Source organism: Nicotiana tabacum, chromosome 10 (genome assembly GCF_000715075.1).
Source record: "Nicotiana tabacum cultivar K326 chromosome 10, ASM71507v2, whole genome shotgun sequence".
NCBI classification, from domain to species: Eukaryota; Viridiplantae; Streptophyta; class Magnoliopsida; order Solanales; family Solanaceae; genus Nicotiana; species Nicotiana tabacum.
This window is the reverse complement of record NC_134089.1, coordinates 32889973-32962061: the sequence shown is the minus strand read 5'-3', so window position 1 is coordinate 32962061 and position 72089 is coordinate 32889973. Positions and strand designations below refer to the sequence as shown.

General features: G+C 38.7%; 1 protein-coding gene across 3 annotated transcripts; it reads right to left on the bottom strand.

Moving 5' to 3' along the window:
- Positions 1-47059: 47059 nt before the first annotated feature.
- LOC107816729 (uncharacterized) lies at positions 47060-69934 on the bottom strand. Of its 3 annotated transcripts, none has more exons than XM_075222769.1 (18): positions 69579-69934; positions 65867-66072; positions 64593-64725; positions 64114-64265; positions 63629-63712; positions 63458-63520; positions 61998-62129; positions 61705-61914; positions 58749-58868; positions 58488-58534; positions 55709-55871; positions 55450-55587; positions 49936-50058; positions 49730-49828; positions 49288-49377; positions 49014-49095; positions 47741-47871; positions 47060-47586 (listed from the first exon to the last, which is right to left on the bottom strand). In XM_075222769.1, the coding sequence occupies exons 2-18, from the start codon at positions 66005-66007 to the stop codon at positions 47455-47457; spliced, it is 2040 nt and encodes a 679-aa protein (XP_075078870.1). In that variant the 5' UTR covers positions 66008-66072; positions 69579-69934; the 3' UTR covers positions 47060-47454. The 3 variants fall into 3 exon arrangements, 2 of the variants coding, with proteins under 2 accessions (XP_075078870.1, XP_075078871.1); XM_075222770.1 differs by having other exon boundaries at positions 65867-66066; XR_012695445.1 differs by lacking the exon at positions 49014-49095.
- Between the last annotated feature and the right edge of the window lie 2155 nt (positions 69935-72089).

Here is a 72089-nt window from a genome sequence, read left to right as displayed (position 1 = left end):
ATACGCGCCTAAAGCGGCTAGCGCAGGGTTATTTTGAGAAAAGGTCGTGAAGTTCGCTAAGCGGCCGATCCCGAGTTCTAAGTAATTAACACATACATTTGTGAGGGCCCCGCAATCTATACATTTTACTAGGCGAGGCTCATCTCATTTATTTTAAATGGACAAATCCTAAAGCGACTACATCTTTTCTATTAAAATTAGTCTCTAAAATAAATAAAGAAAATCCTAATTAATTACGAGTTTTTTTTTAAGAAAGCATGGCATACTAATTGCTATATTAATACAAATATTGATGAACAAGAATTTTACTAAAAAAAATTCGAAATTATAAATAAAATAAAAATTCGACAACTAATATTCAAAAGAATCAAATATAGTTAGATTGAAGCTCGCATTGTTATATATATAAAAAACTATTGGAATTAATTATTCACAACCATTTGAAACTGGATTTAACCATAATTACTAAAGCTTAATAGAAAGTTTATTAGACTTAAACGTTCTTCTAATTTTGTTTGAACTCAAATCATGTCTTAATACCTAATTCACGAAATTTAGTTCAAATTCATTTCTTAGCTAAGTTTAAGTACTTGTTGACGATTAACCTACTGTTGATAATCTTAGAACCTTCATAGCTAGTGAATTAACCCGTTTTGCCAAGCTGATTCATTAAAGACTAACTTATGTTATTTTCTCTTATTCCAATTATTATTCAATAATACATAAAATAGCCTAAATACAATCAATAAAAGGAACAGAGAAAAAGCGAAATTAAAACTTCAAAATTCGATTCTTCATATGTATTCATGCTTCCACATTTTTAGCTTGCAATAACTAGTATTACATTCGTGTACCTGGTATTGAAAAACAAGAGAAGATGAAGATGAGAAGCAGCAACAGTAGTAACAATGCAGCACAGCAACGACAGTCCAGCAACACAGGAATAGACCAGTAACAGTAGGAATAGCAGAAAACCCAGGAGACTATAAACGACTCCAAGTATAGAGAAGAAGTAAAAGGCAGGAAGGTTCTGACTATTTCAGATACTAAGCGAGGCAATGAAACAGTAACTATTCTTTTTCAACTTCAAAACTCTCCAAAATGAATTCTGCCCCTGTATATTCAGTGTATCCAGAATGTATATCGGGTGTATACTTCTCACTCCGCCCCCTCTTTTTTTCTTCTCTCTATCTAGTTTTTCCTCTCTTTTTTTCCCCCTTCTTCCTAAATTTTCTCTTCTATTTATAGCAAAATTTTCGAAATTTTCAGATTTTATTTTATTATTTTATTATTTTTTTAATTAAAAGAAATCCCACTTACAAATTGCTTTTATTTTTTTTAGAAAAAGAAATCCCACCTTTATTTACTTTTATTTTTAAAATTCCAACTTTAATTACTTTATCTTATTTAAAATTCCACTTTTTATTTTTTTAAAAGAGAATCTCACTTTATTTAACTTTTCTTTAAAAAACAAACCACTATCTTTTCTTTTTCTTTTAAAAATGCTACTTTCAATTACTTTAAATTTTTTTTAAATTTTCAGATACCTTTATATTTATTTTTTAATTCCAAATTTTTTTTTTTAAAACTTTTTATTTTTTTTTAAATTTTCTACATTCTTTTACTTCTTTTTTTTAAAATCATTCCCGAAATTATTATATATGTTTTTTTTTTAAAAAAATAAAAATAAAAAAATAAAAAAAAATATTTTCGGATTTTTTTTATATATAAAAAAAACAAAAAATAAAACTATTAATAGTGATAATTCACCTTTTATTTTTTTATTTTTTTGGTTTTGTTTTGTGTTGGACAAAAATGAAGATGGGGTGTTGGGTTAATGGAGCGAACCGGGTCGACCCGATTTGAAACGGACCGGGTCATGGGGAAAGTTGGGCAATTATTTGGGCCTGTGGTTTGAAATTGAAGAAGTGGCCCAATCCGATTTTTCTTTGTATTTTTGTTCTCTTTTCTTCTTTTATTTTTCTAAAACTAAATTATAAAAGTACTTAAATTATTATTAAGAACTAAATTAAGTTATAAAAGCGCAAATTAACTTCCAATAATAATTAACGCACAATTAAGTAATAATTAAGCATAAAATTGTTCATTTGGACATTAAATGCTAAAAATGCAAAAGATGCCTATTTTTGTATTTTTTTATTAATTTAACAAATAAACATGCATAGACAAACATACAAATAGTTACACAAAATATCTCAAAAATTGCACACCAAGAAAAATTATTTTATTTTTTGAAATTTTTGGGAGTAATTCTCATATAGGGCAAAAATCACGTGCTTACAGCTGCCCCTCTTTGCCCGAAGACACGAAGGGTTTTCGTGCAAAGATAAAGCGAGCGATTTTTGCCCATCCGAGTACTCAGTGTGAAGCATTTTTTTTTTTTTGAAAAAGATTTGACCGAACCTTTGCTTCAAAGGTTTCCTACATATCCTGGGCTAAACAGGAATTAGGTCAATGTAGTTCGGGAAGTTTTGGTAGCTGGGACTACCGTGAGACTGCAATGTTACTGTTGTTGCATGTTGTTACCACTGCTTACCGATCTCATTGTTACACCGTGTTTAAAAGAAAACAAGAAGCTAGGCTAGACTAAAATTTGTTCTTGTTGCCTTGCTTTCTTGTCAGCTTGTGTTTCCTCCGGTGCTTTTCTTCAGATGCTTTTCTTCCTTTTGACACATGCACTTGAGTTTGTGCTGGGACCTCTTGTTGCATCCTTTTGCTTCCCGGTGCTGGGGATTTTTATTGTTTCCTGCTGGGGATTCCTGTTGTAACCCTCTGTTTTATTGTCCTCTGACTTGATCTTGAAATGTGTGCATCTGTTGTATGGGCGGGCTCCCAACTTCAATACTTGAAAATTAATGCTGAAATGTATGCCTCTGTTATCTGGGCGGGCTCCCAAATTCAACGCTTGAAATGTAAAGACTGAATGTATTCCTCTCGTTATACAGGTGGGCGCCTGGCATGAAATGTGATGACTGAAAAGTATTCCTCTTGTTATACAAGTGGGCGCCTGGCATCAACAACAACTTTGAAAATAAAATCCTATTCGAGGGCGGATGACCCAAAAATATCCTATTCGAGGGCGGATGAACCCAAAATATCCTATTCGAGGGCGGATGAACCCAAAATATCCTATTCGAGGGCGGATGAACCCAAAATATCCTATTCGAGGGCGGATGAACCCAAAATATCCTATTCGAGGGCGGATGAACCCAAAATATCCTATTCGAGGGCGGATGAACCCAAAAATATCCTATTCGAGGGCGGATGAACCCAAAATATCCTATTCGAGGGCGGATGAACCCAAAATATCCTATTCGAGGGCGGATGAACCCATCGTATCCTATTCGAGGGCGGATGAACCCAGAATATCCTATTCGAGGGCGGATGAACCCAGAATATCCTATTCGAGGGCGGATGAACCCAGAATATCCTATTCGAGGGCGGATGAACCCAGAATATCCTATTCGAGGGCGGATGAACCCAGAATATCCTATTCGAGGGCGGATGAACCCAGAATATCCTATTCGAGGGCGGATGAACCCAGAATATCCTATTCGAGGGCGGATGAACCCAGAATATCCTATTCGAGGGCGGATGAACCCAGAATATCCTATTCGAGGGCGGATGAACCCAGAATATCCTATTCGAGGGCGGATGAACCCATCTTCAAAAATTTGGAATTGTCTTACCTCCGACTGTCTTTCTTAGAATCGTGTTGTCTTGCTATCTCTTAAAACTTGAATTGATTTCCTCGTTCCTTCGAGAAATTTTTTCGACAAATGGCAGAAAATTTTCTGCCCCAGTGTTGGTGCTTTTCCTTGTGGCATGTTTTTTCGCCATTAACAAGATTTCCTTTTCCTGCTTCAAATCAAAGAAAATTTGTTAGTTTTAACACATGGTGAGTGGTCGTGCCACTCCTGCTGGGGATGATTTTTCCCTTTCCCTCTTCCCCGCTCTGTGCTTCATTACGCTATCAAAACTTGCTGGGGATGAATTTTCCTTTTCTTCCTTCCCCACTCTGTGTTTGCGACCAACTTCTTTTCACTTTATCGCCTTATTTTTGGCCTATTGTATTCGCCTTTTTCTTTGCATCATTTTGGCAACTGGTAGTAAACTCTGAAAATCCTTTTCAAAAACAAACTGTTGGGGAGGTAAAATCTTTAAACCAAGAAATGAAAAAGTGAAGAATATCAAAAAATAGAAAAAGAAGAAGTCTTTCTGAACAAATGCTTGGGAAAAGGAAAGAAAAGAACTTATCTGAATGATATAACCGATTCCAACGATCATGTCGCGCATTCCGGATTAATCAACCCAGTCTATTTGTATTAATCAACCTTCGAGACGGCCTCATGTTGCTGGGGATAAACATGCACTAAACTCTTTGCCAAATGCGGATCCTTCCCGCCAATCTTGTCTTGTCGCCTCATAGTGCCCTTCGAGGGGTTTTCACTAATAAGACTCTCTCATTTCTCTCAACTCCCGTTACCTTATGGTGCCTCTGAAGGTTTTCACCGATAAGACTTTCTCATTTTATTTTATTTTTCAGCTGAGGATTGGAGTGCTGCCGATATGACTCTCTCTGTTGGGGATTCTTTCGGCTATCAATTCATTTTCAGCTTATGATCTTCTTCTTTGCTGGGGATCAGAGTGTTATTCCCGACTTCCATTTGAATTGACTTAGCACTTCTCAGATACTGATCGGGAGGTCTTTTTTGGACATCAATAGGGGGTTTTGTGTATGGCTGAATGTAGAAGGGGGTATCCAAAGTTCAAAAATAATTTTTAGGGGTAAAATAGTACAACTCTTGGAATCAAACTTTCTTGACAAAATTACAAGCGCCAACTTCTGCCCCAGTTTTTCTTGCTCGGGGATTTTTATTTTGTCACACTATGTTACCTTATGCACACTATGTTACACTATGACCGAGCCGTGAGGCGCCTACGTATCCTTCTTTGAGGAATCAGGTCAAACGTAGTTCCCATTCCTTTGTTTTTTTTTTGACTTTTCTTTTGTTCTTATTATCATTACTTTTTTTTCGTTTTCATTACTGATTCCAAAAGAGGGGTATGAAAGAGTAAATAAGGCTCAAAAGGGGAAGCAAAGGTCAAAGTGTTTGGATAGAAGAAAGAATTGCCTCCGTCATTTCATTCTCTGATAAATGCTAAGTACAAACAAACAACAATTATAATTACAAGAAATCATAATATCTCTTAACTGTGTCAGAATTGATAGCCATGTCGACGCATTTCCCTTCGATATCTGTTGATCATAAAGCGTCATCGGGCTTGCTCTGTTTAGATTGCGATAATTAACACACACCTAAAAAATTTCCGACTTCTTCTTCTTTCTTTTTTTTCATTGGCACCACATTAGCCCACCAATCAGGATATCGAGCGGCCCGAATAACCTTAGTATTCAGCTGTTTGGTCACTTCTTCCTTAATCTTCCCACTCACGTTGGTTTTGAACTTCCTCAATTTTGCTGGACGGGGGGTAATGCCGGGTCAGTGGGCAATTTTTGAACCACTAGATTGGTGCTTAAGCCCGGCATGTCGTCGTATGACCATGCAAAATGTTTTGAATTCAGTAAGTGCTTTGATTAGTTCTTCCCTGATGTTTGGTTCCATGTGGATGCTTATCTTAGCTTCCCTGATGTCATCCGCATCCCCTAGATTGACGGCTTCCGTGTCATTTGAGTTGGGCTTTTTTTTTTCAAATTGGCTCAACTCTCTGTTAATTTCTTCGAAGGCTTCATCCTTATCGTATTCCGACTTATCATCACAATCTTGTACTATAAGTTCGAAATCAGATTGATTTTTTTAGACTAGGTTGAAGATCCGTCGTGCATGCCATGTCATTAGAACCAGTAGAAAGAGAACTGTTCAGAAGAGAAAAATAAGAAGAGAAATTAAAACAAAATAAGGAATGAGGAAAAAAAACTTTCACTTTATTAAAATACGGGATAGCAAGGTTTCACACTTTGGCGAGCACAAGAAAGATCTGGATTACAACCCTGGAATAATCCAGACAACAAAAAAAAGAAAATCAGAGCCCACTACCAAGACTCCCTTCGTATAGGAAGAGGAGTAGCCATTCAATTGTTGATTTTTGCTTTCAACCCTACAAACTGCACATCTGCCTTGTTGGACCCTTTTCCCAACACCATAACTGGCTTGTCATCCACCTTTTCCAACTATACCACCATTTTCCCACTGGTTAACATTTATTTTGAACCGACACGGATCATCATCACTGTTTGTGAGGGTTTCTTTAGCTTCCCTCCTTCGTGCATTAGCTCAATCATATGGGTTTCAAGGTGTGCCGGCAACGGGTTCTGATTGATGTTGGGTGCCTCTGGTGTCTGAACCTCAATCTTGTTGGTGTCAATAAGATTCTGTACTGCATGTTTCAACTTCCAACATTTCTCGGTATCATGTCCGGGAGCCCCCGAATAATACTCACAGCTTACCGAGTGGTCCATATTTTTGGGAAGGGGATTTGGCAATCTGGGCTCAACAGGACTCAACAAGCCTAACTGCCTTAATTTGTGGAACACGGCAGTATAGGTTTCCCCCAACTCAGTGAATGTTCTTTGTATTTTTTCATTTCTGAAAGCCTGATTTCCCCGGAAACCTGCCCCTGGAGGGTTCTTGTAGGCTCTTGGTGGTGAATAGGTGTTTTGCAGTGGTGTATGTGTGTTCTGGGGAGCCGGCGCGCGCCATTGTGAGCGAACCGGAGGCTGAGTGTATGTTTGGGCTTGGTTAATGGAAGAATGAGGCTCCGAAGGGTGATAGTAGTGTTGGGATGAATTGTGGTGGTAAGTTGATTGGCGAGGTCGTTGTTGATTATAGTAAGGCGGTGAACCTCTGGGTCCCGACCAAATTCCTGAATCAACTACCGCTGCTTCCTCTCTCTTCTTTCTTCCGATTTCTCCTACCCCGCCTTGAATAGCTTGAGTAGCTGCCTTAATTGCTGAATAACTCATAATTTTATTTGTCTTGAGGCCTTCTTCCACCATACCTCCCATCTTCACTACCTCGTTGAATGATTTCCCTACCGCTGAAACCAAATGGGCATAGTAAGTTGGTTCCAAGGCTTGGAGGAAGTAGTCTACCATTTCACTCTCCTTCATAGGAGGATCCACTCTTGCTGCCTGTTCTCTCCACCGGAAGCCATACTCTCTGAAACTTTCAGTGTGTTTCTTCTCAAATTTTGTCAAAGATAGTCGATCTGGGATGATTTCCAGATTGTATTGGAAATGGTGTGCGAATGCTTGTGCTAGGTCATCCTAGGTGTACCATCTCCCATGGTCCTGGCGTGTATACCACTCCAAAGCTGATCCGCTTAAACTTTGACTGAAGTAAGCCATCAATAATTTGTCTTTTCCCCCAGCTCCTCGCATTTTGCTGCAGAAACCCCTTAAGTGGGCTACTGGGTCGCCGTGCCCATTGTATAGGTCAAATTTAGGCATCTTGAAGCCAACTGGTAATTGTACATTTGGGAACAAGCACAAATCCTTGTATGCTACACTGACTTGCCCACCTAACCCTCGCATGTCTCGGAAATATTGTTCTAGACTTTTGACCTTCCTGAACATCTCTTCTTGTTCAGCATTTTTGGCTGGCTTGTCACTTTTGGTTGGGAGGTCAAAACGAGGAGTAGTTGAATGGATTTCGGAGGCTTTGAGGGTGCACTCCGGGGGGTAATATTGGGTGTCCTGGGCCTGGAATGTAGGCTCACTAGGATATTTGTGGAATGTAGCCGGGGGAGGTGCTACGAAAACAGGAGTCACAGGGGGAGGAAAGTATGAAACTGGTTTCGGAGGTGGAGACTGCGGTGTCTGAGAGGTGGTTCCTCGGTAGTGTTGGTAAATGGGGAAATTTGGGGATAATTCAGTGGTAATATTATCCTGAGTTTGGGTCATTGATGGAGCAGGGTTAGTTGGGTAAGATGGGGGTAGCTGTCCTGTAGACCAGGCTTGGTACATCTCAGCCATTTGCTGCTTGAGTTTAAACATCTCTTCTTTCATTTTCCCGACATCCATCTCCTCTAGCTCAATACTTGTGTCAACATCTGGGATAGACATACTTTCGGGTATTGGTCCTTTTGATCTCGTGTGATAATGATAATATGCCAGTATACTCTTTAAAGAAACTAACTGCTTGAATTCTGAAAATGAACAAACTTGTTAGTTTTGAGAATTTAACACATATATAATTACACGTTGAGATGCAATGCTCCTAGACAAATTTCCCCTTTCTATTATGCATTTGCTCGACTGCTTGTGTCGTCCCAGCTTTCTTGAAAATTTTATTCACTTTTATTTTATTCTATTTTCTTATATATATTTTATTGTGGTGGTCGAATCTTATAGAGATCGCCTACGTATCATGCCTTCGCATGAATCAGACCTTGCGTAGTTCGGACCAATAAAAGATAAGCAATACTAATTATTATTTTTTTCAATTTTCATATTGGGTTTCAAAGGTTTAAAAATGACCTACAAACTTGAAAATCAAACGACCCACATATTATAATCAAAAGTTTTACAAACTCCAAAACAAACGGCCAGCTTCCTTTCTCCATTTGACAAATGCAACCAAACGGCTATTTTTGCAAATGTGGCCCCTTCCAAATTTTGAGGCCGGAGAGGATTATTTTATGACACTTTACAAACTTGTTCATTCTTTTACGAAAATAGCCTTTCGACAACTGAAAGATATTCTAAGGCTATTTCGGCAAGAACGGTTTAAGACGCGGCCGAAGCTGGCTTGACTTATTTTTGACTAAAAAAAAAATTCAAATGGTATTCACCTGACCGCTGACTCTTTGTTTTTTTTTTCAAATTATAATGAAAACGTGGTGTTGCAATCACGGCCCTTCAGCGCCTCGAGGACGAAGATTGTTTAAGGCTGTGTGGGTCAACTGGACCGAAATCCTAACCATGACCCAAAAGGTGGCTGTTTATGCAAAGTCAGCCTTCCGGCGTCCCTTTCGGGAACATTCGGCTATGTCTTGATAAAAGAGCGTCACCCGACTTCAAAATTAAAATTTGACATATTTTTTTTGTTGCTATTTTTTTTTAGCAAAAAGTGGAGGCTGGACACTGCCCGACTTATTTACGACAAAATTAAAATTTTGACACGTTTTTTTATTTATTTATTGGTGTTTGGCTTATTTTAACAAAAAGGGGGGTTGGACCCGATGAGGGTTGCCTACGTATCTCACATCCGGTGAGAATCAAACCCGCGTAGTTCGGGCAGGTCATGAATAAAGTAAGTAAACTAATTTTAAATTATTATTATTTTGAATTTGTAAAACAACTGCTTTGAAAGAAGAAATGAAGTATATATATTTTTTTTGAATTTTTGATTGATTTTCTTTTTGAAAGAAAGACTTCTAAGAATTCCTTTTCTTTTGATTTGAACTTTGAGAATTTCAAAAGTAAAAGGAACATTTTATTTTCTTATTCTAAGAAGAAAGAAAATATTTTTTTGGAATTTTACCTTTAATAAATGAAATGCTTTCTAAAAAAAATATTTTTTTTTTGAATTTTGAAATTTCTTTTCAATTTTTAAAGAAGAAGGAAAATATTTTCGAATTTGTTTTATTTTATTATATATATATATATATATATATTAATAATTAAAAAGACTTTCTTAAAGAAGTCAATAATGAAAAATATTTTTGGATTTTTTATTTTGAAAATTGGGAGTCTAAAAAAAACTTTTCTAGACTTTTTGGCAGGACAAATATTTTTGCAACAAATAAAGATATATATACATTTTTGGAAATAAAGAAAAACTTTTTGGATTTATATATATATATATATATATATATATATATATATATATATATATATATATTTGCAACAAATAATAAAACCACTTTCAACGCGACTCTTTTTATTTTATTATTTTGAATTTTTCAGAAACGAATAAAAAAAACTATTTTAAAAGTAAGACTCTTTTTCATTGTCATTTTCAGGGGAAGACAAACTATTTTCCTTTATATATATATATATATATATATATATATATATTTATTTTTTATTTTTTTGAAAAATAAGACAGAACAACGATTTTTTTTTCTTTCTATTTTTTCTTTGGTTTTAATAAAACAAACTAATAAGACATTTTTTTTCATTTTTCTCAAAATTTCGGCAGAGTTTTGACAGTATTTGGGCATTGTTTTTTTTTCAAAAATAAACAGTCAATTCCCTAACCGCTATTTCTTTTTTCAATTTTAAAATATTATTCATGATATTCAAAAGTCAGTCAACACACAAATCCGGATCAAATAAATGCGCAAGTAGCAGCAAGTAAGATGCATCAGGATGGTCATTTTTTTTGGTACACCTGTCCTAGACAGACCCAACCCCTGTGTTGAGTCTCCAAAGTCAAATGCACGTGATGCAAACAATCGCTCCTACTAGGGATCCGACATGAAGCTGAGTTATTCTAAGTGAAAAAACCTGAGGCATATTGATCTAGCCCTGGCTTACCCAAACAGACAGTTTGAGCCGAAGCGGGGGCAACGTACCGGGAGCACGAAAGTCTACCCGGCCTAGTTACTTGTCCCAACTTCGTCTTATTTGGTATGACTTTAACAGAAAGGTGGGCCACGCACACGTGTGCACCATAAATTTAGAAGACTCAGAAAGAAGGGGGTTTCGTAGCAGTTGTATATATTCATAATTCAAATAATATTAAAGCGGTAAAAGTGTCATTTAGCACATTGGGCATATATCATGTAAAAAAATCAGATAATAAATAAAGCCAACTATAACAATTATTTTAAGCTCGAATTCTTGAATCCTGAACCAGTGGTTCTGGGTCTAATCCCCAGCGGAGTCGCCAGAGCTGTCACACCTCCTTTTTCCGCACCCGCGAGGGTGCAAGGGAGTTTTTTTCCAATTAAAGGACAATCGAAACGGGATTTGTTTATTTATTTCAGAGTCGCCACTTGAGAGATTTAGGGTGTCCCAAGTCACCAATTTTAATCCCGAATCGAGGAAAAGAATGACTCCATATTACAATCTGCGCACCAGAAATCCGGATAAGGAATTCTGTTAACCCGGGAGAAGGTGTTAGGCATTCCCGAGTTCCGTGGTTCTAGCACGGTCGCTCAATTGTTATATTCGGCTTGATTATCTGATTTTATACAAATATGAACTTATGTGCAAAATTTTATTTTTTTACCGATTTCTTACTTATTGTTATTATTTTACGAGAATTGCAACGTCGTGGAAACATATCTCGAACCACGTTACATCAATGCACCCGTAGTTGTTTGGCATATCTCGACTCGGTTGAAATTTGGATTTGGGTCACATAAATGTGCACCCGAGTTTAAGGAGATAACATTATTAAATACGCGCCTAAAGCGGCTAGCGCAGGGTTATTTTGAGAAAAGGCCGTGAAGTTCGCTAAGCGGCCGATCCCGAGTTCTAAGTAATTAACACATACATTTGTGAGGGCCCCGCAATCTATACATTTTACTAGGCGAGGCTCATCTCATTTATTTTAAATGGACAAATCCTAAAGCGACTACATCTTTTCTATTAAAATTAGTCTCTAAAATAAATAAAGAAAATCCTAATTAATTACGAGTTTTTTTTATTTAAGAAAGCATGGCATACTAATTGCTATATTAATACAAATATTGATGAACAAGAATTTTACTAAAAAAAATTCGAAATTATAAATAAAATAAAAATTCGACAACTAATATTCAAAAGAATCAAATATAGTTAGATTGAAGCTCGCATTGTTATATATAAAAAAAACTATTGGAATTAATTATTCACAACCATTTGAAACTGGATTTAACCATAATTACTAAAGCTTAATAGAAAGTTTATTAGACTTAAACGTTCTTCTAATTTTGTTTGAACTCAAATCATGCCTTAATACCTAATTCACGAAATTTAGTTCAAATTCATGTCTTAGCTAAGTTTAAGTACTTGTTCACGATTAACCTACTGTTGATAATCTTAGAACCTTCGTAGCTAGTGAATTAACCCGTTTTGCCAAGCCGATTCATTAAAGACTAACTTATGTTATTTTCTCTTATTCCAATTATTATTCAATAATACATAAAATAGCCTAAATACAATCAATAAAAGGAACGGAGAAAAAGCGAAATTAAAACTTCAAAATTCGATTCTTCATATGTATTCATGCTTCCACATTTTTAGCTTGCAATAACTAGTATTACATTCGTGTACCTGATATTGGAAAACAAGAGAAGATGAAGATGAGAAGCAGCAACAGTAGTAACAATGCAGCACAACAACGACAGTCCAGCAACACAGGAATAGACCAGTAACAGTAGGAATAGCAGAAAACCCAGGAGACTATAAACGACTCCAAGTATAGAGAAGAAGTAAAAGGCAGGAAGGTTCTGACTATTTCAGATACTAAGCGAGGCAATGAAACAGTAACTATTCTTTTTCAACTTCAAAACTCTCCAAAATGAATTCTGCCCCTGTATATTCAGTGTATCCAGAATGTATATCGGGTGTATACTTCTCACTCCGCCCCCTCTTTTTTTCTTCTCTCTATCTAGTTTTCCTCTTTTTTTCCCCACTTCTTCCTAAATTTTCTCTTCTATTTATAGCAAAATTTTCGAAATTTTCAGATTTTTTTTAATTATTTTATTATTTTTTTAATTAAAAGAAATCCCACTTACAAATTGCTTTTATTTTTTCTTAGAAAAAGAAATCCCACCTTTATTTACTTTTATTTTTAAAATTCCAACTTTAATTACTTTATCTTATTTAAAATCCCACTTTTTATTTTTTTTAAAAGAGAATCTCACTTTATTTAACTTTTCTTTAAAAAACAAACCACTATCTTTTCTTTTTCTTTTAAAAATGCTACTTTCAATTACTTTAAATTTTTTAAATTTTCAGATACCTTTATATTTATTTTTTAATTCCAACCTTCTTTTACTTTTAAACTTTTTATTTTTTTTAAAATTTTCTACATTCTTTTACTTCTTTTTTTTAAAATCATTCCCGAAATTATTATATATGTTTTTTTTAAAAAAATAAAAATAAAAAAATAAAATAAAATATTTTCGGATTTTTTTATATATAAAAAAACAAAAAATAAAACTATTAATAGTGATAATTCACCTTTTATTTTTTTATTTTTTTGGTTTTTTTTTGTGTTGGACAAAAATGAAGATGGGGTGTTGGGTTAATGGAGTGGACCGGGTCATGGGGAAAGTTGGGCAATTATTTGGGCCTGTGGTTTGAAATTGAAGAAGTGGCCCAATCCGATTTTTCTTTGTATTTTTGTTCTCTTTTCTTCTTTTATTTTTCTAAAACTAAATTATAAAAGTACTTAAATTATTATTAAGAACTAAATTAAGTTATAAAAGCGCAAATTAACTTCCAATAACAATTAACGCACAATTAAGTAATAATTAAGCATAAAATTGTTCATTTGGACATTAAATGCTAAAAATGCAAAAGATGCCTATTTTTGTATTTTTTTATTAATTTAACAAATAAACATGCATAGACAAACATACAAATAGTTACACAAAATATCTCAAAAATTGCACACCAAGAAAAATTATTTTATTTTTTGAAATTTTTGGGAGTAATTCTCATATAGGGCAAAAATCACGTGCTTACAGCTGCCCCTCTTTGCCCGAAGACACGAAGGGTTTTCGTGCAAAGATAAAGCGAGCTGAGGCAGGTCATCTAGCTACCCGTCTGGCGCGCGTTCCTGATACTTGACCGAGATTCCACGATGAGCTGCCCATTCTGAGTCGTTCAGCAGCATGCCAGAGTCTCTCCTTTTGTTATTACTGTCTATCCTATTTCATGGAGTAGAATAGTTATATTCTTTTGTACATTCTACTAGTTGCCCTTGTACTTGTGACACTAGATCCTGGCGCACACATTAGTAGACTATTACTTTTGGGTTGTATTTCTATTATTATGACTCCCCTAGTCTTTCCCGATTCAGTTGCCTTATAAATTTGTTAATTATCGACTGTTTTAAATTTAAGTTAAGTAAATGTTGGGATTGTTTATGAAAATAAATGAGAACTCACTAGTTGATTTAGGGTTAGCTTGCCTAACAACGGTGTTGGGCGCCATCACGTCCAATAATGGAATTTGGGTCGTGACAAAAGCAATTGTTAACACACTTCTCATCATTTATTAAGTTTATCTTTTGCACATGGACAATGTCATGATGGGGCGAACAATATGCAAGGTGATATTAGTGGTCTTAAAATGTTGGTTAAACAAGAAAGTAGATCGGCTCATTCTATTTATTGTTTTGTTCACCAACTTCAATTAACTCTTGTGGCAGTTTCAAAAAAACGTATTCAAATGGGAGAACTTATGCTATTGGTTTCAAATATTTTGAATGTGTTAGGAGTTTATTTTAAATGTATGGATGAACTTCGAGAATCTCAAAAAGAAAAACTCCAAGAGGCATTAGATATGGGTGAACTAGAAATAGGTGGAGGCTTGAATAAAGAGCTTGGTCTTGGTAGAGTCGGTGATACTCGTTGGGGATCTCTCTACAGGTCGTTTGAAAATTTTATGTTTTTGTCTGATTCTATTTTTGATGTACTTGATACTCTTGTTGAAGATTCAAGTACTTTAGATGAAAGAGATAAGGCAGCAAGATATCTTAGAAGTTGCCAAACATTTGAGGTTGCTTTCATGTTGCATTTTATGAAAGATATTTTGGTAATCACATATGATCTTAATATATCACTTCAAAAAAAGGAGAAATATATTGCTAATGTCGTGATACTTGTTAAAGTAGAAAAAAAAGGTGTCAAGAGTTAAGAGTTGATGGATGGGATCAACTTAAATATAAGGTATCTACATTTTGTATCAAGCATGATATTCTGATACTCAATTTTGATGATCCATATGCTAAATCTGGAAGATCACAACGTAAACTTGTTGATCATACTACTTTATATCATTATCGTGTGGATGTGTTTGATAAGATTATTGATTGGAAACTTTAAGAATTTAACAGTCGTTTCAATGAGGTGACAAGTGATTTGTTTCATGGAGGAGCTTGCCTGAATCCAGTAGATTCATTTTCTAGTTTTGACATCAGGAAGATAGTGAGAATGGCTAAATTATATCTTGATGACTTTGATAAATTTAATTTGAGTGTCCTTGAGAATCAACTTACTAATTATATTGTTGATGTACGTGATATTGGTCAAAGGTTCTCCAATATAGGTGGACTTGGTGAACTTCCAAAAAAACTAGTTGAGGTTGACGTATAGTGCAACTTGTTAGATATATTGGGTCATATGGTATTTCCCCCGATCGAGATATCCCCCATTTCACCCAAGAAAGATAAATTTAATCATCAAAAATTTGGAGCGTGAAGTGCAATTAGATCCATTTTTGAGGGGATTCATATTACTATTATCAATTAAAAAAATTCAATTAGAATAATTTATGGTTGCTTGGTTGGACTAAAAAAATGAAGTATTCAGGCTCCGTTTAGAAAAAATCCAATTGGATTGGTAAGATATCGATGATTGCTATTCATATTTTTTCTTTGTAAAGAGATCCTAATTGTCAAGCAAAGTTATCTCAACTCTAAGAAATACTTGTATAAAATGAATTGAAAAAAAAAAAGAAATACAAAAAGAAATGGTAATGGGAGCATTTGTCCTATATGTACAAATCCAAATCAGGCGGATCTTTACCCAGAGTAGAGCATAAACCTAAAAAGATGAAACAGACCCATTCAGGAACAAGAAAAAACCATCGCGGTTTGGATTAAATCTCGATGAAAGAATACATCAATGAGAAGTTAATTCGATAAGTTTAAAGACAAAGAAGAATATTGCTTATCCTCTTGTATTCTGCTTAGTGAAGCTTGCTTTGCTTCTGCCAGTTGCCACTACAACCATTGAAAGAGTTTTTTTCGGCAATGAAGTTTATCAAATGGATGATGAATTTTTAGACTGTTTCATAGTGCCTTATGTAGAAAAACGTTATTTTGTACTATATCTAATGAGGTGGTTATAAAAACATCAAAAGATGAGACCTTGTCAAGTACAATTGTAATAATATATTTAAATTGTGCTTATAGTGGCGGTAGTGAACGATGTGAGAGTAAGGTCATGTCCTCGAGTTGGGTTGGGGGAGGGGTCCAGGGGTGGGAAGGGGGGTAAGAAAGCCTCTAGGCTGAGAGTTGGGTCTTGGAACATTGAGACGTTGACAGGGAAGTTTATAGAGTTAGGTAAGATTCTTCAGAAGAGGGAGATCAACATAGCGTGTGTTCAGGAGACTAGATGTAAGGGTACTAGGGCACAAGATATAGAAAGGTTTAAACTATGGAACTCAGGAAGCGATGGGGTAAGAATGGGGTAGGTATTTTAGTTGACAGGGACCTTAGGGAGCTCGTGGTCGAGGTTAGGAGGTTAAATGATAGATTGATGAGTATTAAGCTGGTAGTTGGCCGGTTTACTGTAAACGTGATTAGTGCATACGTTCCTTAGGTAGGTTTGGACCAGGAGGTCAAGAAGCAATTCTGGGAGGACTTGGACGAGATGGTGCGTAGTATCCTGCACACAGAGAAGTTGTTCATTGGCGGAGATTTCAATAGCCATATTGGGGCTAGTGTTAGGGGTTATGATGATGTGCATGGCGGATTCAGTTTTAGGGATAGGAATGAGGGAGGTAATTCACTGTTGGATTTTGCTAGAGCTTTTGATTTGGTTATAGTTTACTCGAGTTTTTCGAATAGGGAAGAACATCTGGTCACTTTCCTAAATTCAATGGGCAAGACTCGGATTGATTATCTTCTCTACAGGAAATGCGATAAAGGTATGTGCACTGATTGCAAGGTCATCCCAAATGAGCACCTCACGGCCCTACATAGGCTCCTAGTTATGGACCTGGAGATCAAAAGGAGTAGGAGGAAGAGGGCGGGGTGTAGGCAACCTAAGATCAAGTAGGGTAACTTGACCAAGGACAAAGCTCAGAGTTAGGGGAGAAGTTGTTGGCTATGATTTATTGGTGGAGATTTCAATAGCCATATTGGGGCTAGTGTTAGAGGTTATGATGATATGCATGGCGGGTTCGGTTTTAGGGATAGGAATGAGGGAGATAATTCATTGTTGGATTTTGCTAGAGCTTTTGATTTAGTTATAGCTTACTCGAGTTTTCCAAAGAGGGAAGAGCATCTGCTCACTTTCCAAAATTCAATGGGCAAGACTCAGATTGATTCTTCTCTGTAGGAAATGCGATAAAGGTATGTGCACTAACTGAAAGGTCATCCCAAGTGAGCACCTCACGACCCTACATAGGCTCCTAGTTATGGACCTGGAGATCAAGAGGAGCAGGAGGAAGAGGGTGGGGTATAGGCAACCTAAGATAAAGTGGGGTAACTTGACCAAGGACAAAGCTCAAGAGTTAGGGGAGAAGTTGTTGGCTATGAGGGCTTGGATAAGTAGGGGGACGTGTCTAGTATGTGGTTCACGAGTACAAATTGCATTAGGGTAGCTGCTAGAGAGGTCTTAGGGGTCACGAAGGGCTCTCCTAGGGGTCATAAAGGGGACTGGTGGTGGAATGGAGAGGTTCAAGGTAAAGTGGAAGCTAAGAAAGCTACTTATTTGAAGCTAGTGGAGAGTACAAACGAGGAGGAGAAAAGGACTTATCGTGAGTGTTATAGAAAGGCAAAGAAAGAGGCGAAGTTAGCAGTTACGACGGCTAAGAACGCGACATTTACTTGTTTGTATGAGGAGCTCGGAGGCAGATGCGGGGACAAGAAGTTGTACCGGTTGGCCAAGGTGAGGGAGAGGAAAGCCTGCAACTTAGACCAAGTCAAGTGCATCAAGGACGAGGATAGAAAAGTGTTAATGGACGAGGCACTTATTAGGAGAAGATGGCAGACATACTTCCATAAACTGTTGAACAAGAAAGGGGATAGATGCATTGTACTGGGTGAGTTGGAGCACTCTGAGAATCGGCGGGATTTTGGGTACTGTAGGCGGATTATGGTAGAGGAGGTGGAAGGGGCGATGCGTAAGATGTGCAGGGGCAGAGTGATGAGGCTAGACGAAATCCTGGTCGAATTCTGGAAGAGCACGGGGCAGGTAGGTTTGGAGTGGCTCACTGGGTTGTTTAATGTTATTTTCAAGACAAAGAAGATGCCCGAAGAATGGAGGTGGAGTACGATTGTTCCGTTTTACAAGAACAAGGGTGATATCCAAAATTGCAACAATTATAGAGGTATCAAGCTATTGAGTCACACTATGAAGGTTTGGGAGAGGGTGGAAGAGGCCAGGGTAAGGAGGTGCATGTTTATTTTCGAGAATTAGTTTGGATTCATGTCGGGGCATTCGACTACGGAAGAAATTCAATTGGTAAGGAGATTAGTGGAGTAGTACAGGTAGAGGAAGAAGGATTTGCATATGGTATTTATTGACCTTGAGAAAACGTATGATAAAGTCCGGAGGGAGGTACTGTGGAGGTGTTTGGAGGTTAGCGGCGTTCTGGTAGTGTATATTAGGGTGATTAAGGATATGTATGATGATGCTAAGACTCCGGTGAGGACTGTGGGTAGTGACTCGGACCATTTCCCTATGGTGATGGGGTTGCACTAGGGATCGATTCTTAGCCCATTTTTATTTTCCTTGGCGATGGATGTACTGTCGTGACACATCCAAGGGGAGGTGCCTTGGTGCATGCTATTTTCCAATGATATAGTGTTGAATGACGAGATGCGAAGTGGAGTTAACGCGATGTTGGAAGTTTGGAGATAGACCTTGGAGTTTAAAGGTTTCAAATTGAGTAGAACCAAGATAGAATACTTGGAGTGAAAATTTAGTGATGGGACCCGTGATGCAGACGTAGAGGTTAAGCTTGATGCTCAAGTTATCCCCAAGAGAGCGAGTTTTAAGTATCTCGGGTCTATTATCTAGGGTAACGAGAAGATTGGCAAAGATGTCACACATCGCATCGGAGCGGGATGGATGAAGTGGAGGCTCGCTTCCGGTGTTTTTTGTGATAAGAATGTGCCGCCAAGACTTAAGGGTAGGTTTTATCGAGTGGTGGTTTGACCTACTATGTTGTATGGGGCTGAGTGTTGGCTAGTCAAAAACTCTCACGTGTAGAAGATGAAAGTAGTAGAGATGAGGATGTTGAGATTGATGTGTGGGTGTACGAGAAGAGATAGGATTAAGAATGAAGCTATCCGGGACAAAGTGGGAGTAGCCTCCATGGAGGACAAAATGCAGAAGTCAAGGCTAAGATGGTTCAGACATGTTAAGAGAAGAAGCATTGATGCTCTTGTCAGGAGGTGTGAGAGGTTGATCATGGAGAGTTTGAGAAGAGGTCGAGGTAGGCTTAAGAAGTACTGGGGAGAGGTGATTAGACAGGACATGGCACTGCTTCATCTCACTGAGGACATGACCCCTGATAGGAGGGTGTGGAGGTTGAGGATTAAGGTAGAAGGTTAGTGGGTAGTTTTTAGTTGTTCACCGATAGTCTTAGTAGCATGCATGTCCCTCCATATTCTTAGATTTTTATTACGTTGTGTGGTTTTGTTTGCCTCGGGTATTGTATTCCCTGTTGCTATTATTTGGTACTACTTATCCTTTATCTCTCTCTTTTTCTTTTCTCTTCCTTCTTTCGTCCTTCCTTGCTCTCCTCTTCCTCTTCTTGCCCTTCCTAAGCTGAGGGTCTATTGGAAACAACCTCTCTACCTGAATTAGGTAGGGGCAAGGTCTGCGTACAGACTACCCTCCCCAGACCCTACCTGTTGGGATCATACTGGGTTTGTTGTTGTTTTAGTAGTAACGTGATGATCCGATATGTTATTCTGAGTCTAGCACTTATTTGAGTATTTTGAGACCTTGATTAGCTCCATGTAGTGATTCTTGATCAGCGTGCGCAGCCCGTATCTTTTTTCGGAAAGTTTTTACATGAAAAATTAAAGAAAACATGAATTTTAGCTTTAAAAATGATTTGAATTGACTGCAGTCAATATTTTATGTAAATGATCCCGTATCAGTATTTTGACAATCCCAGTGTGTCCGTATCATGATTTTAGACTTGGATGCATGCTTGAAATTGAATTCAGAAGTCCCCAACTTGATTTGACATGATTTGTTGAAAAATAGTAATTTGAAGGTTTAAAGAATTCTGAAGTTTGACTGTAGGTTGACTTTATGGCTACCAGGTTCAGATTTTGATTCTGAAACTTGATATCGGTTCATTTTATTATTTAAGACTTGTCTGAAAAATTTGGTGCAAAACGTAGTTGATTTGATAGGATTCGGACACTCGTTGTGAATTTGAAAGTTCTTGAGTTTCTTTGAAAATTTCATGCATTTTGATATCCGATTCGTAGTTGTAGGTGTTATTTTGGTGTTTTGATCAGGCGAGCGAGTTCATGTGATGTTATTACACTTGTGTTCATGTTCGATTTGGAGCTCGAGGGGCTAGGGTGAGTTTCGGATAGGCTACAGACCATTTTGAACTTAGAAGTTGCTTGTTTTTCATTGTTGCTAATGGCTGGTGCATTGTGCTTTGCGATCACGAAGCTACTCTCGTGATCGCAAAGGAGAACTTGGGGTTGGGGCGGATTTCTTCATCGTGAATGTGATGGCATGTTTGCAAATGCGAAGCATTGGGGGGCTTACCCTTCACGAACGCAACCATTCTCTCGCGAACGCGAAGGTTTATGGGATTATGGTGGAGGCAGTCGGTTACACTATACGAACGTGAGCTTAGGCCCGAAAATGCGAAGGCCAAGGGGAAAGGCCATCGCGAACTCGAAGGCCACTCGGACCGCTATTCTTCGCGATTGCGTCAGGTCCTTCGCGAATGCGAAGAAGACCTGAGGCCTAGTGATTAAAATATCCCAACGTCGGGAATTACGTCAGTTTTCATCATTTTCAAGTTTGAGCTCAGTCTATTTGTGATTTTGAAGAGGTTTTTCATCCCAACTTCATAGGTTAGTAGATTTTAACTTGTTTTCTTATATTTTCATAAACACCCATTGATTTTAACCTTTAATCTATACTTTTTCATGGTAGAAATTAGGGATTTAGGTAGAAATTGAGGATTTTGAAAAATTGAGAATTAGACCTCAAATTGAGGCCGCATTTCGAAACTAATCACATAATCGGTATCGGGGTGAATGGGTAATTGGGTTTTGGTATGAATCTCGAGTATGACCAAGTGAGACCGAGGTTGACTTTTGTTGACTTCCCGGGGTTGACTTTTGTTGATTTTTTTTAAAAATATTAAAGATTGAATCTCTTTCACTTGTAAGTAGTTTCTTAAACTTATTTTGAATTATTTGAACTATATTTTGTTAGATTTGATTGGCTTGGACGTTAATTCTAGAGGAAAAGTCGTGGTTGAGCATTGATTTGATTGCGGAAGTGAGGTAAGTGTCGTGGTTAACCTTGACTTGTGGGATTAAGACTTGTTCGTCTATTTGCTATGTATTTTATGTGTGGGGACAATGTATACGTGATGTGACGAGTACCTATGCATTGTCATTGGGTTAAAGCATGCGGGGGAAAATTATTTCTTTGTATTATATTGTTTCATTAATTATGTTATCCATGCTTAGGTTAGATTATTAATCCTTTAATTATTCATTCCATATTTATTGCTTATTTTAAAGATGTCGAATATTTTTGAAGTTGAAGCTTGATATCTTGAAACCATATTTGAAGTTAACTTATTCCCCGCATTGGTTATTATTTGAATTTATATTATTTCATGATGAGGATGAGAGTAAAATCACGAACGGTGATACCGTGCCATTTAATTCATATTATTTATATGGTGAGGACGAGAGTAAAAGCACGAAGGGTGATGCCATGCCATTATATTCATATTATTGCATGGAGAGGACGAGAGTAAAAGCATGAAGGGTGATGCCGTGCCATTTTCATATCATTGATTTCCGGTTTTGGTGATTTACTTGGTTATTTCATGATTTCATACTTGTCGTATTTACCATATCTTCCCCTTCTCACATGTCCCCTCCTAGTTAGTAATTTATCATTCTTTGTTATTATTGTTGTTTTATATACACTTGTACATGTTTATTTATGTAGATGTCTTGTCATAGCCTCGTCACTACCTCGTTAAGGTTAGGCTCGACACTTACAGAGTACATTGGGTCAGTTGTACTTATAATAAACTTCTATACTTCTTGTACAAATACTATTATTGATCCTAGAGCTTCCTGCTCGGATCCCGTCGTTGTTGGAGACTTGAGGTATAGTTGTACGGCGTTTGTAGCCCTAAAGTCCTCTTCCTTTCTATCATTACTATTTTATTGAGTTTCAAAATTGTTTTACTTTGTTCAGACCTATTTGTAGCACTCTAGATGCTCATGTATTCGCGACGCCAGGTTCTGGAATATGTTTAGATTTTGTTATCCGGTGTTATATCACTCTGCTTCAGACTTCTATCGTTATTCTGGTTAATATTTTGTTTTTAACTGTTGAAATCGGTTAATTATCCATTTCACATTGGCTTGCCTAGCAAGTGGATGTTAGGCGTCATCATGGTCCCGAGGTTGGGATTCAGGATCGTAAAAAGTTGGTATCAGAGCTCTAGGTTGCTTAGGTCTCACGAGTCATGAGCAACTTTAGTAGAGTTTGGAGGATCGGTCGGGGATGCCTGTACTTATCTTCAAGAGGCTGTGGAGTTTTAGGAGAATTTCACTTTTTTCTTTCCCTATCATGCAATTCTATTCTATTATTAATGTTTGAATTATTTCATTCTTGTTCTCTATCAGATGGTGAGAACACGCACAACATCTACAGCCGAACAGGAGCTGGAGCCCCATGTTGTAGCCACTACCAGGGGTAGAGGCCGAGGTCGAGGTCGAGCCAAAGGTCGAGTTAGAGGCAGAGCTAAGCCTAGAGCTCGAGTAGCAGCACCCACAGTAGAGCCTAAGATTGATCATGAGGAGGAGATCCCAGCTCAGACTACACCAGTCAGATCCGCTCAAGTTCTGAAGGGATTTTTAGCTACTCCAGTGCTTCAGGACGCTCTAGTCCGTTTAGTAAGCCTTATAGAAAGTATGGCCCAGACCAATGCATTTTTGGAGGAACCAGTCGTCTCTCAGGCTGGGGGAGGACTCCTTCTACTCACACTTCGGAGCAAATGGCTCCCATATATCAGACTCCAGCAGTCTAGCTAGTTACGATAGTTCAACCGGTTGTTTCCTCACAGACTCGGGGAGAGGCCCGCGATGTCTACTGAGGGATTAATAAGATTGGACAAGTTCATAAAGCTCTTCCCTATTCACTTAAGTGGTGCACCTTCTGAGGACCCACATAATTACTTGGACTGTTTCTACGAGGTGTTACACAACATGAGCATTATTGAGACCAATGGGGTCGACTTTATAGTGTTCTAGATAACCGATTCTGCCAAAAAATTGTGGAGCGATTATGTGTTGACCAGACCGGCTGGTTCACCTTCACTTGCCTGGGATTAGTTTCGCATCTATTTCTCGAGAAGTTTATTCCTTTCTCTAAGAGAGAAGTATCACAGGAATTTTGAGCGCCTTTATCAAGATAGCATGACTGTTACCCAGTACGAGACCCGGTTTGTATACCTAGCTCTCCATGCAATTATCTTACTCCCTACTGAGAGGGAGAGAGTGAGGAGATTCATTGATGGACTTATTTTCACTATTAGGCTATAGATGGCCAATGAGACTGGAGATGACATTTCTTTCCAGAGGGGCGTATAGATTGCTGGAAGGATCGAGATGGTTCGTAGTCAGGAGAGGGGTATGGTATCTAATAAGAGGCATCATTATTTTAGAGGTTTCAGTGGTGTCTCCCAAGCCATTTCAGTCAGCGCTTCAAGCATCGTACGATGCTTCGGGTAGTCGGGGTCTTTATGTGCCTCATCATGAGCAACTAGCCTACAAAGCACAATCAGCTTCTATTAGTGCACCTCTGATCTAGAGTTATCAGGGTGGTTATCCAGGTCGACAGGTCCAGTTTCAGGGTCACCAGTCACAGCAGCCGAGGGCTTGTTATACTTGTGGAGATCCGAGGCACCTTTCTAGATTTTTCCCAAGTCACATGGCGACATGCCATAGCAGAGTTCTCATGCCATGGTTCTAGCACCGGTTGCTTCATCGCCCGCTCCGTCAACTAGAGGGGGTCAGGCTTCCAGAGGTAAAAGTCAACCCATTATAGGTGGAGGCCAGCAAGCTAGGGCTCGCCCGAGGGGTAGAGGTCAGAATTGTGGGGCCCAACGTCATTTTTATGCCTTTCCAACTAGATCTGATGCAGAGTCATCTGACATCGTCATCACATGTATTATTCCGGTTTTCTATAGAGATGCTTCAATTCTATTTGACCCGGGCTCTACTTATTCCTACGTGTCATCCTATTTGCTTCATATTTGATTATGCCTCGTGATTCTTTAAGTGCTCCTGTATATGTGTTCACGTAATTGGGAGATTCTATTATTGTAGATCGTGTTTATCACTCATGTGTGGTTTCTATCATGAGCCTTGAGACTAGTGTAAATCTCCTACTTCTTGATATGGTGAATTTTGATGTTATCTTAGGCATAGATTGGCTCTCACATTATCATGCTATATCGGACTATCACGCCAAGATGATGACCTTAGCTATGCCAGGTTTGCCCCGATTAGAGTGGAAGGGGACTTTTGTCCATTCTACTAGCAAAGTTATTTCTTACGTGAAGCCTTGGCATACGGTCGAAAAGGGATGTCTATCATATTTGGCCTATGTCCGTGATTCTAGTGCAGAGGTCCTCCTATAGATTCAGTACCTATTGTGTGTAAGTTTCCAAAGATTTTTCCTGCTGAGCTACCAGAGATGCCACCCGATAGAGATATTGATTTTTGTATTGACTTGGCTTCGGGCACTTAGCCCATTTCTATTCCACCATACCGTATGGCGCCACCTGAGTTGAAGGAACTTAAGGAGCAGTTGTAGAATGCAATTGATAATGATTCAATAGACCTAGAGTCTCGCCTTGGGCTGCGCCCATGTTATTCATGAAGAAGAAGAATGGTTCGATGAGGATATGTATAGATTATCGGTAGTTGAACAAAGTCACTATCAAGAACAAGTATCCCTTGCCGAGGATTGATGACTTATTTGATCAGCTTCAGGGTACTAAAGTGTTTTCAAAGATTGACTTGAGATCTGGCTACCATCAGTTGAAGATTAGGGCATCGGATGTCCCTAAGATAGCTTTTTGGAGTCGGTATGGGCATTATGAGTTTCTAGTGATGTCATTTGTCTTGACAAATACCCCAACAATATTTATGGATTTGATGAACTGGGTATTTAATACCTATGTGGATTGTTTTGTGATCATGTTCATTGATGATATTTTGATCTGCTCCCGTAGTTAAGAGGAGCATGAGCAACATCTTCGAGTTGTACTCCAGACTTTAAGAGATAGCAAGTTGTATTCCAAGTTTTCGAAGTGTGAGTTTTGGCTGGATTCAATTGCCTTTTTGGGGCATGTTGTATCGGACGAGGGACTTAAAGTGGATCCTAAGAATATTGAGGCAATTCATAACTTGCCTAAAACTACTTCAGCTACAAAGATTTGGAGCTTCATAAGTTTGGTGGGTATTATCGCTGGTTCATGGAGGGGTTTTCATCCAACACAACTTCATTGACTAGATTAACCCAGAAGGGTGCCCCGTTCAGGTGGTCGGATGAGTGTGAGTTGAGCTTCCAGAAGCTCAAGACTACCTTATGTGGCGACCCGAAGGGTCATCACCGTAGTTCTTCCTTGTTCCGCGCTTTTGAGGCCTTGAAAACCTCGCTTTTAGTTGCCTAGATTGGCGTGCGCAGTTCGGGCGCGTAGTCGGAAAGTTTTTATGTTAGAATATGTGAATTATGTGAAACATTTGATGAATTTTGGTATTAATATGCATAATGTTGACTTCGGTCAACATTTTGGATAAACGGACCCGGACCTGTGATTCGACGGTCCCGGAGGGTTCGTAGAAAAATATGGGACTTGGGCGTGTGCCCGGAATCAAATTCTGAGGTCCCAAGCCCGAGAAATGAATTTTTGAAAGAAATTGTTTTTCTGAAATTTGATAAGAAAATTTGAAATGAAAAGGAATTAGAAAATATAGGTATCGGGCTCGTATTTTGGTTCCGATGCCCGGTACAAGTCTTAAATATGTGTTAAGTACTATATGTAAAGTTTGGCTAAAAACGGACGTCATATGACGTGTTTCGGACTAAAAATGGAGAATTTGAGTTATGAAAGCTGAAGAAAAGAAAATCATATGTTTGAGGCTTGATCCTATGTATATGATGTTATTTTGGCGATTTGATCGCACGAGTAAGTCCGTAAGATGTTTTTAAGGTTGTGTGCATGTTTGGTTTGGAGTCCCGAGGGCTCGGGTAAGTTTTGAATGGGGCCCGGGAGGTCTTGGACTTAAGAAAATGCAGGTTCAGGTGTTGCAGACACCAGCGCGGCCGCGGTCATTTCCGCGCGGTCCGCGCTGGAGCCGCGCGGCCGTGATGTATTTTTGTGCGGTCCGCGTGGCTGAGTCTGAGGGCTAGGGTTTCAGGTTAGCCAGCGCGGCCGCGCACCAAAACAGTGCGGTCCGCGCTGGAAGGGTTCAGAGAAGCCCCACTTTTCTTCCACTCGGCGCGGCCGCAACACATTTTTGTGCGGTCCGCGCCAAGTCCTCAGAAAGGTATACAAGTTCGGAAAATCTCAGTCATTTTTCACTTTTCAAAAACCCAAAACCTAAGAGGCGATTTTCCAAACAACTTTTTTTTCTCCAAAACAATTGGTAAGTGATTTCTAACTTAATTTCTTTATTTCTTAACATCTTTTAACATAATTTCAACTTCAAATCAAAGATTTTCATGGGGAAAATTGGGTGTTTTGGGTAGAACCTAGGTTTTCTACAAATTGAGAAGTTGGACCTCAATTTGGGGTCCGATTTAAAAACAAATCATCTATTGGGATTCATGGGGGAATGGGTAACCGGGTTTTCGTCCGAACCTCGAGTTTCGACCACGTGGGTCTGGGGGTGTTTTGGACCTTTTTGGGAAAAACCTTGAAAAATCTATATTCATGCATTGGGGATGATTCGTTTAGTAATTATTAATGTGGTTAAGTAACTTATGACTATATCCGAGCGGACTGGTGGTGGAATCAAGAGGTAAAGCTATACTAGAAGCGTGAGTTGAGTTTGGAGCATTTGAGGTAAGTGTTTGTTCTAACTTTGGCTTGAGGGAATAGGATTAGGATGATATTTGCTACTTGTTAATGTGGAGTACGGTGTATAGGCATGGTGACGGTTATCTATGCACCGGAGTCTAGCATGACCGTGAGTCTTGATTGCTTTTAATTCGAATAATGTGACACAAGCTCCTTGTTTATTTGATAAGTTTCATATAATGTGAACGGTTGAGGAAGAATGATTTAAAAGGAGAATGTGTTGTGAATACTCCCTTGCCGGAATGTGTAGACTGATATATTTATTCTCCCTTGTCGGGATATTTTGGGCTGTTAGCTAAACCCTTGCCGGGTTAAAGGTATTGAGTTGTTATTCTCCCCTGAAGGGGTCTACTATATGAAGTCAGATATTACGATCTATATTATGGGATCGTGTGGCACGCCGTCCACTTATATATGATATTATGGGATCGTGTGGCACGCCTCCACTTATATATGATATTATGGGATCGTGTGGCACGCCGTCCACTTATATATGATATTATGGGATCGTGTGGCACGCCGTCCACTTATATATGATATTATGGGATCGTGTGGCATGTCGTCCACTATATATATATATATATGTATATATATCATGGAAACCGGAGTTTCTTCTGTTTATTTCCGATATTTCATTTTTTTCTGTTACTCCCCGATAGCATGTCCCCCCCTCCCAGTTTTACTTTGTATTATCTTGTTATTGCTTTCTTGCACTTGTTGTATATATACCTGTATAGGTTAATTATGGTAGGTACTGTCTAGCCTCGTCACTACTTCGCCGGGGTTAGGCCAGACACTTACCAGCACATGGGGTCGGTTGTGCTGATGCTACACTCTGTGCATTTTTGGTGCACAGATCAGGGAGCAGCTTACGTACCGCAGCAGTAGGACTTCTGGGAGCTATCTTCAGTCCAGGGACTCTCGAGGTAGCCTAGCTGGCGTTCGCAGGCCGAAGTCCCTTTCCATGTTTTTTTCCGTTTGTTCATCTTGTATCAGACAAACATGATGTATTTCCTTTTCAGACATTGTTTGTAGTATTCTGTAGTAGTCCGTGAGCTAGTGACACCAGACCTTGGGTAGTGATGTGTATTAAACTTCCGCACTTTTGGTTTTCAGTTGCTTTAGATTTAAAGTCTTCCGCTTAGATTTTGTCTCGTTTATTATATTGTTTGAAAGAAAGCAGGAAAGGTGTTTTAAATATTTGGCTTGCCTAGCTCCGATAGTAGGCGCCATCATGCACCCGATGGTGGGAAATCCGGGTCGTGACAAGTTGGTATCAGAGCTCTAGGTTACTTAGGTCTCACAACTCACGGACAAGCTCAGTAGAGTCTGAGGGATCGGTGCGGAGACGTCTGTATTTATCCCGCAGAGGCTACCGAGTTAGGAAAACTTCACCTTGTTCATTCTTGTCGTGCGATTCTGTTTCTCAAGTACTGATTGTCCTTTCACTCTGTTCTTTCGCAGATGGCGAGGACACGTGCTTCCTCTTCTACCGCGCAACAACCTGATCCCCCAGCAGCAGCCCCTATTAGTGGCAGAGGGCGAAGGCAAGGTCGTGCCAGAGGCCGAGGCCGGGGTAGGGCTCAGCCCCGAGCAGCATTTCCAGCGACGGAGCCTCAAGTCGATTTTGAGGAGGAGGTTCCGGCCCCAGCTGTTCCAGTGGGCCCACCTCAGGTCCCAGAGGGTTTCATAGCCACTCAAGTGCTTCAGGATGCTTTGGTCCGACTGGTAGGCTTTATGGAGGGCATTTCTAGAGCGGGTTTGCTTCCCGCAGCTCCAGCCACATCTCAGGATGGGGGAGGAGTTCAGACTCCCGTTACTCGTACTCCAGAGCCGGTAGCTCCTCAGGCTCAGGTTCCAGCAGTTCATCCAGCTGTGGCAGCCTAGCCAGGAATTGCGGCTCAGTCCAGTGACGGTGCGGCTATGTCCGCGGATGCTTTGTGGAGGCTTGATCGTTTCACCAAGCTCTTCACTACTACATATAGTGGCACTCCCTCAGAGGATGCTCAGAATTTCATATTCAGCTGTCATGAGGTTCTACGGACTATGGGCATTGTAGAGACCAATGGGGTCGACTTCGCCACTTTTCGCCTGGCAGGATCCGCCAAGACTTGGTGGAGGGATTTCTGTTTAGCCAGGCCAGCAGGGTCACCATCATTGACCTGGGATTAGTTTTCAGAGTTATTTCTGGGGAGGTTTCTCCCAGTTACTCAGCGAGATGCTCTTCGCAAGCAGTTTGAGCGTCTCCAGCAGGGTCCTATGACGGTCACCCAGTATGAGACCCGGTTCATTGATCTTGCCCGTCATGCCATCGTGATACTCCCCACCGATAGGGAGAGGGTGCGGAGGTTTATTGATGGGTTGGCCCAGCCGATCCGTGTTCAGATGGCCATGAGTGCCGGTAGTGAGATTTCATTTCAGGAGGCGGCAGATGGTGCCCACCGGATAGAGATGGCACTTGCTAAGGGAGGTGGTCATGGGTCTGATAAGAGGCCTCGTCATTCTGGTAGATTCAGTGGTACCTCGTCTGGAGGTAGGGACTCTTATGGTAGAGGCCATCCTTCGAGGCCCTTTCAGTCAGCTCTCCAGGCTTCTCATGGTACACCAGGTGGTCGTGGTTCTCAGCCGCAGTATTCTGACTAGCAGCTCTTCAGTTCACCATCAGCACCTATCAGTGCCCCACCACTTTGTTATTCTCAGCAGCCGAGGGCTTGTTATACTTGCGGCGATGTGAGTCACATTGCCAGATATTGCCCTCGAGTTTCCAGCAGCTCGCAGCAGCAGGGTTCTCGCCCGATGATCCAGGCACCAGTTGCCCCACAGCCTGCCCAGCCAGCTAGAGGCGGGGGCAGAGGACATAAAGGTGGAGGTAGAGGTTTTAGAGGTGGAGCTCAGACCGCTAGAGGTAGGGGTCAACCAGCAGCAGATCGTCCCAGGGATATGATTCAGGGAGGTAGGGCCCAGCCCCGTTGTTATGCTTTGCCAGCCAGGCCAGAGGCTGAGTCATCAGATGCTGTGATTACAGGTACTATTCTGGTCTGTGATAGGGATGCTTCTGTGATATTTGATCCCGGATCTATGTATTCATATGTGTCGTCCTATTTTGCACCCTATTTGGTTATGCCTAGTGACTCGTTGAGTATACCTGTTTATGTGTCAACACCGGTGGGTGATTCTATTGTGGTCGACCAAGTTCATCGTTCTTGTATCGTAGTGTTTGGGGGTCTTGAAACCCGTGTTGATTTGTTGCTTTTGGACATGGCCGACTTTGATGTTATATTGGGGATGGATTGGTTATCCCCGTACCATGCTATCTTGGATTGCCATGCCAAGACCGTGACCTTAGCCTTACCGAATTTACCCCGTTTAGAGTGGAGAGGGACTTCTAGTCATTGTACCCGCAGTGTTATCTCGTATGTGAAAGCTCGGCGTATGGTCGAGAAGGGATGTTTGGCCTACTTGGCGTATGTTCGCGATTCTAGCGCGGAGGCCCCTTCTATTGATTATGTGCCCGTTGTTTGGGAGTTTCCTGAGGTTTTCCCTTCAGACTTGCCGGGTATGCCGCCCGACAGGGATATCGACTTTTGTATTGATTTGGCCCCGGGCACTCAGCCTATTTCTATCCCGCCATATCGTATGGACCTGCCGGAGTTGAAAGAGTTAAAGGAACAACTGCAGGACTTGCTTGAGAAAGGTTTCATTAGACCCAGTGTTTCGCCTTGGGGTGCGCCGGTGTTGTTTGTTAAGAAAAAGGATGGTTCGATGAGAATGTGCATCGATTACCGGCAATTGAACAAGGTTACAATTAAGAATAAGTATCCACTGCCGAGGATCGACGATTTATTCGACCAGCTTCAGGGTGCGAGGGTGTTTTCAAAGATAGACTTGAGATCCGGCTACCACCAGCTGAAGATTAGGGCGTCTGATGTCCCTAAGACAGCATTTCGCACTCGGTATGGGCACTATGAGTTTTTGGTCATGTCATTTGGATTGACTAATGCCCCAGCAACGTTCATGGAGTTGATGAACCGAGTGTTCAGACCTTATTTGGACTTGTTCGTGATAGTCTTCATTGACGATATTCTTATATACTCCCGCAGTCAGGAGGATCATGAGCAGCACCTCAGAGTGGTCCTTCAGACCCTAAAGGATAGTCAGTTGTATGCTAAGTTCTCAAAGTGCGTGTTTTGGTTGAGTTCGGTCGCATTCCTGGGTCATGTCGTATCAGCAGCAAGTATTCAGGTAGACCCGAAGAAGATAGAGGCAGTCAAGAACTAGCCTCGACCAGCTTCAGCTACGGATATTCGGAGTGTCCTGGGGTTAGCAGGTTACTACCGTCGGTTCGTAGAGGGGTTTTCATCCATTGCAGTCCCTATGACCAGATTGACCCAGAAGGGTGTCCAGTTCAGGTGGTCGGACAAGTGTGAGGCGAGCTTTCAGAAGCTCAAGACGGCTCTGACTACGACACCAGTATTGGTTTTGCCCACAGGTTCAGGGCCATATACGGTCTATTATGATGCGTCTCGTATTGGGCTTGGTGCAGTGTTGATGCAGGAAGGCAACGTCATTGCTTATGCTTTGAGGCAGTTGAAGATCCACGAGAAGAATTATCCGGTTCATGATCTCGAGTTGGCAGCCATTGTTCATGCCTTGAAGATCTGGAGGCATTACTTATATGGCGTGACGTGTGAGGTTTACACTGATCATAAGAGTCTTCAGTATTTGTTCAAGCATAAAGAGTTGAATTTGAGGCAGAGGAGGTGGTTAGAGTTGCTAAAGGATTATGATGTTACTATCTCATACCACCCGGGGAATTCCAATGTGGTGGCCGATGCATTGAGCAGGAAGTCCACCAGCATGGGTAGTCTTGCTTATATTCCAGTCAGCCAGAGATCGCTTGCTTTGGATGTTCAAGCCTTGGCCAATCGTCTTGTGAGGTTGGATATTTCTGAGCCTAGCAAAGTGTTAGCTTGCACGGTTGCTCGTTCCTCACTATTAGAGCGTATCCGCAAGCGGGCAGTTTGAGGATCCCCATTTGTGTGTCTTGAGAGACACGGTGCAGCGTGGAGGTGCCAAGAAAGTAACCTTAGATGATGATGGTGTATTGAGATTGCAGGGGCGAGTTTGTGTGCCCAATGTTGATGGGATTCGAGAGTTGATCTTAGCGGAGGCCCACAGTTCTCGGTATTCTATTCACCCGGGCGCCGCGAAGATGTATCAGGATCTGAGGCAGCACTATTGGTGGCGTAAGATGAAGAAAGACATCGTTGCGCACGTGGCTCGATGTTTGAATTGTCAGCAGGTTAAGTACGAGCATCAAAGACCTGGTGGTCTATCTCAGAGGATTGCACTTCCCGAGTGGAAGTGGGAGAGGATTACGATGGATTTCGTTACTGGACTTCCGATAACTCGGAAAAAGTTTGATGCAGTTTGGGTCATTGTTGATAGGCTGACCAAATCAGCGCATTTTGTTCCTGTTGCAGCCACCTATTCGTCCGAAAGGTTAGCCGAGATTTATATCAGGGAGATTGTTCGCCTTCATGGGGTGCCGCTATCTATCATTTCGGATCGGGGTATGCAGTTTACCTCGCATTTCTGGAGAGCGGTTCAGCGAGAGTTGGGCACCCAGGTTGAGTTGAGTACATCATTTCATCCCCAGACGGACGGTCAGTCCGAGAGGACTATTTAGATTCTTGAGGACATGCTTCGAGCATGTGTCATTGATTTTGGAGGCTCGTGGGACCAGTTTTTGCCTTTAGCGGAGTTTGCCTACAATAACAACTACCAGTCCAACATTCAGATGGCTCCGTATGAGGCGTTGTATGGTAGGCGATGTCGGTCTCCAGTTGGATGGTTTGAGCCGGGAGAGGCTTGATTATTGGGTACGGATCTGGTTCAGGAAGCCTTGGACAAGGTCAGGATTATTCAGGATAGACTTCGTACAGCTCAGTCCAGACAGAAGAGTTACGCAGACCGCAAGTTCAGAGATGTTTCCTTCATGGTTGGTGAGCGGGTATTGCTCTGTGTATCGCCTATGAAGGGCGTGATGAGATTTGGGAAGAAGGGCAAGCTCAGCCCTAGGTTCATCGGTCCATTTGAGATTCTTGATCGTGTGGGAGAGGTGGCTTATAGACTTGCCTTGCCACCTAGCTTGTCAGCTGTGCATCCCGTGTTTCATGTGTCTATGCTCCGGAAGTATCGCGGAGATCCATCGCACGTGTTAAATTTCAGCACTGTCCAATTGGACAAGGATCTGTCATATGAGGAGGAGCCGGTGGCTATTCTAGACCGGCAGGTTCGACAGTTGAGGTCGAAGAGTTTTCCTTCGGTGCGTGTTCAGTGGAGAGGTCAGCCTCCTGAGGCATCGACCTGGGAGTCCGAGTCCAATATGCGAAGCCGTTATCCTCATTTATTTCCCGACTTAGGTACTTCTTTCTTTTGTCCGTTCGAGGACGAACGGTTGTTTTAGAGGTGGAGAATGTGACGACCCGAAGGGTCATCACCGTAGTTCTTCCTTGTTCCGCGCTTTCGAGGCCTTGAAAACCTCACTTTTAGTTGCCTCGATTGGCGTGCGTAGTTCAGGCGCGTAGCCGGAAAGTTTTTATGTTAGAATATGTGAATTATGTGAAACATTTGATGAATTTTGGTATTAATATGCATAATGTTGACTTCGGTCAACATTTTGGATAAACGGACCCGGACCTGTGATTCGACGGTCCCGGAGGGTTCGTAGAAAAATATGGGACTTGGGCGTGTGCCCGGAATCAAATTCTGAGGTCCCAAGCCCGAGAAATGAAATTTTGAAAGAAATTGTTTTTTTGAAATTTGATATGAAAATTTGAAATGAAAAGGAATTAGAAAATATAGGTATCGGGCTCGTATTTTGGTTCCGACGCCCGGTACAAGTCTTAAATATGTGTTAAGCACTATCTGTAAAGTTTGGCTAAAAACGGACGTCATATGACGTGTTTCGGACTAAAAATGGAGAATTTGAGTTATGAAAGTTGAAGAAAAGAAAATCATGTGTTTGAGGCTTGATCCTATGTATATGATGTTATTTTGGCGATTTGATCGCACGAGTAAGTCCGTAAGATGTTTTTAAGGTTGTGTGCATGTTTGGTTTGGAACCCCGAGGGATCGGGTGGGTTTTGAATGGGGCCCGGGAGGTCTTGGACTTAAGAAAATGCAGGTTCAGGTGTTGCAGACACCAGCGCGGCCGCGGTCATTTCCGCGCGGTCCGCGCCGGAGTCGCGCGGCCGTGATGCATTTTTGTGCGGTCCGCGTGGCTGAGTTTGAGGGCTAGGGTTTCAGGTTAGCCAGCGCGGCCGCGCACCAAAACAGTGCGGTCCGCGCTGGAAGGGTTCAGAGAAGCCCCACTTTTCTTCCACTCGGCGCGGCCGCAACACATTTTTGTGCGGTCCGCGCCAAGTCCTCAGAAAGGTATACAAGTTCGGAAAATCTCAGTCATTTTTCACTTTTCAAAATCCCAAAACCTAAGAGGCGATTTTCCAAACAACTTTTTTTTCTCCAAAACAATTGGTAAGTGATTTCTAACTTAATTTCTTTATTTCTTAACATCTTTTAACATAATTTCAACTTCAAATCAAAGATTTTCATGGGGAAAATTGGGTGTTTTGGGTAGAACCTAGGTTTTCTACAAATTGAGAAGTTGGACCTCAATTTGGGGTCCGATTTAAAAACAAATCATCTATTGGGATTCATGGGGGAATGGGTAATCGGGTTTTGGTCCGAACCTCGAGTTTCGACCACGTGGGTCCGGGGGTGTTTTTGACCTTTTTGGGAAAAACCTTGAAAAATCTATTTTCATGCATTGGGGATGATTCGTTTAGTAATTATTAATGTGGTTAAGTAACTTATGACTAGATCCGAGCGGATTGGTGGTGGAATCAAAAGGTAAAGCTATACTAGAAGCGTGAGTTAAGTTTGGAGCATTTGAGGTAAGTGTTTGTTCTAACTTTGGCTTGAGGGAATAGGATTAGGATGATATTTGCTACTTGCTAATGTGGAGTACGGTGTATAGGCATGGTGACGGTTATCTATGCACCGGAGTCTAGCATGACCGTGAGTCTTGATTGCTTTTAATTCGAATAATGTGACACAAGCTCCTTGTTTATTTGATAAGTTTCATATAATGTGAACGGTTGAGGAAGAATGATTTAAAAGGAGAATGTGTTGTGAATACTCCCTTGCCGGGATGTGTAGACTGATATATTTATTCTCCCTTGTCGGGATATTTTGGGCTGTTAGCTGTACCCTTGCCGGGTTAAAGGTATTGAGTTGTTATTCTCCCCTGAAGGGGTCTACTATATGAAGTCAGATATTACGATCTATATTATGGGATCGTGTGGCACGTCGTCCACTTATATATGATATTATGGGATCGTGTGGCACGTCGTCCACTTATATATGATATTATGGGATCGTGTGGCACGCCGTCCACTTATATATGATATTATGGGATCGTGTGGCACGCCTCCACTTATATATGATATTATGGGATCGTGTGGCACGCCGTCCACTTATATATGATATTATGGGATCGTGTGGCACGCCGTCCACTTATATATGATATTATGGGATCGTGTGGCATGTCGTCCACTATATATATATATATATGTATATATATCATGGAAACCGGAGTTTCTTCTGTTTATTTCCGATATTTCATTTTTTTCTGTTACTCCCCGATAGCATGTCCCCCCTCCCAGTTTTACTTTGTATTATCTTGTTATTGCTTTCTTGCACTTGTTGTATATATACCTGTATAGGTTAATTATGGTAGGTACTGTCTAGCCTCGTCACTACTTCGTCGGGGTTAGGCCAGGCACTTACCAGCACATGGGGTCGGTTGTGCTGATGCTACACTCTGTGCATTTTTGATGCACAGATCAGGGAGCAGCTTACGGACCGCAGCAGTAGGACTTCTGGGAGCTATCTTCAGTCCAGGGACTCTCGAGGTAGCCTAGATGGCGTTCGCAGGCCGAAGTCCCTTTCCATGTTTTTTTTTCCGTTTGTTCATCTTGTATTAGACAAATATGATGTATTTCCTTTTCAGACATTGTTTGTAGTATTCTGTAGTAGTCCGTGAGCTAGTGACACCAGACCTTGGGTAGTGATGTGTATTAAACTTCCGCACTTTTGGTTTTCAGTTGCTTTAGATTTAAAGTCTTCCGCTTAGATTTTGTCTCGTTTATTATATTGTTTGAAAAAAAGCAGGAAAGGTGTTTTAAATATTTGGCTTGCCTAGCTCCGATAGTAGGCGCCATCACGACACCCGATGGTGGGAAATCCGGGTCGTGACACCTTAACTACAACTCAGGTGTTGGTATTACCCACTGGTTCAGGATTCTATACGGTGTATTGTGATGCATCGCATGTTGGGCTCGATAAAACATTGATTCAAGATGGAAGGGTAATTGCATATGCGCCTCGGCAATTGAAGTTTCATGAGAAGAATTACCCTGTACATGAGTTAGAGTTGGCGGCCGTTGTTCATGCATTGAAGATTTGAAGGCATTTCCTTTATGGCTTGTCGTATGAGGTATTCACAGACCATCGGAGTCTACAATATTTGTTCAAGCAAAAAGATTTCAACTTGAGGCAATGGAGGTGGTTAGAGATGTTGAAAGATTATGATATCACCATTTTGTATCATCTCGGGAAGGCCAATGTGGTGGCTGATTCCTTGAGTAGAAAGACTGTGAGTATGCAGATCCTTGCATATATTCCAGTTGGTGAGAGACCGCTAAAGTCAAATGTTCATTCCTTGGCCAATCAGTTCATGAGGCTGGATATTTCAGAGCCTAGTCGTGTTCTAGCTTACACGGTCTCTCGGTCTTCTTTGTATGAGTGCATCAGAGAGTGTCAGTATGATAACTCCATTTGCTTGTCCTTACGGACACGGTGCGACATAGGGATGACAATTAGGTTTCCATTGGAGATGATGGGGTTTTGCGAATGTAGGGTCGGATTTATGTGCCCAATATAGATGGGCTTCGTGAGTTGATTCTTGAGGAGGCCCACAGTTTGCGATATTCCATCCATCCGGGTGCTGCCAAAATGTATTAGGATTTGAGGCAACATTATCGGTGGAGAAGACCTGATATTACCATGGATTTTGTTAATGGTCTATCTATCCACAATCACCCATACAACCTCAAATCTCAGAGGCTTGAGATTCCTGAGTGGAAGTCGGAGCGTATTACCATGGATTTCATTGATGGTCTCCCACGGACTCAGAAGAAATTTGACGTTGTATGGGTGATTGTGGATAGATTGACCAAGTCGGTACATTTCATTCCAATAACAATTACCTATTCTTTAGAGCGGTTGGCTGAGATCTATATCCGTAAGATAATTCGTCTACACGGTGTACCGGTGTCCATCATTTTTAATTGAGGTACATAGTTCACATCACACTTCTGGAGGGCCGTATAGTGTGAGTTAGGCGCACGGGTTGAGCTGAGCACATCACAACATTTCATTCCCAAACGAACAGACAGTTCGAGCACACCATTCAGGTATTGGAGGATATGCTTTGCGCCTGCGTTATGGATTTCGGGGGTTCTTGTCATTTGCAGGGTTTGCCTACAACAACAACTACCAATCGAGTATTCAGAGGTTAGGCTCGGCACTTATAGAGTACATGTGGTCGGTTGTACTCATACTACACTCTGCACTTCTTATGCAGATACTGGAGTTCGCCACAACTACGTTGAGAGAGGTTTGCTCGGATCTAGCTATCAGTGGAGACTTGAGGTATAGCTGCACGACATTCACAACCCTGGAGTCCCCTTCTACATCATTTTAGTTGTATATGTTGATTCAGACAGTTATGTTTTATTCCAGACCATTATTTGTAGTACTCTAGACGCTCATGTATTCGTGACACCATATTTGGGATTTGTATTTGGATTTCGTCATTTAGTAGTTTATCACCTTATTTCAGACTATTCAGTTTTGATGTCTTTTAATTTGGAATTTTTAAAAATGGTTAATAGATATAGTTAACGTTGACTTACCTAGCAAGTGAAATGTTAGGCGCCATCACAGTCCTGAGGGTGAGAATTTCGGGTTGTGACAAGTTTCAAATAGGGATACAGACCTATTCCAAGTTTCAACATCAAAATTCCGAACCCGTTAGCTAAGAAGTCAAACTTACGGTCAAACTTAGTAACTTTCAACTTTTAAAAATGCTAGTTTTTCGGCAAAATGAGTTAAAATAAGTTAGGGAGTTCCGAATTCAATTCCGAGCATACACTCAAGTTCTAAATCACGATACAGACCCATCGGGATTATCAAAATACTGATCCGGGTCCGTTTGTACAAAATCTTGACCGTAGTCAACTCAAACCACTTTAAAGGCAAAAATTCACATTTTATCTATTTTGCACATTAAAACTTTTCGGAATAAGACACGGACTGCACACGCAAATCGAGAAATAATAAACAGTGCTAAAACTTGTCTCGGAACACCATCATCTTCAATTAATAAATATTTATTTGTCAGATGGCACTTTCATAAGATCATCAATTGATAATTCATTGACATATCTAAACTGATTCTACAATTGGGTGAAAGATGAAGATTTGAAACTCAATAATGAAAACGTTCATGATTTTAGATTTTAAAGAGGAGAATGGTTTTGAAAAGTAATTAAAAAGGGGAAGAAGATTTTGAACGTGATTATAGGGGTGGAGTTAGCTAAGATTAGATGGGGTAAGGTTGGGGGGGAGGGGTTAGATCAGAGATGTAAGGGGAAGGGGTTAGTTGATTAGCGTGGATGTAGTGATTATTACTTATTTAATTGCATATAATTAAGGAGATACTTATTTACTACCCATTTGTATATAATTAATTATCTACAGTCAAACCTCTCATAAAATCGTTGTTTGTTCCGAATATTTTTTAGCTTTTATAGTGAAGGACTGTTATACACCTATAACAACATTTGACGTTTAAATATTTTTTGGTTGTTATAGATAAAACTTATCCAAAAATTAATTTTTTTTAATATTACATATAAAAGATAAGAAAATTCTTCAAATTCAAAAGAAAAAATGCATAAGTACCCTCTTGACCTATAGTTGGATTTTCAATTATACACTTAAACTTTACGGGGTTCATATTACTCCCCTAAACTATTTTAAAACGGAATAAATATACCTTTAAAATGTCACAACAATATTTATGTTGTGTGGTGGACTATGTGCGCCTCAATTTTTTTACCACTAAAATTAGTTTTTTTCCCTAATTTTTTCAATCTTCTCCTTTCTTTCTCTGTTCTTTCTCTCGCCTCCGTTATCATTAATCCCAAAAATCATCGTTATCATACCTGCTTCACCAGACACAATATCTTTACCACCTCCAAAAGAAAATTTTGACTTCCACCATTTTTATTTTCACCTATTATCGCATTCGCCACCTTCTTTTTTTCCCCATAACCATAGAACTTTATTACATTAATACTGTCACGACCCAAAACCCGACCCGTCGTGATGGAGCCTATCGTGAAATTAGGCCAACCTCAACTCAACAATCAACACAATAATAAGTTTAAAAATATTTACGGAAGCTTTTAACAGTTAAAGAACTATTTGAAACATAAAAAATTTCCAAGAACAGATACAATCCAGCCCAAAACTGGGGTGTCACTGAGTGCATGAGCGTCTAAGGAAAATACATAGTCTAATATAATGTCTAAGAGAACAACTGAAATACAGCTAGAAATTAAGGTGGATAGCCAAGGCCTGTGAACGCCGTACAAGTACCTCAATAATCTCCTAAGTCAGAAGCCTCGATCAACCACCGCCACTGGATCCAAAGGGCCTGAATCTGCACACGAGGTGCAGGGGTAACGTGAGTACACCAACTCAGTAAGTAATAAGTCCAACCTTTGGACTGATAGGTAGTGACGAACTCAACCTCCTCAAGGATAACAGAAATAATATACAGAAACGTAGGCATGCTTTCAATTAAATAAACAGCTCGAACAGTAAAACAGAGCAAGTATGAACAAGGTAAAGAAGTGTAACTCTGCTACATCTACATGTCAATGCACATGCTGTATGGAATGCACCATATTGAGTGCCTCATGTGCCCATAATTAGGGGTGTTTAAACCGAACCGGAAAATCGCACCACACCGAAAAACCAAACCAAGCCGATTAAAAAATCCGACTAGGTTTGATTTGACTTGGTTTGGTATTGAGTAAAAAAAACCGAACCAAACCGACATATAAATATATAAATTTTATTTATATTTTTAAGACTTTATAGTGAATTTTCTTTAGAAAATGTAGAAATATTTCGGATCCTCTCATGTATTAACCTTAAAAGCGTAAATTAACGAAAAATTATTGTTATCCGACTAAGAAAATAACTATCATGTGTTACTAAAAAAATTCTCCCATTAGAATAATTTAATAGATCATATGTTTGTCAATTTTTTTTCATATTTACTAAACATTTATTCACATATCAAAGCTTTATCTATAATTTTAACAAAGTAAGATTGAAATAATATTCATGTAACAAAAAAACCCGAAAACCCGAAAAATCCGACAAAATCGAACCAATCCAAACCGATATAGTTGGTTTGATTTGGTTTTGATAAAAACCGAACCAACCCGGTCCATGTACACCTCTACCCACAATCTCAAATGCTCGTCCACTCAGTTCTATATATGGCTCGTGCGGCCCACGGAAGAACAATCCCAAAATATGTACATCTCTGACAACAGTCACTCAGTACTGAGGAAGGCCATTCCAGCCTATGGAGAAGATCCATCTCCAGATAATAACAATAACAACCTCACAACCACTCGGTACCGTATATGGCTCACAAGGACCAGGGAGGATACATCCCGGAATATATACACATCACTGACAACAGTCATCTAGTACCGAGGAAGGCCATTCCATCTTATGGAGAAGATCCATCTCCAGATAATAAGTACTTCGGACAAGATCCATGTCCAGGGAAGATCCATCCCTCAATAATATCATCAACTGCGCTCACTAAGGGTGTAAAGACTCCGGAGGGGCTTCTCCTAACCCAAGCGCCATAACAAGCCAACGAAGGCATGTTCAATATCTCGTTGCGACATGCAGCCCGATCCCATACTGTCACTCAATATCAGGCTCTCGGCCTAACTCAGTCATCACTCTCCAGTCTCACACACACGGGCTCAAAATGTCATGATACTAGCCCGAACAATGATATGATATGTCAAATAACAATAATCAAGACTGAGGCATGATATAATATACACGAATAGGGCTGAGTACAAAATATCAATGAAGCTAATGATATGACAGCAAGAAACGACCTCTCGGGTCTCAACAGTATTGGCGTGAAGCCTTAATAGGATATCTAGCAAGTTTTTACAGCACATTTACTTAATCACATGATAGAAACACAGGTATCAACAAGAAAGAATTACTAAGCGGTGCCGTAGAATGATCCAGACCGCAATTTTCACGGTGCACGCCCATACGCCCGACACTTGGCGTTTGCGTCACCTCAATAGTAATCATAGAACATATAGTTCAGGGTTTCGAACCCTCAGAACTAAGTTTGGAAGCGTTACTTACCTCAAGCCAATCCAAACTCTAGGCTGCGATGCCCTTGCCTTTCGATTCAGCCTCCAAATGTTCCGACTCTATCCAAAGTCAATATATTATCATCAATATATGCTAAAGGAATAAAACCCATATGCAAATTATCAAATTAGATAAAAAATCCCGAATTTGCTCAAACCCGCCCCCCGGGCCCATGCCTCAGAATCCTACAAAAGTCACGAAACTAGAACCTCCTTTCACTCCCGAGTCCGTACATACCAAAATTATCAAAATCGGACCTCAAATGGTCCCTCAAATCCCCAATTTAAACTCTCCAATTTCAAGCGCTAATCTCTCAACTTTCTTCCCTAATTTTCACTAATATCATGATTAAACAATGGAAAAATCATCATAAACACAAATAATAAAGCCCAAGTAATTTACCCCATTGAAAATCCTTGATTCCTCTTGAAAATCAATGCCCAAATCTCAAATCCCGGCCAAAAATAGTAAAGAATGACCAAAAATTTACGATGGAGCCTTTATATACACTCTGCCCAGCACTTCCGCATCTGCGGTCCCCATTACACATCTACGGGGCCACATCTGCGCAAAATCCTTTGCTTCTGCGGAATTTCAATAAAAGGCATTTCCGCTTTTGCGGTTGCCTGACCGCATATGCGGTCATCACAGATGCGGGGACCAAACAGCACATGCGACCCCTGCTGCGCACCTGCGCTCCATAACCGCTTCTGCAGACCTCGCATCTGCGATCCCCAATCCGCAGGTGCAGAAATAACAGGAACAGCAAAATCTGTAGCATAACTCAAATTCCAAACTTCCCGTCAACCACTCAAAACCATCCCAAGGCCCTAGGGACCTCAACCAAACATACCAACAAGTCACATAACATAATTCAAACTTAGTCGAGACTTCGAATCACTCAAGACAACACCCAAACACCAAATCAACCTCGGATTCAAGTCTAAGAACTTATAAACTTTCAAATTCCACAAACGACGCCGAAACCTATCAAATCACCTCTGAAGGACCTAAAATTTTGCATACACATCCCAAATGATACAACGAACCTACTCAAATTTTCAGAATTCCATTCCGACCTCTATATCAAGATTTCCACTACCGACTGGAAAATGCCAAATTTTCAATTTCGTTAATCCAAGCTTAAATCTACCACGGACCTCCAAAATACATTCCAGATGCGCTCCCAAGTCCAAAATCACCTATCGGAGCTAACCAAATCATAAAAAATCCAAATTCGAGATCGAATACTAAAAAGTCAAAACTTGGTCAAACCTTTCAAATTTAAAGCTTCAAGCTAAAAATTGTTTTTCCAAATCTATTCCGATTATCCTAAAACCCAAAACCGATGATTTACATAAGTCATAATACATCATACGGGGCTAGTCATGCTCGAGAACTGGCGAACGAAGTGCAAATGCTCAAAATGACTGGTCGGGTCGTTACAAATACAAATATAATTTCAACTAATTAATGCTCGATCAATTAGAGTACAACATAAAAGAAAGATAGATCTATTCTCAGAGGATAGTATAAAAATAATAAAAAATTAGAATCATTATCGTCGCCAGAGACAAAACCATCGCCGATGGTTTTGATAATCTCAAGTTTTAGAATTGTCAAACCATCATTATCTTCATATATTAATTCAATAGTTGGTATTTTTTTTACTGGGTCTTTATTGTTGCTGCAAAATGGGGATGCAAGAATAAAAATAAAAGTAAAGGAAAACGAAAATGATGAGCTGGACTCCATTTTTTCTGGCGAGAAGTTTGCTGGAGTTCTTGTGGGAATCCCTTACATTGGCCGGAAATAATTAAATGTGTTAGAGATTGTTTTATTAATAAAATATAACTAATTGTAAAGTATCCAATAGTAAGAAGACATATGTAGACATTTAATAAAATTCTAAGGTAGTTTTATGCTCTCACACGCCTCCAAGAAAGCAAACACATTTTCTGTGCCACGTCATCTCTCAAAGGGATATTTATTCTACTTTAAAATAGTCGGGGGGGGGGGGATAATAGGACCCCCGTAAAGTTTAAGTGTGTAGTTGGAAATGCGACTATAGGTCAGGAGGGTACTTGTGCATTTTTCCAATTCAATATCTCAGAAAATATGCATGTTTCACTAGGTATATATTAAAGAAAGCTAATGCCTTATAAATAAATTCATTAACTAAACGTACAAAGATTTAAACTCTAAGGCACACATTTTAAAGCTACTAGAAAAATAAATTCTTTCAAGATTGAAGGTAGAATTTTGTAATTGTAGTTATTTCATAGATTTCATTCTCTTAGTACCGATATAATGCTTGAATTTACGAAGATTCGTGTCCAAATTTTGAGCAAAAAGGTATCCAATGAAAAAGATATCATGTGCAGATCTTCAAATCTTGTGTCTTATGCAAGATAGAAACGTTGCTCAATGGAAAAGATTGTGTGCATATTTTTATAATTGTTATTAGTAATCATAAAGATTCTATATCGTTGTTATAGAGGAATAATTTTACAAAGAGTGTTCTACTATAAATATGGTTAATGTTGTTATAGGTAAAAAGTTGTTATAGAGAGGTAAAATATAACTTAAAAATCGGTTCTAAGGAAAATTTGGCTTTTATAGTGAATGACTGTTATATAGAGATGTTGTTATACAGAGGTCTAACTATATATCTATCTATACTATACATTAAAAAGACGAAGGCCCTTAGCGAAATATCGTTCACCTTTTTTTACCCTTTAAAAATAAAATTTACACTAGACAAAATAGTCATTCTAAATTTCTTAATATTTAGGAATAGTCATTTAATTATTTCTCTAATATCATGAATAGTCATTAAATTATTTTCCTAATATCCAGGAAAAGTCATTTAATTTTACTAAAAAAATTCTTATTTAAAATATATAAGAACTCTTAATATTTAGGACTTTAAAAGTAATAAAACTTTTACATTATTTAAATTAACATACTTTTCATATTGAGATACTATGAGTTATATTATTTGATGGGCGTGCAACTCACTTGTGGGAAAACATAGGTTTATTATTTAAAATACTAAATCAAAAGATCCAAACGCCTTAGTTATGTATTTTATTTTGAATTTAGTTTTGAAAGAATTGGTTTTAAAATTTAGAAAAGAATTCCTTGGTTTTAAATTGTTGTTGTCTTTTATACTTTGTGTGTATTTGGACTCATGATTACCTTTAATTATTTATATAATTATAAAACTTGTGACAAATATCAGCAATAATGGCAAGATTCTCATGATAAAACTATCCAAATAAAAGAGATCACACTTCAACAAAATTATTCGTAAATTAAGAGAGGTAATATATAGTCAGTTGAATTCAAGTACCATCACTAAACATTATCAATGAATAGCTTTAATTAGTTAACTATAATTCAAAAAATTAAAATTGTACATGAATATAAAAATAGATATTGCAAATACTATTATAATGATTTATCTGAATGCACATTACATGAAATGTTAATAGATTTTTATACTTTTTGAGAAATATATTACATAATGATACCTTCATGTTGGTTAAGATAATAATAATAATAATTTACCTTAATGTTTATGATAATTATTTAATTTGTTCCAGAAACACATGTAGTTGGGTTTAAATAATACACATCAGATTAAATTATTCCTATGATAGTTAACAGTAAGGAATAGGAGGAATTCATGTTATGTACTTGAGCAAATACAATTTTTTTAAGGCCATGAAGAATATAATATTAATACCGGATATATTTGCTTACGAGTTAGCATATTATTCTATCAAGTCGAGCACCTAAAGCAAATGTACAATTCGTATACAAAAATCATGATAAGACATTAGAATAATTTTATGTGATGTTTTTGACTTTTTTTCTTTATGAGGTTGGCTATATCAATATTCATCATCTTCAAGAACTACTACTTTTTTTATTTTATTTTATAACTCAATTACATATGTTAATAATATATGTGTAATTTTGAAAAAACTTATACTCACTAATATGAAATACATGTGTAACGCGCATACTCTAAAACTAGTATTTAGGATACGTAGTTCAATGGAAACAACTCTAATAGTGGTATTACATTCATAATTTAGCATATATAGATAAAAAAAATACAAATTAAAATTAGTGAATCAATGATATATACCTATAGTTCCATGCAAATTTGTATTAGCAGTGGCAAATTTAAGATTTAAAATTATTGGTCTGCTCTTGTTTATGTACCTATTTTTATTTCTTTTACACAAACATAAGATTGAAAGGTAAACTTTTGATCTGTAATATAGTATGTCCAACTCAAATAAGTAAAGAGGAAAGAAGATGGACGAGAAATCAAACCACCTCAAACAAATATTTTTTTTAGGTTATATGATCATTTTCATATGACATTTGTAAGATATAACACAAACTAATAAAAATATGAGATATTTATAGAATAATTTTCTTATGATCATATGAGGTCACTCCTCATATGGGTCGGTACAAATAGGCGGTGACAATCAACTCACCTACAAGTTTGAACCCCGTGAGTTTTGTTCTCTTACAACCTCTATCGAGTGAGGATTAATGAAGGACACTATAATGGGTTAAACCATTGTTTACCCGTCACGTCTCAACAAATAAGTCAATACATCATTGCTAGAAAATAATGTCCTATCATTATCAAGATTGAGATCCTCGACATATTTGTCAGAAATAAAGATTACTGGTGTTCACTTGTTTTGTATTCCAAGATTACTCTAGGAGCTTTGCTAGTGCAAATGTCGATATTTTGTAATATAATCCTGACTTTCCAGCTGCTGCTTTTTCTTCTTCTTATATTATTCCTTCCCATCCAATTACCGTAATTTGACCGAGCACAAATTTAAAAAGAAAAGAGACATTCTTGAAACTTGTAATGTTAAACATATTACTACAAAAGCATGCCATTAAGGGTACCACGAAACTTGAAAGTGAAATTATTTACTTATAAAAAAGTTTCATTCCCTTTTTTACGAACTAACAAGAAAACAATTCCACCTAATAGAACAGATGGGGATAATTTTTAAGGTCAAGGACATCGAAATATCTACTAAATTGGAAGGAAGACAGTGCAACACATGCAGAGTACTCTCGGTAGCCAATCTGAATATAACGAAGAACAAGAGCAAATGATAAGCTACAACTTACTTGTATAACAGACTCATATTCACAGGGGAACAGATAACATAGAGCTTTAAGTTTAACTACTGCTGGAGAAACCTACCAACAACTTAACAGTAACCAGAAAAAAAGAGAAACTAAATAAACTAATATACACGACTTTTTTGCTAATTCCCTCTAACAGGAGGAAAAACGAAAGGCCGGAGTCGTGCACCACTAAGTTTACAGTGTACCAACTGGATCATGCAATAAACCCAGTGTAGCACACATTACATGCCTAGGGACTAAGGATGCTCATAAATACCCTTCCATTGATGTACATGAACACGGCTAACTTCCAATGAGAAGTTAATCTAATCACTAGCTTCCACCAATAACAATGCCGTCCACTTAATCAAATTCTTTCATCTGCGTCGTACATGGTGAGCTTTGCTATCATTCTGTATCCTATCAGCGTACATTGGCAGTCGTATGATCTCATAGATCTCATTCAACAACACTTCTTCAGTGATGTTGTCAGTAATACTTCTAAATACCTGAATTTTGTTGTACAGGAACAATAATTAGTCTAATAGGGTCTATCCATCTTTAATAAATGAGAAAATATGGAAGAGGTTCTATTAAAGCACAAGTCCACGTATCAACAAATCAACTACATAACTTAGTATTTGCCATTAAAGCGATACATACCTTTCTGTAAGTGTTGTAATCATTTGGATTTCCTTTATCAACTCTGGTCCTCATCCACACCCATTCTTGGTTACTGGTATCCCAAGAACACTCTACTATTTTACCAGCGTAGTCTGACGGGTCAGAACTATCTGTGACCATGAAAGAAACCAATTTTAAGGATATGCACCAGAGGTAAATACCCAGAGAAGAAGGAAAAAAATTCAGGGGATACAAATAAAGCACAAGGAAAAACTGCTCAGATATGCAAGTCTACAGGACAACAGATTAGACATTTCCCTGGATGTCCCTATCCTCACTACTAGCATCAGTAGCTCACCAACTCGAAGCAACAAGGATCAACCATTTGAATGACCATCTTAAAGAGCAAGAGAAGAAACAAAATTGTTCAATTCTTGTCAAAATCTCGAGAGATGCATGTCCTAGTCTGACTAGGATGATCTTGTTAATCAGAATTTTACCACTAAGATTAAGGAGACACCTAAATGTGGGTTATCTTGTTCAAATTCACGTGTGAATGGTTACTTCTCTGAAAATACAAACAAGCTTCTGTTGCCCTTGATTCATTGAGAACCTTATTGTAATATTCCAAAATAATCCCACTAACATGTCCGACCCTTATCATCTTTAGCAACTGATCCAATTTCAAGTTGTGGACCATCCACGTTCTAATGAGCCTCAACTATCAAAGAGAAAATAGTGAAAGCAAGAATATGTGTCCTGAACTCAGAGGAGAGTAGGATTAGAAAGGAAGGTCAGTTGTGAATAGCAATATTGCCTTCATTTTTTTTCTTCTCAATATTGCCTTTAGTATTTAGTACCTATAGAATTTTTATCCACATTCTTTTTTTTTTAGATAAAGTAATTTTATCCACATTCTTACTATTACTTAGCACCTCACAAGATTCAAAAAAGAACCTCAACTGTCGCAGCAGAGTAAGTGTGAAATGGCCTCGTTAACTTTTTATTTTTATTTATTATTTCTTTTTGGGAGGTAACTCTAGCCTCCTTACTTTTAAGATCATACAATGAATGCAGGCTAACTAAATCAAATAATAGCACTGCATCCAATTTCCCCACAACACACCATTTTACTAAGAAATCACATCCACCCAGGTTGATAAAGTACACACGCCAGCAAATAAACACTAAAAAGTGTATGGATGCATACGATATTCACGCCTATTATACTTCCAACCAAACCCTAAGTAAGGGAAACATTCCTGTATGATACGACTAGAGGTATTAACTAATATAACTGGGAATTCCTAACCTGGGAAAACAACTCTATTCCCTTCCATTAGTTTCTTCTTCCCTCGTTCATGTAGATAAAGCAATTCACGACCATCGACCACCTGCCATATGATTAGAGATACTCACACTTAATTCCAATAGGACAGCATGAAACATGACCCAGGCCTTTCCACTTAAATCGTGCAGACAAATGATATTTAACAGGTGACTAGTAGGGATAAAACAAAAATAAGAAACCAAAAGGACGAGGAAACTGAAACAGCTCTTTTCACTAGGAGAGCAGAGAGCACAACCTCAAACAGAAAGTCAACTGAGTTCATTTCAGGGTATTTCCACTTCAAGAGACCTTCATGCGTGCGAGGAACATAAGGATCATCCCAACCCTAACACGGAAAGAAAACAGTAGCTGAGCATACAGAACCTAAAACAATTACATGTGTATGATTTGTGTATCTCTGTCACTGTTAGCCGTAAATATGTCATTCGCAATTAACTGAATGAGGATATGCTACCATCTTTAATAACTTCTCTGCAGCATAACAGTAAACAAAGATAAAGTTTGAACCACTTTCAAATAGAGTCTCATCAAGATAACAATCAAAATATACACACCATATAACTTGGAAACATCTAAAGTGATGCAAAAAACTGACTCCTCGGGAGAAACTCAATACAACACTAGAACAAGAAGACATTCAGTATAATCACTCTAAAAGATTTGTCACTCTTTAGAACCTGAAAAATGAGACCGTCTGCTTCATGTGAAAGCTTTGGAATAAATTCTTTGAGAAGTTTCGTGACAGTAGAGAGCAACCAAAAATCCTTCCTCCTCACCTGGTAGACATTGAGAGATCAGCAGCCACTTTAGCTAGAAAAAATGATACTAGAAATCAACTATAATTAATCTTATGACACTACGTTACAAAGTTGACAAAACATACCCTGAAAGGCTCCAACTCGTATCTATAGTAAGGGTTTCTACTCTGGTATATATGTTGACGTTCATAATTCCTGGGCTCAATCACTTCTTTGTCAATCATTTTCCACCGTTCATAAAAGGGTCGCTGTAAAATACCAGAACAGAGAATGAGCAATGCTTACTATATATGTAAAATACCAGAACAGAGAATGAGCAATGCTTACTATATACCAGAACACCGTTCCTGGGTATATATGTACTTTTTTTGTAAAAAAAAGTACATACTCAAGCAAAACAGAATGAAGTGAAGTTAGCAATGCTTATCCAGTGTAGAATGAGAAGAATAATTGAAATACATAGGTTTCATGGCCTCCAAGACATTACCATACAAAACCATAATCACACACCACAATACACAACTGATTAAAACAGCACGATGATCGAAGCATATGAAACATGCCGGTTATCTACCTTTTCTGAAGTAAATGAGGCTTGGATAAATGAAATATGATGTGCCACATATACACTACTGATAAGCGCTGGGCTGTAGCAAAGCAATTCTGTCTTTCTTTCACTCGATCCTATTAGGGTGTAGGAGCTCTAGTTGCAGTAAGCCAGTAACACAAATAAACTTTTTGAATTACTCGTACAGAGAAAACACAGCAGTATGATCAAGAACCAAATAGTCTGGAATTGGTGAATAGTTGATTTATTGATGACCCTCTTAGGTAACCACATGGTTGAGATGCACATCAGATTCAATTAAGAAATAAAAATACTTCGACTAATCAGGCCAGTAAATGCCTCATACTAGTGGTGACACGATAGCAGCTGGAGCTCACCTGATGAAAACTATGTAAACAAGTTCTATTCCATTCCCTAGCAAATAGCATATTAGCATTCCTCCACTTTAAGGACTCAAATGCAACTATGTATCCCTGCAGCTCCACTTTTTGTAGAGGGGTCCATTATCCACTGAGTTTGAAGATTTTTTTAATTAATGGCAACCAGTAACAATATGTCCAATCAGCAGATATATGTAATTCTTTCAATAATGTGTATAAAAAGAAAGTATGCTATGTCTTCCTACCATGCTTTGACATCCTACACCTACAGCTGTTCAGAGCACTACAAGATCTGTAAAGGTCTCATAGCTCTATAATATAGCTCTTTGCCATTAATAGAATATTATCTTTAAAATGTTTTGGCATATTGTTCTTTGCTAAGACAGTTACATTTCAGAGGTAGAAGAATTTCATATGCAACACACATACATCATTATACCAGAAAACAAACATCTTTTTCTTCGAAGATGCATGTCAAAAGATCCTATTGGCACCAAGTGATAAGGCGATAAATTAGGGACACAGTTCAACTCACTGACAATATCAGACAACAGATTAAAGAAGTAAACACATCATGTAGTAATAAAAAAAGGGCAGCTCGGTGCACGAAGCATCTCGCGTTCACGCAGGGTCCGGGGGAGCACCGCACCCCAATGGGTGTGATGTAGGCAGTCTACCCTGATGCAAGCATCAGTGGCTGAAAAGAGGGATGCAACACGAGGACTTCTCAGCGGTGAACACATCATGTTGTGATTTTCTAAAATTACAAAGCATAAATGACTTTAGAAGACTCAGATTAAAGAAAAAATAATCACACAAGGAAATCTTACTCTGCCACGAAACACTAACAGACTTCAAAAGACATGTTAAACACAACGCACATAAACGCAGACCAATATACTTATAACATAAATCAAGGATGTGTTAGCTCCAGGTGTGTTTGAATACCTGCAAGAAATGACAATATCGAAACTGCTACAAGATACTCAAACAAGAAATATTAATGAACATATGACATCATTATTCAAAATCTGTCAACTGCAACTTGGTAAATAAACAATCACAGAAAAATTACGACTATAATCTGACCACTATAAGTGGTCATTTGGGTCAGAGAAACTATGCATGGATTGTAAGATACGAATCTTAATACAGCGAACAATAATCATTGGATAACTTGTATTGTGTAAAGTATGTTGAATTCTGGATATAGTATATAATCTAAAACATGAGTTTGGTTCTAAATCAGATACAGATTAGTTTCCAGTAATATCTTTGGTATGTATTACTTTTCTGATTAAAAATAATAAGCATAATATAATTAAGAGTGAAAACATCTGTTACAATAAATTAAAAAAAGGGCAGCCCGATGCACAAAGCATCGCGCATTCACGCATGGTCTAGGGAAAGACCGCACCCCAAGGGATGTGAGGTAGACAACCTAACCTAATGCAAGCATTAGTGGCTGCTTCCATAGCTCGAACCCGTGACATGTACTTTACCGTTGCTCCAAGGTTCCCCTTCCAAAAACACCTATTATAATTTCTTGATAATAAATGAGAACAACAACAACAACAACCCAATAAAATCTCACTAGTGGGGTCTGGGGAGACAGAGTGTACGCAGACCTTACCCCTACCCCGGAGGAGTAGAGAGGTTGTTTCCGAAAGACCCTCGCTTAAGAAAACGAAAAGAGACAATACATCCGTAACAACAGAAACCAAAATAATAATATCAGCATCGTAAGAGACAACAAACAAATCGAAAAGCAATAACACAAAACTGTGAAAAACGGAAAAATAGCGTAAACACAACATAAGCCGCTAGCAGTCCTGGACAAAGCACTATCAGACTAGAAAAACGCTTGACTACACCCTAACCTTCAACCTTAGTGCTCGACCTCCACACCTTCCTATCAAGAGTCATGTCCTCGAAAATCTAAATCCGCGTCATGTCCTGCCTGATCACTTCGTCCCAATACTTCTTAGGCCTCCCTCTACCTCCTCATACTTGCCAAAGCTAACCGCTCACACCTCCTAACCGGGGCATCTAGGCTTCTCCTCCGCACGTGCCCGAACCATCTAAGCCTCGCTTCCCGCATCTTGTCATCATGGAAGTCACGCCCATCTTTTCCCGAATATCTTCACTCCAAATTTTATTCAACCAAGTATGCCAGCACATCCATCTCAACATCGTCGTTTTTGCTACTTTCATCTTGTGGATATGTGGATTCTTGACTGGCCAACACTCAGTCTCATACACCGTGGCTGGTCTAACTACCGCTCTAGAAAAACGCTCGACTACTCCTAACCTTCAACCCTAGTGCTCGACCTCCACACCTTCCTATCAAGAGCCATGTCCTCGAAAATCTAAAGTGGCGCCATGTCCTACCTGACACCTCGCCCCAATATTAGGCCGCCTTCTACCTCTTCTCATACCTGCCAAAACCAACCACTCACACCTCATAACCGGGGCATCTAGGATTCTCCTCCGCACATGCCCGAACCATCTAAGCCTCTCTTATGCATCTTGTCATCCATGGGAGCGACGCCCACCTTCTCCCAAATATCTTCATTCCTAATCTTATCCAGCCTAGTGTGTCTGCCCAGTGTGCCCGCACATCCATCTCAACATCCTCATTTCTGCTACTTTCATCTTCTGGATATGTGAATTCTTGACTGCCCAACACTTAGCCCCATACAGCATGGCCGGTCTAACCACCGCTCTAGAAAAACGCTCGACTACCCCCTAGCCTTGTCCTCCACACCTTCCTATCAAGAGCCCTGTCCTTGAAAATCTGAAACCGCGTCATGTCCTACCTGATCATCTCGCCCCAATACTTAGGCCACCCTCTACCTCTTCTCATATCTGCCAGAGCCAATCGTTCACCCCTCCTAACTGGGGCATTTAAGCTTCTCCTCCACACATGCCCAAACCATCTAAGCCTTGCTTCCCGCATCTTGTCGTCCATGGGAGCCACGCAGACCTTCTCTCGAATATCTTCATTCCTAATCTTATCCATCCTAGTATGCCCGCACATCCATCTCAACATTCTCATTTCTGCTACTTTCAACTTCTGGGTATATGAGTTCTTGATTGGCCAACACTCAACCACATATAACATGAACGGTCTAACCACCACTCTATAGAACTTACCTTAAGTTTCGGTGGCACATTCTTGTCACACAGGACTCCATATGCTAACCTTCATTTCTTCCACCCCACCCCAATATGGTGTGTGACATCCTCGTCGATCTCCCCACTGGATAACTGACCCTAGGTACTTGATACTTCCTCTCTTGGGGATGACTTGTGAGTCAAGACTCACTTCCATGTCCGTTTCCCCCATCGCGTTGCTAAACTTGCACTCCAGATATTCTATCTTAGTCCTACTCAACTGAAACCTTTAGACACCAGGGCCTATATCCAACCTCCAACCTCTTATTAACGCCGCCTCATATCTCATCAATCAGCACTATATCATCAGCGAACAACATACACCATGGCACCTCCCCTTGAATATGGTGTGTTAGTACGTCCATCGTCAGGGCAAATAAGAACATGCTAAGCGCAGATCCTTGGTGTAATCCTATAAAAACCAAAAAATGCTCTGAGTCACCTCCCATAGTCATAACCCGACCTTTATCACCCTAATGTAAGCTACTGGCACACCTGTCACCTGCAGAATCTCCAAAGAACCTCCCTAGGGACCCTTTCATCCGCTTTCTCTAGGTCAATAAATACCATATGCAAATCCCTCTTTCTATACATGTACTGTTCCACCAACCTCCTAATAAGGTGGATAGCTTCCGTAGTAGAACGACTCGGCATGAACCCGAACTAGTTGTCTGATATAGACACTGCCCTCCTTACCCTCCCTTCCACCAACCTCTCCCAAACTTTCATGGTATGACTTAGTAACTTGATACCCCTATAGTTGTTACAATTCTACATATCACATTTGTTCTTATACAACGGAATCATCGTACTCCACCTCAACTCATCCGGCATCCTCTTCGTCCTGAAAAGAACATTAAACAGCCCAGTCAGCCACTCCAAGCCTGCTCTACCCACATACCTCCAAAATTCTACCGAAATTTCGGAATAAATGAGAGATAAGAATAAATAGATAATGCAACAACCAAATGAATAAATAGATAATGCATTCATGTCTTACTGCATTAATAAGTACATCACCCTTTTCATTCTAATATTCAATAGTTAGTCCTTTTAGACAAATTAGGGGTTCTCTAACACTAGACGCCCCCTATATTTCCTACCAACATACAAACCTCCAAAACAAATTAAAAAGACATTGTACCTAATAAGTTGTTCTAAACACTTCCCAATAATTCTAAAATCATTACTAGAACGATCATAGGTAACGAGGAGGAGATGGTTAAATAAACAAATAACAGTGTAAAGGTACTTTATCATCTGTATACTATTCCTCATTGGCTTTTTTAAAAATTCACATCTTTTTTGGCTAATACATTTACCACATCACTAATGCAGTTAATATATACACAAAATCAGGAAATAGACAACCAAACACATGGCAGTCAACGCAGAATTTAATAACGGGATAATTCCCAGTAATACAGAGAACCAAAAAGACCCCTAAGCGTATAGCCAGATTTTTTTTTATTTTAATAAGGAAATGAAAATGAGTTCCTGTATTAGAATCCAACCTCAATGACAGACACATGATTAAGGGCCATCAGATCATAAATGAGGTATCTCCTTTCCTGCTTCTGTGTGTCAGGCAAAGTATCAATTACCATCTCCCCATCAAGTAAAGTGAAGTGGTGCGTCTTTTCGGCCAAACCCTGGGAGAAAAAACGAAAATTTCACATGATAAAACACAGATAGTTTCCAACAATGAGACATAAAAAGGAGACAAAAAGAAAAGATCAGAACATCCTCATAGCTGACGGGATATGAGCGTACTTCATTAGTATGTCTGCATGGAAATCTCATCTGAACCCTTCGGAAGTTGAAATGTCTATCAATTAAGAAACAACCATCCATCGTGATCAGCATCATATACCGTGTCCCATCAGCCTTCCATGTGGCATAGTAGTAACGCTGCCTCAACAATTGCAAGTTGTCCCTGCAAACAATGACAAAGATTACCTCGAGATGAACAATTCTCAGAAAAAAAATACCTTAAGATGAACTCTAGCTTATGGGTTTTCTCAGTCTTTGTTTTGTATTGGATGCTACCCAAAGTTTGTAAGGGAGTTAGCCAGTTCAATAAATAAACAATTGTTTTCTCAGAGACTATGTTAATATCCATATCTGAGTCCATATGAGGTTCAAATATAAAAATACAAGAAGGTTACTATCCATGAGTAAAATATGTACGAGGGATCTAAAGAAAATAATTAACTAACTCAAAACACATCGATTGACAAGCTATCATGCAGAACAAAGAAAACACTAGCCAAATAAACAAGTAAAACAAGCTTATTCATGCCTTGCAAGCATAATATAACCAGAGATACTCATTCGTCCATGCATGACCTTCAAAGTCTGAAACCGTGTTAGCTGCACAGGCAAAATAGGCACACTGCCGAACCATGCAAGTTGACCAGAGGCATCAAGAACTAGTTGGTTCAATATTGGCCACCGTGTAAAGAACGCAAAATGAAAAGATAGAAAAATGGTGGGCTCTGGAGATTTTAAAACCTTCCATGAAGATCAAACTTTCAAGAGTTCTAACAAGAATAGAATCGTATACTTCTTCCCGCAATGGAGACAGCCCCTTGGAGGGGCCACAAATCCACCCAACCAAGGTAATTTATACAAAATAAAAAGGTGTGCCTTTGCTGCTTCTTGAAAAGGTTAGATGAAACATTTGTGGAAAAAAGGTTTTCTCAGTCTTTGTTTTGTATTGGATGCTACCCAAAGTTTGTAAGGGAGTTAGCCAGTTCAATAAATAAACAATTGTTTTCTCAGAGACTATGTTAATATCCATATCTGAGTCCATATGAGGTTCAAATATAAAAATACAAGAAGGTTACTATCCATGAGTAAAATATGTACGAGGGATCTAAAGAAAATAATTAACTAACTCAAAACACATCGATTGACAAGCTATCATGCAGAACAAAGAAAACACTAGCCAAATAAACAAGTAAAACAAGCTTATTCATGCCTTGCAAGCATAATATAACCAGAGATACTCATTCGTCCATGCATGACCTTCAAAGTCTGAAACCGTGTTAGCTGCACAGGCAAAATAGGCACACTGCCGAACCATGCAAGTTGACCAGAGGCATCAAGAACTAGTTGGTTCAATATTGGCCACCGTGTAAAGAACGCAAAATGAAAAGATAGAAAAATGGTGGGCTCTGGAGATTTTAAAACCTTCCATGAAGATCAAACTTTCAAGAGTTCTAACAAGAATAGAATCGTATACTTCTTCCCGCAATGGAGACAGCCCCTTGGAGGGGCCACAAATCCACCCAACCAAGGTAATTTATACAAAATAAAAAGGTGTGCCTTTGCTGCTTCTTGACAGGTCAAATAATCAATGTCTTTCAGTCTGAATTCGGAAGTCATCGCAAGAACTTGAACATTTATGATCTCCCCAAAACCCTCTCTATGTGATAGCGTAGTTATTATATTTTCAGAATCTGATCTAACAAAAACACAACTATAACATGTGGTTTAAGAAAATATAAGCTAGCATCAGGAGACTTCCAAGAAAAGGTTAGATGAAACATTTGTGGAAACAGAGCTAAACATACTTTGGAGACAAGTGCATGACTTCTGCAGCACCAAATGATGGCCAAGGGACACTTTCATGGTTGGGAGACAAAAAAGCTAATGAAGATTGGGCAAAGATTCTTAATGACAGATTAAAAGAAGCAGAATAAATGGCAGCAGTAAGAAATCAAGAGGTAGAGAACGAAACGCTTGAGCAATTCCCAGGAAGAGGAGAAAAGTGAAAACACAATAATGAGGGGTTTAATACACAATTTAGTGTTTAAAATTAGTTACTAACACAGTTTAAACAAGTCTATATTTTCTTTTCCAAAGATCAAAGCTATTGCCAAATCATCAAATCAACATGTTTCCAGCTTTCAACTAATCCATCTCAGTGGCAACGAGGATAACTCATTCTGCAGCTATATAACTTAGATTTTAGGCTTCGATGTCTTCAAGCTTATATTTAACTGCGATAACATGTCAATGACATGAGGAGATGCTTCCATATTTCTCTCTCTCTAGGTAAGTGTGGTGACAATATTTCTCTCTTTCTTTCTGTTAAGACTAGTTTCTCCGGCGATATCTTCTATCAATTCTGATTGTCCTATAGAAGTTTTCTATGTTTCTCTCTCCTTGCTTCTTAGTTTTCATTCTAGTTTTCCTTTGCTGGCATTATCCGCATGTTAAAAACAACCAATCATGTTACATGACATAGCAAGGGTTTCTACTGTCATTTCCACATATCCAGGAAAAGTAGATAAACATCATGTATCAACAATGGAATTTTATGTGGAACCTTTTCTCTTTTTTCACAATCAAATTGTACACAGTTTCCAATCTGAATTAGGCAGGACCAGGTGTGATAATTTCTTTTTTCTTTCCGATTTGTGGGTGAACAGGCACTTCTTGTATGTATGGCTAAGCGCAAAATGCTAGACCTAAGGTTCCACCTGACTGTACAGCCAAAAGAATATGATGAAGTACAGTTCCCCGAACAGAGATAAAATCAAACCTGCTAAGAGAGACTGGATGAGAGCCAGGAAATTGTGGGCCTCTACCCTGAAAGACAAATACACCAAAAGGATTTTTGGGTTAGAATAGAGCAGACAAATGCATACTTTGCAGGAAGTAGTCTACATAATCCACAAATTAAGTCCAAGCAAGACCAGAAAATAGAAGTAACATGCATAAACAACAGAAAAGATCATCATATATAAAGTCGCCATGCAACAATTTTACAAAGACATCAAGCGAGCCGTTGCAAGATTCCTACCCCTGGAGTCATTTTCAGTGCTTGATAACAGAACTGCCGCATATAATTTTGCTGATCTTGTGGGATTGCATCTCCCAAAATGTCGTCATTTGACATTACCACTTGCGCTTCATGATTATCCTGAAAAGGGAGAAAATGAGTTATAAGGAAATTCTAAAAGCTCTGTCGAATAAATAAACCTCATTGCAAGGCAAAAGTGTAGAAACCAAAACCATAGCATGTTGGTATAAAGATGTAATCACAAGCAGCTATAACCTTGATATCAATGTTACATGCTGAAATTTATACTCCTAGTTTGCCCTGCACCGTTTGAATAGATTATTACATTAAGTTTTCTCGGATAGCTTTCTAGTCAATTGCTCGAATTGTCGAACATTTAGTTGGTAAGATGTCAAATCCAGTTTAAAGTACCAAAAGATTTTCTTATTTTGAGTTATGGGGCAGAGAAAGACTTTTCATTTTACGAAAAAAAAAGAAAAGAAAAAGACTTTTCATTTAACGAAGGAGATCGTGTTTTCAGGGAAAGCAAAATCAGGTTTACTGTAATGGAGGGAGTAGTAGATTAGGTCAGATCAAGCAAGCAGGTCATTCTTCTTAAAGCATAAGCATGATACCCTCTTAAACCAAAAACCTCCTCTGACTTCAATACACTCCTCACAACCCCCATTATATCCCTCCGTGTTGCTTCCTGTCTCTCTTCTACAACCCCCCCCCTTCCCTCTCTTTGCTCAACACACCACCTGTTCACTACACCACCAGGCCCACCTCTCTTGCTCAACTCTCTGGCTCTCAGTCAAGTTTGTTTATTGGGAATCTAAACTTTCAAAAAGTAAAAGGTGAATCAAGCTGAACATCAGAAAAGAACAGTCAAACATCTGCTATTCTCATCCTTCTGTGAACTGCGAAGATGCTATCCGACAAATTAACTATTCTGTAACCATTTAAGCACCAATTGCCAAAAGCTTGAAAAGAGAGGAAGGAGTCATCATAACATAAAAAACACCAAAATGCATTGTCCAGCAAATTACTAGAGAAAAAGGACTAGAAGGTCAGCAAATATGACACCATCAGGATGTGTATTTTATTCTAGTTTCCCATCCCAAACACTCTTTACCAAGCCAGAAAATATTATGCTTCTTCTAAGTTCTAAGCAAAGTTAGATCTCTTCCAGCACCTTGTCAAGCCTTAAAGAAAAACTAGATTTCTTCTTGAGCAAATCTTTCTTTAATTAGTAAAGGGCAAAGGCGATGAAAAAGTAACAACATGGAGGTGCAAAAGCTGGAAATGCAAATAAGAAATATAGCAAAGTACACAGTTCTGAGGGATTATATGAGAAACAATAATGCTCCTTTTTTTCCTGGTAGGAAACCTTAGGCAATCCAGGTTAGACATAAAAAAGAAATGGAAACTATTCTGCAGCATTAAATTTTGGCTACTTATTTCACACTTATTTAAATGGAATAGAAAAAGGAGCACAAGAGATCATTTTTCTATCATTCTGTAATTACAATGAAATTGTGTCTAATAGAGCAAATTATATAGAGGATTTGACCAGAAACTATTTTGGGTGAAGCAACAACAACGACCCAGTAAATCCCACTAGTGGGGTATGGGAAGGATAGTGTGTACGCAGACCTTACCCCTACCCCGATGGGGTAGAGAGGTTGTTTCTGAAAGACCCCCGGCTCAAGAAGACGAAAAGAGACAATATATCAGTACCATCAACAAAAACCCTATAAATAACAACGGCATCATAAGAACTAGAAAATAGATGAAAAGCAATAACTATTAAATAGACCTGGCACTATGAAAAACGGAAGAGTAGTGTGAACACAACATTAACCACCAGTAATCTAAGACGAAATCTTATCATACTAGCCTCACACTGGTACGAAGTAGAAATAAGCCCAACTACCTCCTAATCTACGACCCTAATTCTCAACCTCCACAGCTTCCTATCAAGAGCCATGTCCTCGGAAATCTGAAGCCATGCCATGTCCTGTCTCATCACCTCTCCCAAACACTTCTTAGGCCGCCCTCTACCTCTTCTCGTGCCTTCCAAAGCCAGCCGCTCACACCTCCTTGCGCAAGCATCTAGGCTTCTCCTTCCTACGTGCCCGAACCATCTGAGCGTCGCTTCCCGCATCTTGTCATCCATGGGGGCCACGCCCCCCACCTCCCGAATATCCTCATTCCTAATCCTATCTATCCTAATGTGCATGCACATCCACCTCAACATCCTAATTTCTATTACTTTCATATTCTAAATATGTGAGTTCTTAACTGGCCAAAATTCAACCTCATACAACAACGAAAAGAACTCATCACTCGAAGAATACCATATCGACAAGTTCAATTTCATCGAACCACACAGGGAAGACATCTCATGGTTGACGGAAGGAGACTCTAATCAACTAATCTGACAAGCATGAGGCTTAATGGACAGACAATGCCATTAAAAAGCTGTTGCGGTCATTGCATCCCAAGCATTGCAAGGTCGTTACTAAGTGTTACTTGTTGACAAGTTCCATTAGCAAAAAACTTGGGAATGCCATAAATTGGTGATTTTCAAAAATCAAGCTTAATATTGCACTCAAAATCAAGATTCACTACTTCCTCACCATAAAAGTATCAGAAAGGGATGGGTTTCTCTCTTTAACCGAGGGTCTATCGGAAACAATCTCTCTGCCCTTCCAGGTAAGGTTAAGGCTGCGTACATCCTACCCTCTCCATACCCCACTTGGGTTGTTGTCGTCGTTATAAAGGGATGGGTTTCTCATTCTAATGTTGAGAGCCACTAGGTAGCACTGCAGTATTCACATTCAATCATATTCAACACTGCCCCGGTGAAAATAGAAGGCTTAAACTTTCATCAGAGAAGGAATTAACCAAACACTTCACCCATGAATAAAGTGCCAATATATCAAAAAGAAAGTTCTCTTGCAGAAACACATACAGGCAAAGGAACCGCAGGACCTCCATCGTCGTCGTCGTCGTCCGGCATAGCATCGCCATTCAAATCAAGCTCAGAAGATCTTTTCCACTCAGGTGTTGGAGGGCAAACAACCATTTCAGGTTTTTTCTCATGATAAAAGGCATATAAGGCATCAATATAGTCCGGCTTATAGATCCCAGGAGGTCGAGCATCAGAAAAAATTTTAATTGCCTGCATAAAAGTACTCTGATCATTCAGAGATAAGTAGTTAAATTTGTAGCAAGAAGGAAGTAAAACATAGCAAGATTGCTAACCTGGCTGACAGATATCGGCAGCGTACGCATCAGATAATGAATGATCATAAACCCAGTGCGATTATGCCCATGTGTGCAATGGACAAGAATATACTTCTTCGCATGTTTCTGACGTGCAAGAAATTGTGAAACCTGATAGTAAGCTATAAATATTAGTATCCAGTTCCTTTCAATAGCATATAGTATTCACTGAGGATGTGAAAAAGTTACCCTTTCTTCGCCTAAACAGAATAAAACTCAGAGCATGCTTCTCATCAATGCTGAGGTTCCTAATGCTTAGAAAACCTAACTAGAAGTTAACAGAACACCTTTCCAAATTCTAAGAAAATTATAGTACTCCTTTTTTATCTGAGAAAAAATTCTCACAAAATACAGTATATCCTGCAATTTGGCAATTTATCGGAAAAGAAAAACAAAACTCTTTACAAGGATGTTCAAGTTCATAATGCTTTGACCATTCTCTCTTCCGTGGTTTTTGATAATGATAACATGAATATTAATAAATAAAACAGCACTAGGGCAGTGCCAAGCCATATTTACAAGGAAAACAAAAACCAGCTATGTCCACCTAAGATTACAGTGCACCTATCAGGTCAACTAGAGATTCTGCCTCCTCTACACAGCTTTCTTTACACCAGAAAGCTGTGTCTCTTCCGTGTTTTCCTTTACTTTTTTGGAGGGGAACTGCACCCCGGGGGGGGGGGGGGGGTCTTATGCAAATTGGGACAACCCAACAATGTTATTTTTCCTATTAATAATAGCGCATTGCCCCAGTGCACCAAACTTCCACTAAGTACAAGGTCCAGGGAAGGGCCGCGCCAGACCATAACTATTGTAACACAGCATTACTTTGTATTTCTACAAGAGTTATTTTCATGGATTGTACGTGACCTCCTAGTCACACGACGACAACTCTTACCATTGTGTTAAGGCTCCCCTTCAAAGTGGAGTACATTCATAATATAATATAAAGATTTACATCACATCTACACCTACCTTTCTCAATATTTTTTTCTATTCCAAAAAGATCTTTTTGATAACCGAGAAATCCATGAGGGCCATCGGTGCACAGTTCAAACTCAATGGATAATTGCCTTCCCCTCTACCCTTCTCTACTGAAATACAAGGCTTTTGTCTGCGTAGGGATCAAACCCATGATGTGTTCCTAACCCATAGATCACGTGTTGCACTCTTTATCACCAGACCGGGGCATATACCTAAAAGATTACAAACTAACCAGCGATACACATGCGTTTTCCACTTGATTAACAAACAACAAACATTAATAATTGCACCAAGTGTAACATGTGCAGATAGATCCGTAACAAACACAGTAGATATAACCATGGATGGATAAAGGTAAATAAGCAAATCTGCAGTACTTTTACATGTTAAGTAATGCAAGGTCATTCTTAGATACAGAATTCAACTGAAACTGCAACTAACATAATTAAAATTACCTCATAGACAAATAAATTTACAGACTCATTGTCAGGTACAGAATCACGGCCTCTGCATTGAATCTAATAGACATAAGAGATTCAAATTCAGGACAACAACCATAATTCAGAGAGAAAAAACTACTTCCCCACCACCTATCCTCCTCCATGACTTTATTACCATGTACCAACCTTAACATGCTTGATGCCTTCCTTCCTCCAATCTGACAATGAATAGTATCGAGTTGTATTTGTGAGATCAATCACCATCCCAAGCTGAAATTTGTAACATGAAATGAGTCAGTTGTAGGATTTAGCAGATCCTTTGTTGTCAAAGTAACCTAAATGAATTAACGGGCCAGAATTAAGAAGGCTCTATCATACTAAGCGGCATAACAAAGTAGCAAATAAGCCTCGGGTTTGATATAAAACATCTCTAAGACCATAATTCATAAGCAGCACCTTGTTTTCAGAAACTGATTTGCATTAGTTATCTAAGTTAAAACTAGAATCTACAAGATATATAACAAACAAATGCACTGCCCACAACGTAATAAGAAAGCATCAAACAGCAATACAATTTTGCCTCATGATAACACCTAGGAATCAGGACTTTTAAAGATGAAATCCAGATCAAGAGGATGAACAAAGAACCACATTCAGGTTAACACACTCACCTTTCTTCCTAAAACTCTCTGTTGGTGGAGGACTTGCCTAAACGAGTATCTCTTGCCGGGAAGAACACAGTCGTTGAAAGTTTCATCCAGAGGAACCTTTGAAGGAATAATGCAACCTATCTCCTGTCCAAATGCAGGACAATCCAACCAACCTGCATAAGCAATTGAAAAGATAAAATGATGTAATAGAACCAAGGGAAGTCAGGGAGCGGGAAAAAAGAACAAGAACCTTTGTTGAAATAATAGTCAAATAAGACACATCCTATTAAAGTTATGGGCAACCTAAAGTTACACTTAGATGACAAGAATAGAAAAGAAAGATGGACTACACAAAGGGAAGCAAGAATCAATTGCTACTTCAACAAGTCCTCCACACACACACACAGAGAAAGAGATACATATAAATAGAGGGAGATAGAGAGAGTACACACACATAGCACATCTTATACAACTGGCACACTAGAGAAAACCCAAATAACCTGGAGGAAGTCTGCTGCTAGGCTTCTGTCTCTTGGTCTGAAAAATCTCATCGCGTATTCGTGGCTGAGATGGATATGCTGGCCTATCATCTGGACGTTGTCTTTTAATTCTTTGAATCCTTTCCTCCCGCTCCTAAAACAAATAGCATTTAGAAAGCGGGCATGGAAATTAGAAAATATTTTCCTTTTTGACATGTAAAAGATAGGAAACTATAAATTAAGAATACTTATCAAAAATAATATGTAGGTCCCCCACTGGCCCACAGTAACAAAATTCACAAGAACATACCCCTATCTATGGGCACTTACTCCCTTGTCCCCTATCTTTTTCCACTTTCTACTGAAAGAAGCAACAAAGAAGCAAGTTCTATTTCTTTTACTTTCTCCCCCTTTTGGCAGAGGGGGGATTGATTGGAGGAGGTACTGAGCATGGCACCAAAAATAGTTCACATTATATAACTAAGCTGACTTGGAGATAACCAGATTACCAATAATGGCTGACTTGGAGATAACCAGATTACCAATAATGCTGAATATCCCCATTAATCAGAGGATAATCTGTTCAACGACCTAAGCGACTTCCCCATCCATACTTTTTTGTTGATCCCAAACTGCTTGCCTGACTAAAAAGCGAAAGAAGAAGGGAAGGGGGGGGGGGGGGGGATTACACAAAAAAGGAAGGAAAAAAATAAAATAAGCTAATCTTCATTCTTCAACCATGCTATGCTAAGGCCCCATCCAACGCCAACATATAAGAGTTCAGATTAACACGAATTCTGTACTAGTGAACCAAGGTAGTCTTATCAGCTGTATACCAGTAAGACTTCAGCAGCTTCAGCCTACCACTCATTGTAGACAACTCAAGCTTCTCATTGTGCTAGTTTATGGGTCAAGAAAAATCCAGCATTTGGACTTATTCAAAAGAAAGGGGAAATTTCAAAACTTCGGATGCTTTCTCAAGCAACTGTTCATCTGTTTGAAAGATGAATAAGAATAGCTAGGGGAAATTTCAACACTTCGGATACTTTCTCAAGCAACTTTTCATCTGTTTGAAAGATGGATAAAAATAGCATTCTCCAAAAAAATTGCCTTAAAGACGTTGCACAAAGCTATCTACAGGAATTAATCTGCTGAAGACAAACAGCAAACAAACATCTAATATAAAGGAGAGATGCATCGAACAAAACGCGGAAGAGATATCCAATAAAGAAGCAAGTTCCAGTAAGAGTACAGCTCAATAGCTGATATAGTGAGCAGTAGAAACAGAGACATACGCGACGTGAAATCTCCACTGCACTCGTATAATCTGCACGGTCATCACTATGTTCTACATTGGATTCTTCCGGTTCATCTTCTAATTGTTGTCCAAATATCTCATCGTCATCCTGTGGCTGTGGCGAGGCATTCAGATCCATGCTGGTGATTCAAGTCTCACCAAAAGCATATGTCAAGGTGCCTGTAAGTAATTTATATTCTGTTCCTACAACAAATAAGATCGCACATTGAATTGTTCAACTACCCTGTGGGGAAGGCTGAATTTATTCAAATCCAATGCATAGTTCTTTGATAAATAAAATTTCAATGCATCATTCAAATATTAATAAGTTAATGAACCAAACAAACATCATAAATTTGGATATTAAAGAAATATATCAATGCATAGGACACAAAAGGACACAATGCTGGAGTCGACATGATTTGAAACAATATAATAGTTGACTCGAGTCAAAGAATACAACCTTTTTTAGGACCAGAGAACTAGAGAGAAAGAAACTTATCGACCTAAAAAGAAACTCATAGTGATCTCCTCCAGTGCCATTATTTGAGTTTCATTTGGGTTCTCAAATACGCAGCATGGTCAATTTTGATGGAGAGAGGATAATTGTTTATGAATGACCATGGTTGGGAACTGAGAGGGCAACTAAGTGTAATTATGCCTACTTTAGCAGAAACGATTCATGACAGAGGATGTAAGCGTAATTCGAGAACTCAAGGAAGTGACCAAAAATAACTTGGGCTGCAAAAGTACTTCTAAAAGAATTTTTGTTCACTTGTGATCCTAATTATAAATTCACTAAAAGCAAAAACATATAAGATGGGCATAAGTCCAGAAAATAAAAAGGAGCTTTTTTTCTCCCTGAAAAAGGAGAATATTAAATAGTACTCTCTTTCCCTTTATCACTCAGCAACAAAGAGCCCCAATTGGCGGCGAGAAGCAAGTTTCATGCACTATTTAGCCCCTTGCGACCTCCCTCTTTCTCCACCAGCAAACAACCGTTTTTGTTCTCCTCTATCCCTGCTTATGTTAACCTTCTCTCTCATGAATGCACTCTACAACCTCTGAATGGTCCCAGAAAGTAAGCTCTCCCTCCACCTCCTTAGACCAATCCCTAATTATAGGCAATATCTATTTGCATGTTATGGGCACCACCTACCTTTACCCACAGCGAACTAGAATTAAGCATTCTTTTACAATCAAGTGACCACCCCTTCCATCAGCCGCACTCAATTTAATTTCCACTTGGTGGATGTAAACCTAGACCTCACCTTGATTTGAAGTTCATCCAATGTAATAGCACAACTATTATAAAGCTAATCTAACTCTTGATGAGTTCCTGTGAGATGTGGCTAGTATTAGGGTCTAAATCCAAAAAGTATTAGCACGTTATAATTTTTCTATGAGATGCAACACATGGTGCTCCTTCCAGTAATATCACGATATTCACGAGGCAATGACTCTTACTCTTGCTTCTTTTTGGCTTTTGTTTGTTTAGGGATTTATTGCAATAGTTTTGAGTTTTGACCCAGAATTGGAGAAGGTACACTCAATTTGTGCAAGAACCAGAGTTAGTAGATTCGCTTCACATTATTTATAATCGTCCAACCATTTTCTCTATCTGTTCTTCCTGGAAGAACTTCTTGAACCCACTCAGTACTCACCTAAAGGGTGAAGTACCATATCACAGAATTAGCTAGACCCACCAGTTTGACTTACCAGTGGTAGACAACTCATAGTTGAGAAGTCCAATTTTAACTTGGGCCTATATCATAAAATAATAGAGAAAACCAACCACCTCAACCCGCTTTCGATTGAATTGACCAAATAGAAGTCAACCTTTTGAAAAAATGTCCATCCCCGAAAATACTAGAAAAGCCATAGAGAAAATGATCTTGGGCAGATCAAACCAATAAAAGATCACTCTACCTTAAACGATGTGAATCAGATTCTATAACATGGATATATGCATATCCTTCACCCTCTCCTCACACATGCATGAGCCAGGAAGAAAAAAAACACTTATTCAGATTTGACAACTGTGATCTCCACCAGTTTGATCTGTTTGTTTGATTTACATTTATAAATTCACCTCCTACAAACTTTTAGCATTCCATCCTCAAATCCCATTCATTTGATTTCAGGTGTATAAGCAGCAAGTATATAAAGCCACAGCATCTCAATCACGCGAGCATTAAAGATTACAGGCACCAAATACCAAATTAAGCCATCATTACTCATTAAGAACGGGCTAAACAGACAATTCCACACCTTCTGCTTGGTGGGCGATCTCACATACTAAAGATGTGACAGTCGAAAACCTTAATCTATAGAATGAAATCCCAATATTCAGGAACAAGGAAGACTATCACATTACATTCAAAGGATCAATGGAATTAAGTACAATGGAATTAAGTACAATAACAAAGGATCAATTTGAATTAAGTACATTCAAAGGATCACTAAAATCACAATTGCATCATCCAAGCATAGAAATAACAACCTCCTATAACATGAAAATTGTCGAAGAACAATGACCATATTCAAAACAAATTAATTTTAAGAAGTGGTTAAATGTTTAAAATCTCCATACCAATTTTAATTCTCCCTGTGGAAATTTGTTTGTCCCCCTTCCCTTTATTGTCAATCTCAAAAAGATTGGCACCGAACTGTTTAAAATCTAATAATTATTACATTCCCATTTTACCATTGACATGGCGAGCTGTAGATCCCACTAAATACAAAAAAGAACAATTCTGCACCTAAGGCACTTTAAGCTTATATCAGAAGCATTTAAACTCCGCATTTAGCCAAATACTTTCTAGCAAAATTGGGATGAGGGAGTATTTCTTAATGAATTCTCCACATTTAACAATTCGGCATAACCATGCACAATACGTTTATAGCACCAAATCCCCACGGGATTCTACCACCGCACGCAAAACACCAGTAGTTATAAATGCAATATTCCAAATAATAAATGACTTGTGAACTACGTCATCGGGTTGACAAAGAACGTTCCTATACACCAACGCCAACAGAAACCCCAACAAGTGTAACAAACCAATTCTATTTCAGAAACCCTGTAAAAGCCCAATCAAACCCCGACACAATTAAGACATTCAGGACAGCAAAATGACAAACAAACAGCAAGTGCTCCTCAAAAAAATATCGGACAAATGCAGCCAAAAAAGAAGCTATCATCGCCAATATCAGTCTCAATTTCAAAGCTACACTATGAATTTAGACTGAAAAGTGCAAGAAACAAAAGCAATTGAACAAGGATAGAACAGAAAATAACAAATAAAATGAATTTGGATTAAGCCGTTACTCTTATATCTTTCAAAAACAACACTAACAACAAATAACAGATAAACGATTTCCTATTAAGCTCAAAAAATAATAATCAAACAGCACGTGCTCCCCAAATATATCAGTGTCAGTCACTATAAAAACTAAAACTTCGAGAGAGAAAAAACTAATCAAAATCAACTCCACACCAACACATTGCATACAACTGCACGGAGCATACAAAAAACCTAAGGGATGATTAAACCTAGCTCCAAAACTGTAGATTAAACAGTTACCAAATCTCATAAAAAAACATTTTTAAAAAAAAGAGTTGATAAAAATGCATACAAATAATTAGTCCAAAAATAAAAATAAACTCAAATTAGCTAAAAACGAAAAGGAAGAAGAAGAATTCAAACCTGCTTTATACCGTAAAGCGAACTGGAAAACCCTAGTATAAAAGTAGAAATGCTATGATTCTTCAACAACAACAAAAAAAGAAACCTCGAAATTTCAAAACCCTAGATGGAGAGAAAAATGAAGCGGCGGTGATGATAGAGAGAGAAAGACGGAGAGAGAGATTCATGGCTTAATACATGACGAAGACAAAGGATTTTACCGATTGCGAAGAATTGAAAATGAAAAGGGAAGATTTAGATGGTTGAAAACTGAGAGAATTTAGACACATGTTAAGTACGTACATGTGATCTTGTTAGGAAAGAACAATTAAGAGCCGGTTGGAACTTGGGGTGGGCTATTTAGGGTGCTGAGGTGTGAGTAATCGTATATCAAATTTATTTTTTTATAAAACCGTAAATTTTTCTGTAAATATATTTTGTATATTAAATTTAAAAATAACAAGCATTTGCTTTTTCCTAACGCCTTGAGAATATGAAAATGACTATTAATCAACATGTAATTGACACTTTTAAGTTCTAACTCCTTAACCTATTTTGGTACTCCCGTTGAAATGAAATTAGTTCCAGTATTTTAAGTAGCAGGTCATCAAATATTCCAATAATTTTAAATAGCAAGTCACAAGATATTTCAATAATTTTAGGTAGCAAACAATATAGTATTGAATATCTTCCCTCTTGTATGATTTAGATTTTATTTGTTGAATATTTAATTTTCTGAAGTAGTAGATTTTATTATTGAGTCCCAAGAATTAATATTTTTTCGTGATTTATATTCCTCTCAATTTTACTTAATTTATTTTTTGTATTGTTATAGAATAGTGAGATGGTTTTATTCAAGCTATTTTTCATGTTCTCTTGATTTATCACCTCTTAAACATGGAGAGTTTTTTTAAAGTTCTATACAAGTACGCATATTATCGAGTGTTTACTTCTACTAGCTATTCTGACATGACATTTAAAAAAATATCAAAAATTAAACGAAGTGTACCGATACTGAGATGATTGGTACGGTTTCGAAAAGTCTAATATTAGTTATACAAAATAGAGTAACCGAAAAGTTAGTATGATATAAATTTTATGAAATAATAGGCAAAGACGAACTATTGCTACCCCTAGTGAGCGTATTCGCATCGAAGCCCTGACTAAGAAGCATTTCCTATTAGGATTTTTCTATTTTCGAGCCTCAAATTTGCGATCTCTGATTAAGTAAAGAGAAACTCTATTTATTTCACTATAATCCTGGATAGGACGAAGCTTATTTAGATATGTTATGATATATGTTCAAAATTAGGTGTAATAATGCATAAAACGAATTTTAATTATATACACCTCGAATTGTATAAATGCAAGAATTAATTAAGAATATTTATGCATCATATTAAATTACTATAAAGAATCATATTTGGCAAGTGAGTGCAAGTAGTTCATATGATTGAGTTGCATTCTGTAGAAAAAATAAAAATCTCTAATTATCGAGTAAGTGAAATAAAATGAGTTAAAACAAAATGAATAGGTATAGGTGATGGTTGGTTAGAATATACTGTTTGAATCAAACAAAGTGATTGCAATAGCTGCTCGAGATGTGCGTACGACAATGTGGGAGAAAAGGGGATGTAACTGGTTGGCTAATTAAAAAGATAAATAGTGCGCTAAGAGGTTTTATGATTTTATTAAGAAGCAATAACCACTTAAATAAAGGCAACAAATAACAATGGTCTCGTGTTAGAAACACGCAAGTGTCACGAGTCGATGTGTGAGCAACTTTTATTCTTTTAATTCCCTTTGTCGCTCATATATTCGTTGCATTGATTATATATTCATCCTTGGACACGACACATGACTTATAGTATCGTGATGTGATGCATTTTTTTCCTAATGCAGTTATTATTAGTATCATTATTATATATTTTCTCGTTTAGAAAACAAAAAAAAGAAGAACATTTATGCGTTTTATTTCTTCGCCAGCACTTTATCAATGTTTCCTGCGATACAAGTTCGTTTTTATAGGCTGATCTAAAATTTCAAAAGGATGGATGTACTATTGTAATGGGTTTAACTCTAGGCTCTTACCATAAATCTGTTACACTTTTGAAATTATAGGTTCAAAATTATATTTTTTTTGAAAATTTAGTGACTTTATATATACATACACACACACTCTACGTGCCGAAAAAAGACTATTCATAGTGAGATTTGAACCGCCAATTTTACTTGTAGAGGTGCACCAAATAATTATTGCATCATAGGAGTCTTTGAGCTTGGGTGCGCACATGTACATATATTTGTAATTTTAAAGAAATACTACATATACATAGCTTAAAGAAAAGGACGGGTTCACGTAGGGGTATCAATGGATATTTGAAAACCGACTGAATCGACCGAACTGTACCGCACCGAACCGATTTTTAGTTTTTTTTTTAAAGAAACCGTAAGTTTTTATATAAATCTATCATCGTACCGATAATTAGGATAAGTTTTTTATTTTATAAAAATAAACCGAAAAAATACCAA

Excerpts from the sequence above, each read along its gene's own strand:
- LOC107816729 (XM_075222769.1), bottom strand. The coding sequence starts at position 66,007 with ATGGATCTGAATGCCTCGCCACAGCCACAGGATGACGATGAGATATTT. Across the intron at positions 61,915-61,997 it reads TGCCGATATCTGTCAGCCAG|GCAATTAAAATTTTTTCTGA; the intron begins GTTAGCAATCTT and ends ACTTTTATGCAG. Across the intron at positions 49,378-49,729 it reads CAGACGGTCTCATTTTTCAG|GGTTGGGATGATCCTTATGT; the intron begins GTTCTAAAGAGT and ends TTTCCGTGTTAG.